The sequence below is a fragment of the Peromyscus leucopus genome, chromosome 23 (genome assembly GCF_004664715.2).
Source record: "Peromyscus leucopus breed LL Stock chromosome 23, UCI_PerLeu_2.1, whole genome shotgun sequence".
Classification (NCBI taxonomy): Eukaryota; Metazoa; Chordata; class Mammalia; order Rodentia; family Cricetidae; genus Peromyscus; species Peromyscus leucopus.
Genome location: NC_051082.1, coordinates 44,138,821 through 44,195,726, shown reverse-complemented (window position 1 = coordinate 44,195,726; position 56,906 = coordinate 44,138,821). Strand labels below are relative to the sequence as shown.

The window sequence follows — 56,906 nt, the reverse complement described above, 5'->3', positions numbered from 1 at the left end:
GGGCTGGAGAGGCAGAGGCAGGTGGATCTCTGTGAGTTCCAGGCCAGCCTGGTCTACAGAGAGAGAGAGACTCTACTTACCCCCACAAAGATGGGGGGATTTGGAGAGATGTCTAAGTGATTAAGGGTACTGTTCCTGAAGAGGACCCAGGTTTGGTTCCCAGAACACATGTCAGGTGACATCAGGCAATTCAGGGGATCTAACGCCCTCTTCTGCACTCCGAGGACACCTATATATACTCACATGTACCCACATACATAGAATTAAAAATAAAATGAATCTGTAAAAAATACGAGGAATAAGCTAGTTTTAATGATTTGATGTATGATGTGTGCATGTGTGTGGGCACATGTATGTATATATATGGAGGCCAGAGTTGACATTGGGTGTCTTCCTCAACCACTCACAACCTTATGTATTGATGTAGGATCTATCCCTTAAACCCAGAAGTCTCTCATTTAACTAGCCTCGCTAGCCAGCTTGCTCTAGGGATCCCTTGCCTCTGCCTCCTGTGCACTGGGGTTATAGATAAGGGGCTAGGCATCCATGGCATTTACTTGCATGCTGGGAATCCAAATTCTGATCTTCACCCTTGCAGGGTAAAGCCTTTACTCTATGGGCCATCTCTCCATCCCCATTATTTGATAACAGTACTGTGCTAACTATACAATACACATGATGTATTTTATATGTTTGTGCATTTGTGTGTGCACACCATTCTGCGGAGACCTCGATATTGGGGTTAATAGCCTCCTCTGTGAGAAAAAATTTTTTTTATATTTATAAATTACCCAGGATGTGGTATTTTATTATAGCAGCAGAGTTCCCAGTACCCACAACCACCTATAACTAAAGTTTAAATTCTCATAATTTCTTCTTCCTCCTCCTCCTCTTCTACAGAAGCCTTTAAAAAAGAGATTTTATTTTATGTGTATGGGTGTTTTTTCTATATGTTATGTACCTGCACTACATGTGTGCCGGGAGTCTATGGAGGTCAGAAGAAGGCACTGGAATTACAGATGGTGGTGAGCCACCATGTGGGTGCTGGGAATCAAACCGAGGTCCTCTGTAAGAGCAACTAGTTGTAGGTGGAGTTTCTCTGTGTCTCAGCAGCCGCTTCCAAATAACCATTCAGAGATTTACTATTAATTATAAATGATCGGCCCATGGCTTAGGCTTGTCTCCAGCCAGCTCTTACAGCTTAAATTAACCCATCTATATCAATCTACATTTTTTTTTTCAAGACAGGTTTTCTCTGTGTAGTTTTGGTGCCTGTCCATAATTGAATTGAGAGCACAAGGTTCATGCTCCTCATTTTGCAGAGGATCAAAGACCAGGCTGGCCTTGAACTCACAGAGATCCACTTAGCTCTGCCTCCCAAGTGCTGGGATTAAAGGCATGAGCCACCATTGCCCTAGCTCAATCTACATTTTGCCACATGGTGTTACCTCTCTTTCATCTTGCACCTCTTGTTTCCTCTCTGTGTCTGGCTGGCAACTCCTCTGACTCTGTCTGTGTCCTTAGTCTGGTTCTCCTACTTAACCTTATCCTGTCCAGCTATTGACCAGTCAGCTTCTTTATTAAACCAATCACAGCAACATATACTTACACAGAGTAAAGGAATAGTCCACTGCATGTGCTCTAAACAGTCAGTGCCATCTCTCCAGTCCTGCTTCCACACGCCGTCTTCTAACCTCCTTGGTCTCCTGCATGCATATAGCACACACACACACACACACACACACACACACACACACACACGAAATAAATACATATTTTTTAGAATTAAAGTTGTAGGCCTAGGAGATCACTCAGCATAAAGTGCTTGTTTCTCAAGCCTGGTGACCTGAGTTTGATTCCCACAGCCCACATAAAAGCCAGATGCTGTAGAAAGGTCTATAATGTCAGCACTCCTACAGCACAATGTGAGGGGGACCCTGGAGAATCACCTGGAAGCTCAATGCTACAGAAAACTCCGTCTGAACAAGGTGGAAGGCAAGAGCTAGCTTCAGAGGCCAGGAGTGGTGGTCCATACCTTTTATGCTAACACTCAGGAAGCCAAGGTAGGAGTATCTCTGAGTTCAAGGCCAGTCTGCTTTACATGTTGAGTTCCAGGACAGCCAGGGTTACATAGACACTGTCTACAAAACAAAACAAAAAAAATAAAACCTAAAGAAAAACAAAAAAACCCCGTAACTCTAGAAAGTAGTGCTTTGATCTCCATGGATTATGGATATGCATGTATGTAAAATAAATAAATAAATAAATAAATAAAGTGATTAATTAGCTAATTGGAAAAAGGGGGGGTCATAGTGAAACAGACCAGAGAGACCCACCTGTCCCAAAGGAACCTGGGTAGGAACTGAATTCTGGGAGAACACTGTTACATCACTATTCACATTAACGACAGGCACTCCTTTAATTATTATAAATTCTTTTAAAAGCACATTGGGCACTCCTTTAATCATACTCAGCAGAGGCATTCTTGATTCAGCACTCTACCAGTGATTCTAGAAAGCGCAACTACACAGAACTGTCTCGAAAATAAAAAAAACAAACAAAAAAAAAAAACCAAACATTTCTTTCATTTTTCCTTATGTTTGTGTGTGCCCATGTCTTTGCTGGTACCCATGGAGTCCAGAAGAGGGCATCAGACCCTAACTAGAGGTGGTTGTGAGCCACTTGAAGTGGGTGCTGGGACTCAAACTCTAGTCCCTTGTAAAAACAGTACCTGCTCTTCACCTCCAAACCACCTTTCCAGAAGTATAAGCCTTTATTTTAATGATTCTTCTAAAAAAAAAAAAAAAAAAAAAAAAAAAAAAACTTACATGTGATGATATGGGTGTGGTGGCATGTACCTTAAATCCCAGCACTCAGGAGACAGAGGCCAGCAGATCTCTATGAGTTCAGTGCCAGCCTGGTCTATATGGCAAATTTCAGACTACCCAAGGCTACATAGTGAGATCCTGTCTCCAAAAACCAAAACAAAAAAGGGCTTCTGTCATGAGTGGCACACGAAGGTCAACTTGATTGCTCTGCGTGCGGAATCAACAAGAGATTTCGGAAGCATAATTTCTTGGTAACTGGGCAGCTGGTGATCATTGGTCCCTGTGAGGGAGGGGATGACCAAAACAAGGCTGGGGGAGGTGGTGCACACCTTTAATCCCAGCCCTCGGGAGGCAGGGCCAGGTGGATCTCTGTGAGTTCGAGGCCAGCCTGGTCTACAGAGTGAGTTCCAGGAAAGGTGCCAAAGCTACCCAGAGAAATCCTATCTGGAAAAAAAAAAAAAAAAAAAAAAAAGAAACAAAAAAGTGTATGTATGTGAGTTCCAGAACAGTCAGTGATACACAATGAAACCCTGTCTCAAATAACAACAAACAAAACACTAAGTTTTTATTTGTTTGTTTTTTGTTTTGTCTATTTTTCAGATAGGGTCTCACTATGTGGCCCTGGCTAGCTTGCAACTCCACATGTAAACCAGGCTGGACTCAAATTCACAGGTGTACCTCTGCCTCTAAAGTGCTGGAACTAAAGGCATGTGCCACCACACGGCACTAATTTTTAAAAATTATATTTGTGTGTGTGTGTGTGTGTGTGTGTGTGTGTGCGCGCGCGCGCATGCACACGCGCACTGTATACATGCCACAGCGTGCAGGCAGAAGTCAGAGGACAACTTAAAGGAATTGGGTCTCCTCTTTCAGTGTCCAGCTCTGGGGATCCAATGCAGGTCACCAGGCTTGGGAGTAAGTATTTCTTCCCATGAACAGCCATCTCAACAGCTGTCCCAGCTGTTTTATGATAAGACTTTAGGGGTGGGAACAGTACTGAGAAGACCATTCCTTACTGTCTCATCCTGAACATCATTGTCACATCCACAGCCTGTCATTGGAACCCAGCTGGTTAACAAAAGTGTGGGCTTGCTCATTTGAAGGAAGTGGCCATGGACACAGACCTTGTGTGGGTTAAAGGCGAAGTTTCCCTGCACCCAGTGTGGGCTCCCTTCTGCTCTGCCGGAGCTCAAGTTTCTGTCTTTCGTAATCTTTTTTTTTTGGTACATTTCCTTCTCCTAGAAGAGCATATGTTCCAGAAGCTTCCTTAAACATGGTATGTGGGAGGTAAAACTTCTTTGAGGACTAACTTGTCAGAAGGCTTTCTTATTTTACCTAACCACTTGATCAATAAACTGGCCATAAGGAGGATCCTAGCTTAAACATAATTTTCTTAAAGAGTTTTTATTTATTAATTTATTTTCATTTGTTTTTTTGAGACAAGGTCTCACTATGTAGACCAGGCTAGCCTGAAACTCACAGAGATTTGCCTGTCTCTGCCTCCCAAGTGCTGGGATTAAAAGTGTGAACCACCACATTCAGCCTAAGAATTGTTCTTTAAAAAATGTGTTCATTATAGGCCGGGTGTTGGTGGCGCATGCCTTTAATCCTAGCACTTGGGAGGCAGAGCCAGGCAGATCTCTGTGAGTTGGAGGCCAGCCTGGGCTACCAAGTGAGTTCCAGGAAAGACGCAAAGCTACACAGAGAAACCCTGTCACGAAAAACCAAAAAAAAAAAAAAAAAAAAAAAAATTATTTCATACTGGGCAGTGGAGGTGCACACCTTTAATCCCAGCACTCAGGAGGCACAGACAGGCGGATCTCTGTGAGTTCGAGGCCAGGTCTATAGAGCAAGTTCTAGGACAGCCAGGCAACACAGAGAAATCCTATCTCAAAGCAAAATGAAACAAAAATATTGTTTTACATTTTATTTTGTGAGTATGTCTATATGTGTATGCATGTGCCACAGTGTGTGTGTGTGTGTGTGTGTGTGTGTGTGTGTGTGTCAGAGGATGACTGTGTGGAGTCAGTCTCTCCCTCCACCTTTACTTGAGTTCCAGGGATGGAACTCAGGCCACCAAACTTGCATCATTAGACAGCAGGCAGGGCTGGGGAATTAGCTCAGTGGTAGAGCGCTTGCCTGGCTAAGCGCAAGGCCCTGGGTTCGATCCTCAGCTCCGGAAAAAAAAAAAGAAAAAAATAGACAGCAAGCACCTTTACCTGCTGAGGCATCTTGCTGGCCTTCCTGAGGAATTCTAAAGGCATTGTCCCTCAAGTGTAACTGCTGAGAAACCCAAAGCCATTCTAATTTCCTGCTCCCTAAGACTTTGCTTTCTTTTGGGAAGCCAGAAGGATCTTATCTGTCCACACTGCTCTGAAGTTTTACAAGTATGTATGGCGCCGTGGATCAACTTTCCTTCCCTGTGGGCACTTTCCATCTGTGAATGGCTTATCCTCCAGGTCTGGGAAATTCCCTTGGAGTAATTCCATAAATGCTTTCCTTATTTGTTTTTCCTTTGTTCTTTACTTTCTAGTGTTAGGATATTAGGATGGTGGGACTCCCTGGTCTGGTTTTCTTTTCTTTAAAAAAAAAAAAAAAAAAAAAAAAGGATTTATTTTAAATTACGTGTATGTGCTCACGTGCCACAGACACACACACACACACGTGAATGCAGGTGTCTGAGGAGGTCAAAGGTCTTCTGGAGATCACCCTGGAGCTGAAATTACAGATGGCTGTAAGCTATGTGATGTAGGTGCTGGGACCAGTCATCTGCAGGAGCAGTTTGTGCTCTTAGGCTCAGTGTGTAGGGCACTTACCATGTTAAGTGTGAAGAACAGAGCGTGTGAGGACCGGAGTTCCAATCCAGAACCAGTTTGTACAACGGGAGGGCATGATGACTCATCTATAATTCCAGCGCACAGGTGGTAAAGATGGGATCTCCAGGGCAAGCTGGTTGGCTGGACTAACCGGAATTGGAGAGTTTTGGGTTCATCGAGAGATCCTGCTTCAATGTATAAGGCGGAGAGCAATTGACAAATACATTTGATGTCAACCTTGGTCCTCTATACACATGTGCACACACAAGTATGCCCACTCCACATGTCCACACATGAAAACACACACACACACACACACACACACACACACACACACACACACACACACCACATACATACACCAAAAGTTTCTTTAATGCTTCTAACAGGCCACCTCATTTGTGAATGAATTATATTCTTACCCCGTTATATCAGCAACCTGCCCTTTATCTTCATGTTTATTATTTTATTTTAACGATATGGTACGTGGATTTTTTTCTTCCTTATAGTTTTATGTTTATTGAGTGCCCCACCTCCACTTTAAGACATAAGTCTCACCGTAGCTCAGGTTGGCCTTGGATAAACTTCGGATCCTTCTGCTACCTCCTAACCAGAGCTGGGGGATTCCTGGTGTGCACTACTATCACATCTGTTTCACGCTGTGGTGGGCGATCAAACCTAGGGTTTCAAACAAGCTAGGGAAGCACTCTACCAACTGAGCGACATATCCAGCCCCGACTTTGAGACGTGTAGCCCAGGCTGGGTCTTGAACTCCACATGTACTTGAGGTCGATCACCCTTCAGGATCCACCTGCATCCACCTCCCAAGGGCTGGAACTACAGGTGTGCCACTAGGGCAGGTTTGTGATGGGCTTGGGTCAGAACCCCAGGCTGCACATGCTGGCAGGAATTCTAACTGGGCTACATCCCCGGGGGCGCGCGGGGAGGGGGTATTGGAGACAGGATCTCATGGTAGCACAAGCTGTATACAATTTTCTAGAGGGGCCTTATGCCATAGCATATTGTAGTTATCACAAAACAAGGGGTGTCAAGAATCTCCCCGTGGCACTGGCAAGAGTGGAGACCCGAACCAGAGACCCGAACTGGTAACCCGCAGAACCAGACACCGCCCTACACTTGGTCACGCCCGGGACGCATTAGCGTGCCAAGATGGCGGACGCCCCGCCCCGCCCCGCGGCCCTCCGAGGCGCGTTCGCCGGCTGGAGCCGAGTGCTTCCGAGCTTTCCCGAAAGCGCGTGGAACCCAGGAACGGAGCGGGCGGGAGCGGCCCCGCCCGGAGCCTGGGAGCTGCGTCGACAGCACCGAGGGGGAGGGGAGGCCGGATGTGAGTGGAGCGGCCATTTCCTGTTTCTCTGCAGTTTTCCCCAGCTTTGGGTGGTGGCTGCCGCTGTGCTTCGCCTTCCAGTCTGCTGAGGGCCAGGCGGCGTGGACAGCGGTCCCGGCACTCGGCGCCCCGCCGCCCGCAGCCTCGCACCCGCCCGCCGCGCGCTTCCCGAGCCCGCCGCTTCCCGCCTCAGTGTCCGGCCGCCGCCGCCGCCGCGGCCCACGGAGCGGCCCAGATGCAGGCCATCAAGTGTGTGGTGGTGGGAGACGGGTGAGTGCACGACCGCGCCGGGGGCCACGGAGGGGGTGCCGTACGCGGCGCCATCGGGGGGCGGCCGGCACCCGGGTCCCCGCAGGCCCGAAAAGCCTCGGGCTAGCCTAGGGCGCGCGCCCGGCTTCCTTGGGGGCGCGGGCCTCCCACCCTCCCAGGCCTGGTTCCGGCTTCTGGTTGGGGGAGGGCCTGGGCGAGCCGGCCGGAGGGAAAAGTGAACTCCACCCTCCTGCTTTCTTCCCGGGCCGGACACCGCCCGTCGCCCTGTTCTCGATGGCACGTAGACGAGGCTGGTTTGAAAATTTTTGCCTGCTTTTTTTTTTTTTTTCTTTCCCCGTATTGTTTTTGAGAAAAGGAAGTCTAGTTTCTTCAGTAACTCAGGATTCCCCCGAGAACTGGGGTAGTTAACGGCCTCCAAGTCGATCTTATTCGATGCGTGTTTGCACCGGTCACTTTGGGTGACCTGGAAGTTAGGAACGGACTCGGTTGCTTGGACTTTGCAGGGTGTTTATAAAAATAGTCGTTTTCACACTTTCCGCCGAGAAAGTTACTGGAATGCTAGCTGAAGGAGTGAGTGTGATGAAGACTGTCCATTGAACGTAGTGTGGTCATTTAAAAAAAGAAGGAGCCTTCTCAAGGCATGAGACGTGGACGTAGCAGATCCAGCTCCCTGTGACTCGAGGCAATTCTTTTCATAACTGTTCGTGATGGTTTCAGGCCCTCGAGGGAGACAAGACTGGTCTTATGCAGTTTTCCCCCCTTTCGGTAGAAACAAGAATCTCAGTGTAATCGGAGCAAAATCGCGCGTCTCAGCGTTGCTTGTGTGGGTTCGTGTTAACGAGGAAGCTTGGAGATGTACTACTGGCAGTTTCCTCAAACACGAAATGCAACTGGTACACTTTCGAGTTCGGTAGAACGCACAGCAAACTTCATGTCTTCCACGCTTGCAGTGACCACCGGTTTTCCTGAATTGCAGCCCCTGGACTCGATTGTTCAGTGTATTTGCCTAACTCTACATTAGGCATTTGGGATGTCCCTGTAACTAATTTAGCCAAACGGTCAGACAGCCTTTTTTTTTTTTTCTCTTGGTGAACATGTCAGTCTGTGGGATTTGTCTCAAACAGGAAGTCTTATGAACACGGTTCAATGTATATAACTACACATTGGGAGTTTCATTGGCTAGGATGTATGTGTTGCTTTCCTTTCACCTCCTAAAAAAAAGTTTTATTTTTGTCACTTGGGACAGATAGTTTGATAATGAAAGCAGTTGAAGTTCTGTTTTGGAGCCAGGGTCTTTCTGTATTTTGCTCCTCGATGATGATTCTCCGGAGACAGTCTTGGTAGTGTTGGGTTTACAGGTGTGAGCCATCGGGCCTGCTTTAAGTGAAGGTTGGTTTTTTGTTTTATTTTTTGTGTTGTGAATTAACTAAACATAGCACTTTTCCTGGGGAAGGTTGAAAGTTATCTGAACTTCCTTTAAAAGTTAAAAATACTTTTGTGGACTGGGAAGTCCTGCCACATGCCTCGTTTCTTTTTTCTTTTTTTTTTTAACCCCCTTGGTAAGTTAAATTGCTGTATCACCGTCCTCTGTCATCCCAAAGCTTAGGGACTGTAGAGGAAGAAGGGAGACTATAAGAACCAGAGGTCAGGGACACTGGACAGAAACAGTATCATCTGGACTACACTTTCGAACTTAACAGCAGCTGTATAAAATCCTAGCCCGGGGCAGAGCGGGCCTGGGCTGAGTAGGAATGGACCCTTGATGGCTGGCTTCTGGGGGTGGGAGAGTGAGTTTTCCTTGTGGGTGTGGCCTTGGTAGATCCACCTAGCTCCAGTGGAGTGTATGGGCAGCACAGATTGGACTCAGGTGGGCTTTTAAGGGGTGCAAAGCTGGAGGAGGTGGGAAGATGAGTGGGGATGAATGTGATCAAAATACAGTGGAAGACATCCTCAAAAAATTACTTTTTGAAAAAGAGGCAAATTGTTGCTAATCCAGTACCAAACCATAGTGTTTGAAAATTTCTAGGACTGACTGAAACACGCATGCAACAGGTATGCTAATATTAAGTTGATTTGATACTAACAGATCCTATTGTAGGTCTGCTTTCACCCTGTGCTGGAGTTGGAATTTAGGGCCTTTTGCTTCCTGGCAAGTGCTGAACAGCTGAGATATGATTTAGCCTGTTACTGGCTTTAAAAAAAACAAAAAAGTTAAATACTTGCAGAATGCCTACTATGGGATCTGGATCCTTCCTTTGGATTCCCACTGCTTTCTTTTTCTATTCTTAATTTTTTATGTGTATGGATATTTTGTCTGCATGTGTGTCTGTGCAAGCAGAGGATCCCCTGAAACTGGTTTATGACAGTTGTGAACCACTGTGGGGTGCTAGGAATCGAACCCAGATTCTCTGGAAGAGCAGCTAGTGCACCTAACTGCTGAGCCATCTCTCCAGCCCCCCACCTTTTTTTTTTTTTTTTTTTTTTTTAACTTCTGCACTAATCCTCAGCCTATCATTCTTTCCTCAAGAGAGATGCCTCTAGGGAAAGTTAAACAAGACTAAACAAGATGCTGAGTATTAAGAGGCTCTTAAGTGTCTGGTCCTTGTGGAGTGCTTAGAAGTACTGGTTGCCATTGTTACTCCAGGTGTGTGTGTGTGTGTTCGTTTTTGTTTCGGTGCCTTATCTCTTGTGTGGTAGACAAGTGTTCACCACTGAGATATTCCTACTAGCCAGTATTCTTACTGTCAATGGTGGGGTTTTGGGTTTGTTTTTACTATGAGGGTCTGTGAAGAATGTTAGAAATGCAGTTCTTGGCCTTGAATTTTTCAATCTACTTAAAAAAAACTTCATTTATTTGTATATATTTGGAATTTATATATATGTGGAATATTATTTGTGTATATGTGGAAGGCATACGTTGCCATGGCAAGCTTGTGAAGGTCAGAGGCCAACCTGAAGGAGTTGGCTCTCTCCTTCCATCGTGTGAGTCCCAAGGATTGAACTTACCTTTACCTGCGGAGCTATCTTTCTACCCCCAGTATACTTTTTTGTTTTTTTTTTAAATGAAGTCTTGATGTATATCTCTGACTGGCCTGGAACTCGAAGAGATCTGAATACTGGATTAAAGATGTGCATCACCACATTTAACTTGTACTTAAAAAATACTGAATGTATAAGAATGTTTTGCCTGCATGTATGTCTCTACCACATTTGTGTCTGGTGTCCAAAGAAGCCAGGAAGAGGGCGTTGGATCCCCTGGAACTGGAGTGACAGATGGTTGTGAGTCACCATGTGGATGCTGGGAATTGAACCTGGGTTCTCTGCAGAGCAGCCAGTGCTCCTCATAATCATTAGCATCTCTCCAGACCTTCTCGGTGTGTTTTTCATACTGTATTTGATGTAGATACTGGTGGGGCTAATTAACAGAAGGGAAATGTACATTTACGAAAAGATTAAAATTTACACTTTGAATGTACATCAAACATTGGTTTAGAACATTGGTTCTCAACCCGTGGGTTGTGACCCCCATTATGATTCATAACAGAAGCAAAATTACAGTTATGAAGTAGCAATGGAATAATGCTATGGTTACCTTAACATGAGGAGCTGGATTAGGTTGCAGCATTAGGAAGGTTGAGAACCACTGGTTTAGAAGTATAGATACATAGCTTTTCATGCCAATAATTTTTTTTTTTTTTTTGCTTTTCATCAAATAAGCTGTGTATGAGGTATAGTTGGGATGCCTTTTATTCTGAAAAATTTAAAGTAGTTAAGCCTAATGTCATATATAGTATACTAAGTTTTATAGGACTAAAAGCCTCTTGGTGTGCCTTTTAATAGAAGGAATAATGAGAAACTAAGATCCTACAAACTGGCAACTTTATTTAAATTTTCTTTTGAGGAATTACAGTTAAACATTCTGTTAGGAAGCTGGGCAGTGGTGGCGCATGCCTTTATTCCTGCACTTGGGAGGCAGAGGCAGGTCTACAAAGAGAGTTCAAGGACAGGCTCTAAAGCTACACAGAGAAACCCTGTGTCAAAAAAATCAACAAGGAATAAATGTTATGACCATGTTAGATTAGTTTGCCTGCATTCTTCTGGTGGGTCAGTTTCTGTTCAGTAGTTAATTGGGGCAGTGGATATAAAATAGAGAGATTTAAAGCTTATCAGATGGTCTTTCTGAAAACAGAAGCTGTGTGTTTTTCTTGATGGTGGTCTGGCATGTGCTGATGCTGTGGACTAAGCTTTACCAGGGCCTCACATTTGGGAGGGAAGTGTTCTACTGCATTTTTAGATCCCCACCCAACCTGGCCTCTGGCTTTGTTTCTGCCTTTGCCTCCTGAGTGCTGGGATTGCAGAGATGTGCCATCACAACTACCTCAGTGGTCTTTAATAGTGTTGCTTTAGTTTAGCCCCATCAGAAAGCTGACAGCGAATGTCTTGGGGTTTCCTCCTTGTCTGCATATGGACTTGGATCCAGTACGGTGTCTAACTTATACATTGCTCTCCAGGAATTTTGTTAGTTCTGCCTCCTGTGATGTCATCCTTACAGGAATGGACCCATTTTACTCTGCTTCCATTGAGCAGTGATAGCATGACCCATGAGTTTGCTTAAACTCTTGAGTTTTTGTTTTCTTGTGATAAAGACTTCTGTGTTTATTTTGGCCTATTATGAAGGTACTTGAATTCTGAACTGGCTTCCAAATTTATATTTTATTATTATTATTTTATATGCATGAGTGTTTGCCTGCATGTGTATTGTGCACCAAGTCCCAAGTGCCCTTGGTTTCCAGAAGAGTGCTTTGGATCCCCTGGAACTGGAGTTACAGACTGTTGTGAGCCACCATGTGGTGCTGTCAATTGAACCTGAGTCCTGCAGAACCACCAGTGCTCTTAATCTCTGAAGCACCTCTCCAGCCCCTTTCTCTTTAATAAATCACTGAATTAACTTTGTATCTTCACTGGCCTCTAATTTGCTACTCCAGTGATTTGATAATTCTGAAAGTGAGAGAGGGGCAGTATAGAAGAAAGCCTTCTTGAAGCCTCATCTCTGTTATGTGTAGTATCTTCAGGCTTCAGTGTCTGAGAAACTTTGTACAGTCTTAATTGGAAGTCTTTAGTGGCATTACTCTTTATACCCATTGGTTATGATGTTGCTGGCTCATAAACTTGAGAGTTCTGAATTGGGTTTGTCTTTTCCTGGTACCAAACTATTCTTACTGATTCATCTGTTTTCCTAAACATAGTCTTGCCGTTCTTCATTTGTATTTGTGGAAGGAATACTGTTACAGAATCTTATGAGTGGATGCCATGTGTGGGGGTGCCCACAGAGGCCAGGAGAACGCATTGAATACTCTGAAGCCTGAGTTACAGGTGGTTGTGAGCTGCCTGATCTGGGAGCGTCCTCCGGAAGAGCAACAAGTTTTCAATCTCTCAGCCATATCTCTCCATCTCCCACCTTAGTTTTTGAAACAGGGTTTCATATAGCTCAGGGTAGCCCCCAAACTCCCTATGTACCCAAGGCTAGAATTGAACTCTAGATCCTCCTGTCTTACTTTCTAAGACCTAGACAGGTATGCATTGACTGCCTTTTTTTTTTTACATTAATTATATTGATTTATTATATTCATGATATTATGTCCTGATACTACTGTCCGTTTGTGGGGCTTTTCCATCACATAAAACAGATTCTGTACTTAGGAAATCATTGCTCTATTTTCCTTTTTTCTCCATCTTGAGATAACATCTAATCTTTCTGTCTCTATGAATTTGTATATTCTATATATTTCATGTAATACAATTATATAGTATTTGTCCCCTTTTTTTGAATGTAAAAACATTTTATGTACAACTGCAGGAGAAATAATACACAGATAGCTTGAACATAAAAACAGGTTATAATTCAAAAGTCCAGGGTTATTTGAAACTGGAAAATATTTTCTCTGTAGAAAATAGTAAAAATGATAACATTTCCCAATTAGCCCTTTTAAGCCAAATAAAAGCTGAATTATACATATAAATATTGATTAGATTCTGGGATATAGAAGAAACCTATCTTTATCTGTTCAGAGAGTTATGTTTTATTAAGTTGTGTGAGATTCCTATTCATCTTCCCCTTCACTGTTTGATTTACGGCAGACATTTTTCTATAGGTGCATCCATAATCTAAAAAGATTTTAGCCTCCCCTCCTGAAAGTACAGCCAGCATTTTCTTTCGTCAGCTTGATACGGTACAAATTCTTATCCTAATAGTGAAATGTTTCACTAAAGCTTGCAAAAGTGATTGGGCAAAATCAAAACTTATTACAAGCTACAGTCATCTTAGGGTCCTCCCTGCTAGGTAGCCTTCAATCTGTGTGTTGCAGTCTGATTTTGACTACCCTTAAGTCAGTCTTAGGATACCTTAACTACCCTTAATATTGACTTGTTGGTCAGATCTGTATGCTTTTAGACAGTATTACCTGATTTGCATTTGGTTTACAGTATTGGATGAGTCTGATTTTTCAGTCTTAGGAATATTTTTGTCTTGCTCTAGGCCATGTGTAGTTGTTTGGCTTTGCTCTTTTGGGGCCCTGCCACCCAGGTCCCAAATAAATCACACACAGACACTTATACTTAATTATAAATGCCTGTCTTAGCTTGGCTTGTTTCTAGCCAGCTTTCCTTAACTTAAATTTTCTTGTCTAGTTTTTGCCTTTGGGCTTTTACTTTTCTCTATTTCTGTGTACCTTTCATTATTTCTTACTCCGTGGCTTGCTGTGTAGCTGGGTGGCTGGCCCCTGATGTCCTCCTCCTTCTGTGGCTACTTCCTTCTCCCAGATTTCTCTTTCTATTTCTCCTCTCTGCCTGCCAGCCCCACCTATCCTTTCTCCTGCCTTGTTATTGGCCGTTCAGTTCTTTTTTAGACCATCAGTGTTTTTTTTTTTTTTTTTTTTTTTTTTTTTTTTTTTTTTTTTTTTTTTTTTTTTTCGAGACAGGTTTCTCTGTGTAGCTTTGCGCCTTTCTGAGCTCACTTGGTAGCCCAGCTGGCCTCGAACTCACAGAGATCCGCTGGCTCTGCCTCCCGAGTGCTGGGATTAAAGGCGTGCGCCACCAACGCCCGGCAGACCATCAGGTGTTTTTGACAGGCACAGTAACACAACTTCACAGAGTTAAACAAATGCAACATAAACAAAAGTAACACACCTAAAATTAATATTCCCCAGTATTCATGCTAAAAGTTTTTTTTTTTTTTTTTTTTTTTTCTGTTTAGATCAATACCCCATCCTTCGATGCTGGGCATGGAATTCAGGAGATTATATATACTAGGCAAGCCTGCTACCACTATGCTACAGCTCATGGAGAACTCTTTTTTTTTTTTTTTTTTTCTTTTTTGGACAGGCTTTTGCTTTGTAGCCCATGCAGGACTCGACTTGAAGCAACCCTTCTCTTTAAGACTCCCCAAGTGCTGTGATTGCACAGCCAGTTTTCTTACATACCTTTAAAGACTTTGTGTGTATATAAGAGTGTCTGAGTGTCTGCATGCACACACACAGATAGATGCCTGCAGAAGAGAGCTGTAGGCATTGTGAGCCCTCAGATGTGGACTCAAACTCTGCAAGAGCAGCAAGTGCTCTTAAACACTGAGCCATCTTGCCAGCCTCTCTACATGTTTTTTTTTTTTTTTTTTTTTTTTTTTTTTTTTTTTTTTTTTTGAGACAGGGTTACTCTAGCTTTTGAATCTCTCCTGGAACTCCCTCTGTAGACCAGGCTGGCCTCAAACAGAGATCTGCCTGTCTCTGCCTTCCAAGTGCTGGGATCTCTACATGTTTTTTAATGTGAGGAAATTGTCAGTGCTTTCAGGTTATTGGTTTGTGTGTTTTAAGGTTTGGTTTGTAGTTTCAGAAAATAATGATACAGCTGGTCAAACAGAGGGGGCATGAAGAACAAAGTTCTCTTAACAGGAAAATGAAGGCGTCAGTAGGAACGGAAATCACTATGGGCTTCATTCTTAGTCCTTTCTGCAGGATAGGGCAGGAAGTGCAGATAGGTTAAAGAAATAGTAGTGTCATGTGCTAGGGGAAGAGCTAATATAGAACAGACAGGAGTTTCTTCTAGTAGACCAAGGCTCATTTCTAGAGTTTAAAGATTAAAAAAAAAAAGGAGGTTGAACTGAGCCTTTAAAATACACAAATTCAGAAAATTCCAAAGCAGACAGAAACTTCCAGAAATTCTGCAGCAGTGTCCATCCTGGCTGTAACCAAATATGGCTTCCATTCTCCATGTGGACATATTCTCGGTGCTACTTCCTGTAGTTAGATGTTGACTTTGGCCTCTAGAGTTGATTTATGCCATATGTTTACAAGGAATGAGTAAATACACTAAAAGAAGAGTAATAACCTTTCCATTTATGCTGGTCTGTAAGTTAAGAACTTAATAAAAAGTACATAGAGACAGGCTCTCACAGCCAAGGCTGGCCTCACATGTGCTATGACCTTGAACTTGTTATCTTCCTTGCTTCTACCTCCTGGGTGCTAGGATTACAGACAAGTGCCATCCTGCCTGAGTTTATTTGGTGTTGGGGATCCAACCCAGGACTTGGTGCATGCTAGGCCAACTGAGCTGCATCACCAACCCTATAGTCATGTTTTTATAGAACATAAATTGTAGTTAATAATGAATAATAATTACATTCCCAGCCATTATATTACAACTGACCCCAGCACTGAAGAGGCAGAGGTAAATGGGTCAAAAGATCAGGATAGACACAAATTCAAAACCAGCCCAGTCTACATAGTGAGTTCAAGGCCATTAGGTTCGTGTGATGAGCCCACATCAGTAGGTGAAGGTACTTATTGACAAACCTGACAGCCTGAGTTCCATCCCTGGGGTACACATGGTAAGAGGGGAGAACCTGTTTATTTCCTTAAAGCAGTGGCTCTCAACCTTCCTAATGCTGCATCCCTTTAATACAGTTCTTCATGTGGTGACCCCAGCCATAAAGTTATTTCTTTTATAATTGTAATTTTGCCACCGTTATGAGTTGTCATGTAAATATTTGTGTTTTCTGATGATCTTAACAACTCCTGTGAAAGTCATTTGACTCCCATGTTGAGAACTGCTCCCTTAAAGTTTATCTCATGAATGCTGTGATGTGTATGCACAGGCACATTATTACAAATAGCAACAACAAAATTCTCAATATCAGATTTTCCCAGTCCCTTCCCAGTTGGGCCTTTCAGAGATGATCCCTCTAGATGGGGTACAGATCTGGTATAAGGCTTGCCTAGCATGCTGGGGAACATGGTGGTGGTGTGAGGAAGATGAAGTGCTGAGGATTGAACATGGGGTTTCTGTGTACTAGGCAAGTATTCTACCATTGAGCTACATCCCCAGCTGAGATTTTATTTTTTAATTATTACATACATTAATTGTACTAAGAGCCTTCATTGACATTTCCATATATGTGTGGAATGTACTTTGATCATCCTCTACCTTCTCTCACCATCCTAGGTTTTTGTTGGTTTATTTGAAGTAGATTCTTACTCAGTAGCCTAGACTGACCTGGTCCTCCTGGAGATCTTTTTTTAGCCCCCAAGTGCTAAGATTACAGGCTTGAGCCCCCACTCCTGGCTGTCCCATGAGCAGTATACTGCAGTGTCCTGCAGTATCTCAGCACCAAGTACCTGCCTTTGTTGCTGTAAATTGGTATTGGAATTAATGCTCACTGTAGTTGAATGCATCTGCCTATGAGCAAGAACAAAGGCAGAAGAGGAAGTTCAAATGTGCCAGAAACTACAAGTAAATGATAGAGCTGGTTCTGGATCTCCGATCTAGGCCTTCTCCAAATCTTAGGCTCTTGCTCATACAGGTTTGTTTTGACATTCCAAGCCTTTCACAAGATAAATGTCTCATGAGTCATTTCTGTTTAGAAAGCCGTTAGGGATTGGAAGTTACCTGCTGGTGATGTAATGTTTGACAGTGAGATCTTTAGGGTGGGGAGTTTGTTCCAACTTCATTAAGACCTTTAATAATGTTACAAGTCAAACAAGTATTGGCAAGACTGAGTGGTTGTGGAACCCTTAGCCCCAAAGAGTGGAAGGAAAGTATACAAAGCTTGCCTTCTGGATAGTGAACCCCCCAGTCTACAGTGGCCTGGGCTGAAACATCAGAATCGTACAAACCAGCACCGATGTATCTTCCTGACCTTAGAAAGCATCTGAAGGCAGCAGCGAGCTGGGTTCATTACAGAGAACTGTTTGGACTGAGCCTTTAGGATGTCCCTGTAGTTGATTAGGGACTGTGGTGAAACTTAGAAATTTTATTTATTGGTTTTACAAATGATGCAGCAATCTTCATTTTTAGTTATATTCTCAAAAAAAAAAAAAATTTCAGGTGGTTGGGAGCTTTTCTTTTTTTATGAGACAGGGTCTCTGTGTAGCTTTTGAGCCTGTCCTGAAACTCACCCTGTAGTAGTCCAGGGCCGGCCTCGAACTTCTTACAGACATCCACCTGCTTCTGCTTCCCAAGTGCTGGGATTAAAGTCGTGTGCCACTATCATCCTGTTGGGAGCTTTTCAGACAGTACCCTAACTTGTACCTGAGGGTACACTAGTGATAGCGATAGCTGACTGTCCCCTTAATGTTACTTACTTCTGCACGTTTCTCTTTTGCTCTCTCTTTGCAGCTGTTTGAGAAGTTTACTCCATCCCCGTGCCCTTCATTAACATGTTTGGGATATATGATGCTAGCTCCTTTCACATCTTGTGAGAATTGGGGGTAGAGAGGTGATATGTGTGTGTGTGTGTGTGTGTGTGTGTGTGTGTGTGTGTGTGTGTGTGTGAGTGTGAGTGAGTGAGAGCCCTCTGGCTGTTTAACTGGCTGTGCTCTGTTAGGGACAGGCTTTTGAGGGGGGCGGGGCATGGGAGTTTGAGAGGCAGGCAGCAGCATTAGTCAGCACTTGAAAAAGAACAGTGCAAGTTGCAAAGGCAGCTGCCATGTTCACATATTAGTAATCGTCCGAGTGGAAGATGTTCTAGGAGAAACTTTGTTAAGTGCTTCTCTGAGTCTTGTCCTTAGTAATCCTTGACTGCTGGTCCAGATGCCACATAAACAGAAGGGGAGGTTGCCCAATCTGCCTTGCTGAGAAATACAAAGGTTTCGTTTTATTTTTAAGATAAAAAGTGGGCAGAATGTTAAATTAGAAAAACTTACTTGTTTACGCTATGGATGTGGTATAACTGTTCCCAGGGATTTTGTAGGTTGTTGTAGCAGAATGGTGGAAGCCAGGATTGTGTTCATGTTGACTAAACAGCCCTCTTCTCTCCTTTCAGAGCTGTTGGTAAAACCTGCCTGTTGATCAGTTACACGACCAATGCATTTCCTGGAGAGTACATCCCCACCGTGTGAGTATCCTCCTTGGGTTGGGAACCATTTTGCCTGTGATGCGTCTTTTTTCTATTCTTTGATTCTCTTGTCAATTCATATGTGAATGAATAGTGTTTATTTTCCTCTCAAACGTTGACTGGAATCTAATTGTTAGGTATTTAGAGCTTCAAAAATAAATGAGTCAATTTAATGTATGCTTTCCTTATATGAGGCTCATATGAGGGAATGTACAGTTTCCTGATTGATATTTAAACATTTAGGAAACAAAAGAAGATTACACTCCGTACTATGGAGTGTATAGGCTGGGAAATGTAGAGAAAAAGCCGGAGCCTGAGCACAGCAGTGGGGTGTCTGATGACTTGGCTCTGTGGGAACTGGAGCACAGAGTGTTGCTGCACTAGGTTTAATTGGCCTTTCGGGCAGTCACCAGTTGGTTCCATGTCACTGTGACAGGGCTGTAGAGGTGAGACTAGGGCTGGGCAGAGTTGTGTTCCCAGTGGGTAGCCCAGCTGAGAGGGAAGAAAAGGTACTTTTCTCGTGACGCTGCAGCACTCTGTCCTCATGTCTGCGTCCAGTGTACTCTTGAAGGTACAGACCCTAGGGGGACCACGATAGCCCAGGCTGGCCTCCCTTGTGTAAACCACACCTGCCATGATCTTTATAAAGGCTGTTTTGGTTAGTAGTCTGTAAATCACATTAGCTTAAACTTTGCCCTTTTTTATACTAAGAGTCCCTACTTTTTGGTTTTTTGAGACAGAGTTTCTCTGTGCAGTTTTGGTGCCTGTCCTGGGTATCCCTCCTGTAGACCAGGCTGGCCTTGAACTCACAGAGATCCGCCTGGCTCTGCCTCCTGAGTGCTGGGGTTAAAGGTGTGCGCCACCACTGCCCGGCCAAGTCCCTACTTTTAAGTACTACAAATAATAAAAATAATCCCCTTTAGCCTTAAAACTGATGTATTAGATATTTTTCCTGGGACTGGAGAAATGACTCAGTGGCTAAGAGCCCTGGTTGTTCTCTCAGAGGATCTGGCAGCTCCAGTTTCAGGGGACATGTCGCCCGCCCTCTTCTGAATTCCATGGGCACCAGACACACATGTGCATGTACATACAGACATGCCAACAAAACAAATAAAGATCTTGTCTTAAGTTGCAATGGTAAGTTGTTTTTTTTTTTTTAAATGGGGTATTGTGTAGCTCAGGTTGGCCAAAGACTCCTGACCTTATTGTACTCCATGCCCTTGAGTTTTTGGTTTTGTTTTGTTTTTGAGCAGTCAGTGATACCACAGTAGCATTCTGTTTTTGTTTTAAGGCAAGGTCTTGCTCTGTAACCTAGGTTGACCTTGAACTCTTAGTGATCTGTTTCTAAAAGGTTTCATGGTCTGGATCTGGACAAATCTCTCTCACCCGACAGTCCTGCAGCTTCTTGGACCCAAATAAACACACACAGGCTAATATTAATTAAAACTGTTTGGCCATTAGCTCAGGCTTACTACTGACTAGCTCTTACACTTAAACTCAGCCCATTTCTGTTAATCTATATGTCTCCACGTTTTCTGTGGCCTTACCTGTGTGCCATTACATGCTCCTCCCTGGACAACAGGCTGGTGTCTCCTGACTCAGCCTTTCTTTTCCCAGAATTCTCCTTGTCTGTTTTTCCTGCCTATACTTCCTGCCTGGCTACTGGCCAATCAGCGTTTTATTAAACCAGTGTACAAAAGCATTACCCCACAGCAGTGATCCTCCTTCCTTGGCCTCTTAATGCTGGATAACAGCACTTTAAATAATGACTTTTCCTCTCTGGTTAGTCAGCAGGCTTTTCTGGGGTGCCTCTTACTGAAGTTAACTAATTTGTCCATAGCAATTTCAGGCTAATTTACACACCTATGTGGTCAGGTGTACTCACTCTGAGAATTTGGGTGTCTTCTAAAGTCCCACAGTGTTTTGTTGTGCCACTGCACTTTGGCCTCAGGCATAGGTGACTTTGCTGTGGACACTTTAACTGAGGACACTGGTTGAAAGTGAACAAAATATGTTCATGAAAAACTTGACTATTAGGATTTGGAAGAAGGAGTCTTTCCATGTTGTCTTTTTCCTGCAAAGAAAGCCCTTGGTCTTTATTAAAGGCAAGTTCATTTTGAGTGTACGTTTGTTTCCTTGTTAGTCAGTAGCCTGTCCTTGGTTTCTTGTCTCTCTGGTTGTGTGTGTTTGATTCCCTGTGTCCTATTTTTCAGCCTGCCCAGGCGACTTCTCATACCTTGGGATGTTTTCTGGACTAGCAGCCTCCAGGCCCATCCTCTTTGCTATAGCACACCTCTTTTGGGAAGCTGTGGGACTGTGACTTAGTCCCCAAGTCTATGACTAACCTTTTCTTGTCCTGTCCTACAGCTTTGACAACTATTCTGCCAATGTTATGGTAGATGGAAAGCCAGTGAATCTGGGCTTATGGGATACAGCTGGACAAGAAGATTATGACAGATTGCGTCCCCTCTCCTATCCGCAAACAGTAAGGCTCACGCTTGATTTTTACCATGTTTAGAGTGTGTAATTCTTCAGTGTCCACCTAGTGGGCTCACAGATCTACTTGTGTTGCTGTGACTGGGCTCTGTGAGCATGTAAGTGAAGGTAAATTAGTTTAGTAGTAAATACCTCCTTTCATGCAAGTCAGAATTTGGGTTTTTTTTTTGTTGTTGTTGTTGTTTTTGTTTTTCGAGACAGTGTTTCTCTGTGTAGCTTTGTGTCTTTCCTGGAACTCCCTCTGTAGTCCAGGCTGGCCTGGAACTAACAGAGATCCGCTTGGCTCTGCCTCCTGAGTGCTGGGATTAAAGGTGTGCGCCATCACCACCCAGCGGGTTTTTTAATATTATCAGTTATTCAGCCTTTTTTATTTTACATACTTATTTTTGGTTTTGCAAAGCTGTTCTTAACAGCAGTTACTTTGAAAGATGGCTTGTTTTGGATGGTTTTGCACTGTAAAATCAAGTGAAGCAGTTAGGTTGGGCATGGTGGCTCATACCCATCATCCAGCTGAGGCAACATTGCTATCAAGTTTGAGGACCAACTTTGCCTATAGTTTGGGACTTTGTCTCCAAAAAACAAATTAAGGAGTTAATGTTACGGTTTCTTGGGCTGGGGATGTTGCTCATTTGGTAAAATGATTGCCTGGCATTCACAGTCTTGAGTTACATCCCTGGCACCACATAACTGGACATAGTGGCTTGTGCCTGAAATCGGAAGTGAAGGCAAGATGATCAAGGTCATCCTTGCTTACATAGTAAGTGCTAGCCTGGACTACATGAGACCCTGTCTCAAAAGCCCTAATACTGCCCCCCCCCTCCCATAAAGCACATAGTTCTTGACTTCAGTACTAAGGTTTCAGTTTTGTAAAATAGACCTTTGTGTCTAGCCAGGAAAAACATTTTTTAGTTAGTTCAGCTTCTATATGAGGCAGCCAAATGATCATTTACCTGAAGCTAATTAGAGCACTGATTGGCAAGAACAGTGGGTACTTAGAAGGCAGTGTTATGGTGCAAAGCAGTTGTCATGTGTATGTCGTTTGCTTGTCTTAATACATGTTCTTCATTTTAGACAGTGCATTTTAGAGCCAGGGGTATGGCTCAGGGTAGAGCATTTGCCTTTATACATACCAGCACAGGGAGGTAAGGAAATAAGAATGTATCATAGAACAGTGAATGCCTTGGATTCAGGTGCTGTACTTTTACCTAGCTGTGCATCTTCAGGCAGTTTCTTCATTTCTGGCCTCTACCTGCTTGCCACTAGCATAAAATGAGTTAATACATATCAGACCAGGTGTGTTGGTTCAACCCTATAATCTCAGGACTTTGGAGACAAGGCAGGTGGATGTCTGTGAGTTGAAAGCTAGCCTGTATTGTGAGACCTTGTTTCAAAAATAACAACAAAATACTTGTGTTGCACACCAGTTCTGGCACAGTCCATACCCTCTAGTGCCCACTTGCTTCTCCTTCCACTTTACAGATTTGATGAGCCGAGGCTTCTCTGTGCAGGTTTTCCTTGGATGAGCATTCCTTGTGCTCTCTTTAGTGCTCTCATTGTTTACTGGGGGATCTGGCTTGGGATGGGGGGATAGCTTAGAGAAAGGCAGGCTTTGAACTCTGACTGACTGGGCAGCTGTACCTACTTAGCCCTTACTTTGGAGTGTCTTTGTGTTTTTAAATGAACTTGCTGCTTAGTTGGTAATGGTTTTGCACAGTAGAAGATCCCTTTTCTCTGCAGTCAGAGGTTACCTTTCATTTCTCAGTGGAAGTTTTGCCAGATACTGTCTTTTTGAACTGTAGGTTTCTGTTAATTGAGTTATAGCCGAATTTTAGTTAACAGTGCTAAATAAAGATCAAAAAAGGTAAGAAGGGCCGGGCAGTGGTGGCTCACGCCTTTAATCCCAGCACTGGGAGGCAGAGGCAGGCCGATCTCTGTGAGTTCAAGGTCAGCCTGGGCTACCAAGTGAGTTCCAGGAAAGGCACAAAGCTACACAGAGAAACCCCGTCTCGAAAAAAACCAAAAAAAAAAAAAAAAGTAAGAAGGAAGGTTTGAATTGGGGTTTTTGTTGTTATTGTTTTGGTTTTTTCCCTGGTTAATCTAGTGCTAAAAATTGCCTATGATCAAGTATTTAAAATCAGTGCACAATCATGAGATGATTGCAGCCTTCGGTGTCTTTAGAAACGCTCAGCATCTAGTGGGTGCTAAATAATTCCAGATTTCAGGTGGGCTTTAAAACATAGCAGTTGGTATAGATCCAGCCCAGTGGATGTTTCTGGAAGGGTGTGGCATCGTTTCTGAGAAATGGGAGCCACCCTATTGTGACTCAGTGGGTACAGAATAGGGTGAGGCCATTCTGTCTGAGGGAGTCATTCTTAGCAAGTCAAAGGTGACTTGGCAGGAGTCAGACTCTGTGTGCTGAGTATCACAGATGAGTGAGGTGGACTCTTCCCAGATTGAATAAACTGTAAAGGTGTGTGTAAGGTCTGACTCAGAGTAGCTGCTGTAAACTTGCTGTGTGTAGCAGGTGGATGGTTTCCTTATGTAGGAACTGAGTAGCGAGACAGGAGTAAGAAAAGATTCTTGCTAATACACCATGTTCTCGTGTGGGTGGTGAGGTGGAGGTCCTTAAGAGCACTCAGCCAGCAGCCAAAGGCTTGCTTGCTAGGACTCTCTGAGATGTGGAAGTTATGCTCAAATGCCAGTGCTCAGAAGTCTGCCTTGCTGTGGGCCATGATGTCATACTATGAGGAGACCGAGGGTTTCTCGGCTGGCACCTTACTCTGTGTCTCTGCTGACTGGCACATGGTCTTGGCTCTTTGAGCTATAAGCCTGTGTATGTGACTCATTAAAACACTGTGTTCAGGTATTCTTCTCAAGAGCCAAGTGGAAGTTTCTTGTTTGGAGCACACTAAAAGGAGATGTTAACACTTCCTATGGCCATTGTTGTTTTGAGACAGGGTCTCCTTTAGTATGTAGCCTGCAGCTTAAACTGATATTCTAAAGATTTGTTTTTGTGTGTATGAATATTTGCCTACATGTCTGCTTGTGTACCATGTGCATGCTTGGTGTCTACGGGGCCAGATCACATCCCTTGGAACTGGAATTAGGGACAATTGTGAACTGCCGCATGGGTGCTGGGAATCGAACCTGGGTCCTGTGGCAGAGCAGCCAGTTCTTGTAACCACAGAGCAAAGCCATCTCTCTCCAGCCCCTGGGATTACAGTTGTGAGTGCCCACACTGGTTGCCGTGTTGATTTCCTTTCTTCTGCTTTGTTTTTCTAGACAGGGTTTCTCTGTGTAGCTCTGCTTGTCCTTGATCTTGCTCTATAGACCAGGCTAGCCTTGAACTCAGAGATCCATCTGCCTCTACCTCCTGAGTGCTGTCTATGTACTACCATCGCCTGGCACAGTTTTGATTTTTGAAGGGTTGGTGTAGTCTTTGTTAAGATGTCTGGTCCTCCAGCTGGAGGTCACTAAAAACTACTTGCAGTTCCCCAGAATAGGGTGTATTGCTCTTCACCCTGAGGGGAGCACTCTAGGTACCAGATTACGTGATTGGAGGTGTGTAGGACGCAGTCAAAGGGGTTTGCTCCGGCTGAGTGCTGTGACAGCCTTGTATTTTAGGAGGTCCTACTTAGGTGGTGGGATGCAGTGGGGCTGAAGCGTCCACTGGTGAAGCAGCAGTTCCTTGTACTCCGTGCCTCTCCAAGTGAGTGACCTTGGGTTTAGGAAATGATCTCCTAGTCTTTATTCCACGTGGTTGCATTTCATCAGCATGGTCACAGGGAGGCCTGGGAGCTCGTTAGGATTTACAGGAACACCTCCACCAAGTGAAGCTGTCAGCACCAGGCCAGCTCCCAGGGCTTAGGAGCTGCCTGCCGCCTTCCAGGGTGTATTTTCTTGGGGATGCCTGCCCAGCTTTTTTTTAGATCTGCCTTTTCTCTGCTGTGTGTGTAAGCCCTGGTCATTTTCCCTGTGTGGGGAAATATTTATTATATTAAATACAATATTTAATATATTAACAAGGAAAAACAAAAAGAAAAATCCTGATGTGAACCTGAAATACAGATAGAAAGGGTTTGGGAGCGTAGAATACAGGCTACCATGGTTCTGTGGTAGTGAGGTTTCAGTCACCTTTTGCTCTGCTCTTTCTCATTCTAAAAGCTGGCTCATACTGGGGACGGTACCGCTGACAGGCAGAGGTATGGCAAGCAGGACTGCGGTAGCTGTAGTTGGTGTATGCTTGTGTGTGTGTCTGTGTGTGACAGAGGTCACCCTCAGATGTTGTTCTTCAAGAGCCACTTAGCTCTTCTTGAGCCGTGGTCTCTCACTGGGTCCTGGGGCGTACCCCGGGGTCCTCATGCCCACCAGACAGTACTTGACTAACTGAACTGTTTCTTTCAGCTCTGGCTGTGCTTTTGACAGGTGAGGGGGAAAGAAGTAGCTGGTGATGTAGGAGTAATAAAGTTATTGGAGACTCACACTAAGACTCACTAAAGGCGGGTTGGGTATATGGTAATTACAAGTGTCCTGGTGATCTGAGAAGGTAGTAAAGTTCCCAGAAAAGATGGGTGCTGTCACAAGGATGGGGGGAGCAGTAGGACAACCCCTTGTGCCCTGGTTTCAGGAAAGCAAGGTCGGAAGGGATTGATGGTAGGAAAAAAGCATCAGAAGCCAACTAATTTAATGAAAGCTGTATTTAGGCCAAGGGGAAGGGGCCAAAAAGGAACAAGAAAGGAGGAGGCAGATAGCATAATGCATGTATAGGTTGGAAGTGTGGTTGCACTTGTGTGTGCCTCTCCTCCATCCGGAAGATGCTGGAGGGCTAACGGGGGTGGAGTGAATGAGGCTAGAGGGGCTCCAGCTGTTTTCTGACCTATACTGATGACTGTCACAGTGAAACAATATGTGGACACCTTCAGGAATAGCCCACAGATGAAACCTGCAGTCCATGGAAATTGTACTCTTTGAATTGTAAATACAAAGGTTGAGTGAGGTGAATTAAAATAATTGCCTTGCTTGTCTTTATTAGAATTTCTGGGGTGTTCTATATTGGGAGAGTAAGCGTGCCAAATTTTACTGAGGATAGAAACAAACTGAAAGTATGATGATGGAAACGGAAAAGGTTGTCACTTAGAAAATTGCCATCAAGTGCTGCCCTCTCAACTCTGATGCTAAGGGACCTTAGTCTGAATAACACTATTCACTTGAGTAACTGCAGTCTGAATCCACACCTCACTCCAGAACTGGGCCAGGAGGCTGGTGTGCCTGCTTGGATCCTTTTCTCCCTGTTCCGGAAAGCCTCACTGCCTATAGGCAGGTGCCTCACCTACCTTTGAGGTTTCCTTTGGCGTGTGTCTCTGAGAACTCGGTCTTTGAAGATCTTGACACTAATGGGTGCCATCAACAGGCCTTTTTATGTTAAGGGACACTTTCTGAACACTTTGACTCTGGGGGATGTGTTAAATTCTGGCAAGTGCTGCCGCAGTGGGAGTGCTTTGGTGGCAGGCCAGCGTGCACTTGACTTCCTTGTTGAGCTGTACAGGGGACGACAGCCCCTTAGCTCCAGGCTTCATGGAGTAATGATTTTGTGGCTCTAGGTTTCTGAGATGTGTTAAGTTATCGTACACCTTTGGATTCCTCAGGAGGGCTGAGACAACTTCTGATGAAGACTAACAGGTTATATTGACTTTTGTATTTCTTAGTTTGTACTGAACTCAAGCAAAGTTCTCCTGCATTACTAGGTTGGAGACACAAGTGGTAAAGATAGCACCTCCAGGGGCAGAGACAAGCCGATTGCCGTATGTAAGACTTTGAGTCGACTTCAGCCTCAAGCTTTGTCTCCTCTCTCATCTCACTTAGTCTTCCCAGGAACACTATTATAGAGCCTCGGGTTCCTTGAGTGTTTCCTATCTGATTCACTCAAGGAGAGGTTTCACGTGATGAAATAAACTTTCACTGGAGCCTGACTGTTCCTTACCAGTTGATTGAAGTGGTCCATGAACTGCTTGCTTCCCTCCTCCCACGTGAAAGGAAGGGCCTCGGGCAGCCCCTCCCTGGGATGGTAGGAAGTGCAGGTGTGGAGGGTCCACCTGGTGCTTGCCTGGGTGGTTATGTGGTGAGCCAGACTAACCTCACTCCCAGGGCCTTTTCTCTTACTCTGGTGTTCTGTGTGGTGGGCTGCGGGGCGACTGTGCAGCGCTGGTGAGCTAACCCAACTGTGCTTTGAGAGGGTTCAGAATCAACTTGGATGCTGGGAGGCCCTGGTGATTCTCCGATAGGCTTGTGCATGCGCCAGCATTGAAGTAAACATTGTTGTTTATAAAAAGCTGTTGTGTGGGATGTTTCTTTCCTTTCCAGGTACAAGATACCAGCTGGATGGTTTAAAGTGCTAGCTTGGGAACTGTATGCATTTCACAAAATAGCATAATTGCATTTCACAACATAGCATAATTGCATTTTCTAGGGCTGTGTCTTGATAAGCCTAGCATTTTAGAAACTCTCGGGCATTATTTTATACAGGTAAATAACTGAATTTTATTTCATGTGCAATACCAGATAGGAAGGAAAACTCAGATATTTTATATTTAGCCAGCAGTTTCTTCTGAGTAAGCACTCTCGCATTGCTTTTCCTTTGCATTCTTTCTGGGGCCACAGCTGCCCTGGGGGCAAGTTTCCCAGAGGACCCTGGCTGTGCTTGGGAAGCTGTGACAGTGCTGGGGTGTGGTCAGTGCTTGTCATCGGGAGAAGTCACACTGAGTTCTCTCCCTGGCTGGAGGGCCGGGAGCAAATCTTTGAACTCCATTTTGTGCCAGGGACAGTGACAAGCTGGCTGATTGACGCTAGTGATGATGTAAGGTTTGCACTTAATGTGCACATGGAGAGCTTAATGAAAAGCGTATCTTGGTAGATGATGTATTTAAAATCAACTCTGCATCCATGAGCCTGAGACACTTTTTCAGAAGAGTTTCTGTGTTGATAACAGATGATTAGGTTCCCAGTTGGGCATGATTGGAAAGCGGCCTCCTGGGAATGTGATTTCATACTTCTCAAACCTCAAACGGCTTCCAGCAGTTTTCTTAAGTCTGGTTGGCGGGTTTGATAATGGTTTGGAAGTCATCTGGCTAACTTGGGGGGCGGCGGGGGCTAAGTGGGAGGTATTGAGGACCTAGCTGCTGGTAGCAGTAGCATGCAGTGCCTCTGACAGTTCACTGCAAGCAGTGTTAGGCAGAGCTCTTGGGCAGTGTAAGAGTGTCCTCTACATGTTGCCTGTGTTTCCTTTCTGTAGGATGTGTTCTTAATCTGCTTTTCCCTTGTGAGTCCTGCATCATTTGAAAATGTCCGTGCAAAGGTAAGTGAACTTATGGAACGATTTTTGCATAATGTCATTCTTAGAAAAATATTGCAAAGTAAAATGAATGCTATCAGCTGCTGGGAACTTGGAATTGTTTAACTTGACTTTAGTAACTGTATTGAGGAATGGGCTGTTTTTAAGTCTGGCTTTAGGGTATGGGTTTCTAGAACTAATTTCTTTGGGAAGCAGGCTCTCGTCACAGTGGTACCAAACACTTTCGGAATTGACCTAGTGACCATTTCTTTCTGCTCCAGCATCTTGCACCAACTTAGTGAGAAGGGGTAAGGGACCCTGTTAGTATAGAGTTAGGGACCATGGTGGGGACAGTGGAGCTAGCTTCTGTATTCTCATTCCTGAGCTGATGGTGAGTTTTCTAGGGTGATCCTATAAATTAGACTTCTTTTCCTAAGAACAAAAGTGATTTCCTTTGGGGGTTCTTTCCATTCTGCCCTTCTCTCTTGTCTCCTTCCTCCTGGTTCTTGACAGGTGGGGGTCTGTTATGTTGTCCTCTGTCTTGGGGCCCCAGCCTGGCTAGCCAGGGTTTGCACGGTTCTTTAAGGCTCAGTTAGAAGGCAGGGAAGCTCTGCAAGGCCATCTTGCCTAGAGGTTATACTACTCACTGCATATGAGCTGGGTGAAGGAGGAGAGTAGCATGGCCTTGTTTCTGTCTTCACATCTAGTGGTATCCTGAAGTGCGACACCACTGTCCCAACACTCCCATCATCCTAGTGGGGACGAAGCTTGACCTTAGGGATGACAAGGACACAATTGAGAAGCTGAAGGAGAAGAAGCTGACTCCCATCACCTACCCGCAGGGGCTAGCCATGGCGAAGGAGATCGGTATGAAATCCTCGTTTCTTGTGTCTGCTTTGCAGTCCTGATGAGTGGCTGGAGTCCGGGTGAGAGGGGAAGGTTTCTTCTGCGGGGGTCTCTTTGCTGGTCTTAGTGTTGGTGTGGGAGTTGGCTGCTGAGCCACACTGTGCCCACTTAGTCAAGGGGAACTGTGTTCTGAGTGTCAGTATCTATCAGTGCCCCGTGGCTGTCTTTTCTAGGTGCTGTCAAATACCTGGAGTGCTCAGCACTCACACAGCGAGGCCTCAAGACAGTGTTTGATGAAGCTATCCGAGCGGTTCTCTGTCCACCTCCTGTCAAGAAGAGGAAGAGAAAATGCCTGTTGTTGTAAATGTCTGAGCCCCTCATTCTTGGTCCTGTCCCTGGAACCTTTGTACGCTTTGCTCAAAAACGGTGGAGCCTTCGCATTTGATGCCAAGTTTTTGTTACAGATTAATTTTTCCATAAAACCATTTTGAACCAATGAACCAGTCAATAATTTTAAGGTTCTGTTTTAAATGTAAGAATTCCAACTTACGGTCTATTAAAATTCAGCCCTAAATGACAAGCCTTCTTAAAGCCTTATTTTTCAAATCCCCTATTCTTGCTCAGAATAAGAATTGCCAAAATACCTTCTGAACTAAGTCGCGTTGTGCTGAGAACACTTAAGCACTAAACTGTTGAGAGAGACTTTTGTTTTTAAGAAGACTGCAGCTTCTGGAGTCGGGGTGCAGACCCTCCCCTAGTTTCCAGACCATGTGATGCACGCAGCACAGCCTCCTTAACGACACGTTGCCATGTAACTTATCAGCCCATGTTCATTACATAACTTTGTACTGTACGTCACAAGGAGTGAGTGTAACAGCTCAGCCCTTTGATTTCATAGTGACTTTTCTAAAATCCCAGTTGACTAGCTTTTGCAGACTTTGAACAGATCTGGTTCCCGTGTTGCCTCGAATGAAGTATTCTGTTCCTAGTCGTGGGTATGCTGGGTGGAGTGTGTGAAGCACGACATGGTCAAAGGATAAAGACAGTATTTTGACTAATATGAAGTAGAGATTACACTACATTGTACATGGAGTAATTCAACTGAATAAAAGTGTCACGGGTAAAGATTTCTAACGGTTAATTTCTGTCAGACACAGTAGATGACAAATGGCCGGTCTCATCAGTGTCTCTCTTGAGCTGTTCCTGTCCCCACACTGCCGTCCCTCCTCAGATCCCAGGGTGTTGACTCCCTATTTAAACTGGCCATCCCCACAGTTGCTGACTTAGCAAGTGCTTTTCTTTAGGACCCTTCTGAACGAGCAATATGTCTGACCTGTACTATAAGATCTTCCTGATAATGCATTTGAGGTTTTTCTTTTTTTTTTTTTTTTCTTTTTCTTTTGGTAGATTAGTAGAAGTGCATTCCTGTTTTCACCTTACTTTACTCAATGCTAATAAGTGCTTTCCTTAGTTTTCTAGTAACTAGGTGTAAAAATCATGTGTTGCAGCTTTACAGTTTTTAAACTATTTTAGATATTCTTCTTAAACTATGAACCTTCTAAACATCACTGTCTTGCCAGAGTACCAACACTGTCATGTGACTAATGCTGCCCCTCTAGACCTCACCCACGTGGACACATGCTTCCCGTCGTGGCTCCGCCTAGAGATGTTCCTTTGGGTCTGTGAGGTTCTGTCAACTGCTAGTGCTAATGCTGTTCTGTACAACCTAACTCCCTGGCAAGAACACAGTGTTGGGCCTTCCAACCACTAGAACAAACTTTTTTCAATTGACAGTTGCAGAATTGTGGAGTGTTTTTACATTGATCTTTTGCTAATGCAGTTAGCAGTATGTTTTGCATGTATGACTTAATAAAACCTTGAATCATACAACTGGTCATGCTTGTGTTTTTGGAACTTGACAAACAAGCTCTTAGAGTGTTTGCCTCACTCTGAAATCCTGGATTGTTGGAGATGTGCCTCTCACACTGGAGGGGTGGAGGGCATGCCACCTTCAGGGAAAAGGGTAGGTGACTCCACAACCACACAGTGCAGTGGGGGTGGTATTCGTGTTCAGTCTTGTCGGGGTGCTCAAGTGAAGATGCCCACATGGGGTACGGTTTGCACGAGCACATGCCTGTGGGAGATGTGCCAGAATTGAGTGCTAACGATGGGGAAGCTGAGCCGCGGGGCTTGGCAGGATGGGCCACATCTCGATCCTTGGGGAACCTGCACGTACACAGTTACGTACACGAAAGCCTGTTAGAATTGGCTTTCGTGGGTGATTCTTGTACTTTGAATCTTTAAAAGTTACATGCTTGGGTATGAACATGGCACAGCACATGTGGTCAGAGGACAAGCTTCAGGAACCAGTGCTCTTCCCACCCACACATTGGACTCAGGCAGGTGCCCTTACGTACAAAGCCATCTTTCGTACCAAACCAACCCACCTTTTTTCTTTTTTTTTTTTTTAAGATTTTATTTATTTATTTTGTATGCAGTGTTCTGCCTGCATGCCAGAAGAGGGCGCCAGATCTCACTACAGATGGTTGTGAGCCACCATGCGGTTGCTGGGAATTGAACTCAGGACCTCTGGAAGAACAGCCAGTGCTCTTATCCGCTGAGCCATCTCTCCAGCCCACCTTTTTTCTTTTAACCAGAATTAAAACGTAGTTTTTTTTTTTTTTCTTTTTTTCTTTTCAAGACAGGGTTTCTCTATCTAACAGCCCTAGCTGTCCTGGATCTCGCTCTGTGGACCAGGCTGGCCTCCAATTCAGAGATCTGCCTGCCTCTGCCTCCCGAGTGCTGGGATTAAAGGCGTGTGCCACCACTGCCCAGCTTTAAAAGGGGAGTTTTAAAACACAGCAGTAAAGGCTTATTATAAGAACATGAGGGGGCTGAGAGATGGCTCAGAAGTTAAGAGCACTGACTACTCTTCCAGAGGTCCTGAGTTCAATTCCCAGCAACCACATGGTGGCTCACAACCATCTGTAATAAGATCTGGTGCCCTCTTCTGGCCTGCAGTCATACATGCTATATACATAATAATAACTAAGTCTTAAAAGAACATGAGCTCTGCCTGACCCATTTTAGAGCCTGGACTTACAGGTTTTTTTTTTTTTTTAAGTTTTATGAATCTTTAAAAGTTTTGTTGAGTTTTTAAAAGTTGTTGAGTGTTTTGTTCCAATGTGTGTGTCTGTGTACCACTAGTATACAGTGCCCACACAGGTCAGAAGAGGGCTTTGGATCTCCTGGGACTGAAGATACAGGTGGTTGTGAGCTACCATGTAGGTGCTGGGAGCCAAACCTGGGTACTCTGCAAGAGCAGTAAGTGCTTTTAACTGCTAAGCCAGCTTTCCAGGCCCCGCCCCAGTCTACACTTTTTTTTTCTTCTTCCTTGAGACAGGGTTTCTCGGTGTATCCCTTGGCCATTCTGGAACTTTGTAGACCAGGCTGGCCTAGAACACAGATCTGCCTGCCTCTTTCTTCTGAGTGCTGGGATTAAAAGTGACACTATATCCGGCTGTTTCCCCAGTCAAAATTTTGACGTTCACCTTTACCACAATGTTTGGCCACATGTCTTGATCCAACGAGGAAGGATGTGAGGGACAATGCCTCCCCAGTGGCACCCCAACACCATCTTCATTTCTCTCCAAATACTGGGTGTCCAGTAGACACCATTTTATAAGTACATAAATTTCAAGTTGTACCCAGTGATAACAGAACTTGACCTCTCCTGCACTTCTGGTTTCCTGAGGATAATGCTTAAATTGTTCTGTGTATTTGTGAAGAGTTCAACTAAACTTCCTGGCTTACTGAAATCTGAAATTTAAAGTGTGTTTGTATGCACACATCTGTAGGGACTGGCCCCAGGTATCTTCTCAATGATTTGGGGTGGGGGCAGGGGAGAAGACAGGCTCTCTCACTGAACCTGGGGTAGACTGGTCAGTATGCCCTAGGGACCTTCCTGTCAACAGTTCCAGCACTGAACTTATGTCCTCATATCTGGCCTGACAAGACTAGTGCCCAAGTCATCGCTAGCCCTCCTGTTGAGTCTTAAGATACGTGCTATTCAGATCAGTCTGCATTTTGCTATGTCTCAGGATCATTTGGCCATCAAATCTGTATATCCTACACAATTCCATGGTCTACTTACCCTAATTTTGTCTGAGGACTTTGATCCAGTACAAGCCATTCTACTGGGATACTTTGCTGTATCTAATATTCCTGGGACTTCCCTTCAGTTGTTTTTTGTTTTGAGACGAGGTCTCACTATGTAGCTCTGGCTATACTGGAACTCACTCTAGACCAGACTGGCCTCACAGAGATCCACCTGCCTGTGCCTTCCAAGTGCTGGGATTAATGGTGTGTACCACTATGCCCAGCCCCTTCAGATTCCTGACCAAAGTTATTTTTCTTTCTTTGCTCAAGGTTTGGCTGGCCTAGAACTGTATAGACCAGGCTATCCTTGAACTCACAGAGAATGGCCTGCCTCTGCTCCAGAATGCTGGGATTAAAGGCGTGCTCTACCATACCTGGCAGTTGTATTTATTAATACATCTTGTGAGTTTTCCCTTTAGTCTTTCTAGCTCCCTTTTGTGGTTTTGTTTGGAGGCAGCATCTCGAGTTAGCACAGGCTGGATCTTTTTAAGTAGCTGAGTGTGACCTCCAGTTCTGCTCTCCTGCCCCCATCTGAGTGCTGACAGCTTCAAGTCACCACTAACCACACCTGGCTTTTTTGTTTTCCAGTTTTTTTGTTTGTTTCCATTGGTGTTGTCCCCTGGAGTGGGAGTTACAAACAGTTTTGAGCTGCCATGTGGGTGCTGGGAATTGAACCCGGGTCCCCTGGAAGAACAGTCAGTGCTCCCAACCTCAGAGCCATCTCTCCAGCCCCTCTTTTTTTTTTTAAGTGTCCTATGCTTGGTGGACTCTTTGTATTTGGAATATGTGCAGTCCTCAGTAACCAGAGTGACAAGACAACTTGGTTTTCAATAAAAAGGCAAAACCCCTCATTGCCACCTGGGTACAGTGGTGCATGCTTGTAATCCTAGCACCAAGAGGCTGATGCAGGGAATTAGCACATTGGAGTCTAGCATGGGCTACTTAGCAAGTCTGTCTCCCAGCAATACAGAAGACCTTCCCGTGCAGTGGTGTATCAATTACTTTATTTTAAAAAATTCCCTCTGAGCCCAACATGTGGCTCCAGAGCTAGAATAATGTGAGAATTAAGCATACATGAAAGTTATGCAATCAGTTCATGTATAAATGAGCCGCAGTGCTGGGCTCAGAGGAAGTTCCGGCTGTCCTTAGTGCCGCAGGAAGAATGCCAGTAAAGAATATAAAGTGCACACCTGTTGTCTTAAGTTCAGACTCGTAAACAGCAGGATGGGATCCTAGCAGGGGCAGGAGTGCTAGAGATCCACAGAGGGTCTTCAGGTGTGGAGTTCTCGGGGCAAAGGAGGCTCGCTCCACGAGCTGCCCTAGAAGTCCCAACACCTACCTCTGCATGTTCTCGACTCCTGTTCCTGTTAATACTGTGGTTAAAAATGGTTCTGTAGGCCAGCCATGGTGGTGCGTGCCTATAATCCCAGGCAGGCAGATCTCTGAGTTTGAGGCCAGCCTAGTCTACAGATTGAATTCCAGGACAGGCAGAGCTACACAGAAATCCTGTCTCAGGGAAAAAAAAAAAAAAAAAAAAAAAAAAAAAAAAAAAAAATTTGGTCATGTTGTTGCCCATTCCACTGGGACTCATCAGATTACTACTGATGGATGCCACCATACCAGCCTCACAGAAGCCACTCACATTCAGTCAGTCTAAGAAAAAAAAAAAAAAAAGCACAAGCCCACTGTGCTGGGCAGTGTCCAGTAGATGGGATTAAACCACAGCTGTGTGAGCGCCGCCTTGCCCTGGGCAGGAGACACAGGCTGTTCTGTCGGCGACCACTCTGTCCAGGGCCTGATTCAGGATGTTAGGCAAGTGGTCAGTCAGCATCTTTGGGCCTATCAGGATCTTGCCAAAGTCTGCTTCATGTGCCCACCTTGCCCTGTAGTGGGCAGCGGAACAGCAGCCAAACCTTGAACAAAAGAGAATAGGAGCTTAGTGAAGCCGCACTTGGGTCAGGCGTCCGGTCGCCCTCAGCGGACGGGCATGTCAGACCCACGTGCCTCCCCACTCACCTCCCCGAACCACTCTCTTCTTCCAGGTGGATGATCCTGCCCGGTGGGTACAGATGTGGGTACTTGGTGGGCGAGTCCAGAGGGGAGTCGCTGGAGCTGTAGCCTGGGGAGCCTCGGGTCAGCAGACTCTGCTCCCCAAGTAGAGGCTGGGTCAGGGCTCTCTGGTTGCCTTCGTCCAGTTCAGTTGGAGAGTTGTCAGGGCTTCCTCCAAAGAGTCCGTACCAACAGCCATGCAGCAAGATCTTGTACTGAAAGGCGAGACCAAGGACAAGGATGGTCTTGTGCCGGGGGCCCTCAGGGTTTGGCCTGTACTTACACAGCCATGGGTCATGGGCGGGGCTTGTGGTGGCAAGAAGCCATCATACGTGCAGCAATCGTTAAAAACCAAATCATACATGTGTTTTGAAAATGAGTTGTTGGTTTTGTGTGTGTGCTGGAGATTGATCCCAGAGCTAAGCCCTGTACATGTTAAGCCCACGCTCTACCACTGAGCTAGCCACACCCCAGGAGACAGGGGCTACTTCTTAAAAAACTATGAAGAAGAAAGTCTTGGGTTCCATCTCCAGTACTGCATGAAACCAGGTGTGGTGGTGCACACCTGTGATCCAGCACTTGGGAAGCAGAGGCAGGAGGATTAGAAATTCAAGATCAACAGTTCAAGGATACCTGAGACTCTTATCTGAAAAAGAAAAAAAAAAATCCAAAAACAAACAAACTGTCGGTGTAATGACGTTATTCACCTTTAATCCCAGCACTCAGGAGGCAGAGGCAGGCAGATATTTTGAGTTCAAGGTCAGCCTGGGCTACAGATAGAGTTCCAGGACAGCCTGGACTACACTGTGAAACTCCATCTCTAAAACAGAAAAAGCAACTTGGGAGGTAGAAGCAGGTGGATCTCTAAATATTGTTTTTAATCATAGTTATTTTGTGTGTTCCTGTGGTGGCATGACATTTGTGTGCCTGTGTGTTGGGAGTTAACAGGACAAACTGGAAGTAGGATGTCTGTGTGTGTGTGTGTGTGTGTGTGTGTGTGTGTGTGTGTGTGTGTGTGTGTGTTGGGAGTTCACAGGACAGACTGGGAGTGGGATGTCTCCTCTACCAGCTGGGTTCCAGTGACTAGACACAGACTAGGCTTGGTCACGTGGCATGCCTGCTAATCTGTCTTACGGGCCTCTCTTCCTTTTTTAAACTACCCATATAACAGGCAACGGAACTAGAGCCTCCAGCGTGCTGGGCTCCAGCCCCGCCCCCTCCTTGGCTTCCTTTTCCCCTTGGCCTCACATTTTTGGCAGTCCTGTCTCAGTCTCCCAGCTGCTGGATCACAGGCCAACACTACACCACCTCATGGCGGTCAGCTCCCATTGGCTAACACTCTCTCTCTTCCTGTGTGTGTGGGAAGTGATCTACCACTGAGCAACACTCTCAAGCCTCTGCCATTAAATTTTTCCTATTACATTAATTTATTTAATTGTATGTATGTGGAGGTGAGGACTGGAGGGAAGTTCCCCTCAACACACACACCATGAGGATTGAATGCAGGTCAGAAAGTTTGGCAGCAAGCGCCTGTCCCCACAGAGCCATCTTGCCGGCCCCCTAGGACTTCTTAGAGTCTGTCTCACGTGTCAGCCTTACTGGAAGTCTGGGAGCAAGCTATGTAACTGAAAGACGCTAAAATAGCAGCAGCTCGGGACAACAGTGTTTCCTAACTGGTGATGTGTGTGACTCCTCTGCATCTCACATAGTAGAACCCCAGACAGGAGTCTGTTCACAGGGCAGAGGAGAAGACGCGGACATCAATGGCTTGGCTGTGAGCGCTCGGCCTGCCTCTGCACAGACCCTCCGGCATCTAACCTGGTGGAGCGGTTACCTTCGGCTTGTTGCAGTTAGCAATCACTCGCAGGATCCTTCTCTTCAGATCTTCCATGTTGGTCACGCTTAACCTAGAGAGTAAAAAGCAGACACCTCAGTACCCGGTACTGCCAACGACCCCGACCCTGTGGGCCAACCAAGGGACACTGACCTGGGAATCACATCCATTCCTAAGATAAGTGACACAATGAAGTCCTTGGAGTATTCATAAAGGGATTTGCTGAAATTTCAAACGAGAGACAAGCTAAGTTAGTCTAGGTTCCGTTGCTGCAGGAGGCTGTGGGAGGTGGGAGGGGAGTATAAAACAGTTGCCAGGGCAGATGTTGGTGTCGCCATTCTGAATCCTCTAAAGGAGAGAAGTGACATGGGGACTCCATAGTCAAAGCCACAGGAGACGTTCAGGAGACCACAGCTAAACCATCAATGATCCCTGCAACCCAGCAGGCCCAATCTACCAAGGTGCCCTGGCAATCTATGAGCAGGCAGAGGCAAAAGGCTGGGCACCGCAGTGTACACCTGCAGGGACAGAAGCTGGGCCAGTGGGGGGGGGGGGACAGAAGCTGGCCAGTGCGGGGGGCACAGAAGCTGGGCCAGTGCGGGGGCACAGAAGCTGGCCCAGTGCGGGGGGGGGGGCAGAAGCTGGCCCAGTGTGTGGGGGACAGAAGCTGGCTCAGTGGGCACAGAAGCTGGGCCAGTGCGGGGGACGGGACAGAAGCTGGCTCAGTGTGGGGGGGGACAGAAGCTGGCCCAGTGTGGGGGGGACAGAAGCTGGCCCAGTGTGGGGGGAGGGGGGCACAGAAGCTGGCCCAGTGCAGGGGGGGGGGGCACAGAAGCTGGCCCAGTGCAGGGGCACAGCCCATAATTTCTGCCACTCGGGGGTAAGGCAAGAAGACTGGATTCAAGGCCGGCCTGCATTCCCATCAAGCACTTAAGCGGGAGAAGGATTGAGAATTGGGGCTAGCCTGGGCTACACAGTTAAGACTCTGTCTAGAAATCACTAAAAAGCAAATGTGTAAATAAAATGTGAAGGTGAAAATCACCTAATAAATGCCTACTTCTGGTGTGAAAGGACCTTCTTTTTTTCTTTTTGAGAGAGAATGAGAACAGAAAATAGCAGGAGTCCTGGTTTTACGGAATTGTCTTGGGAACTATGTTGATATCCTGTATGCTAAATTAGAAAACAAAGTTAAATAACAACAAAAACGGTCCCTAAAATTAAGCTCATAGTGTATTTTCCAAACTGAGCAGGGTTCTCTTCTGTTCCAGTCCTTAGGAGGCTGAGGCAGGAAGAGCATCAAGAGTCTGAGGCTAGCCTGGGCTACATAATGAGATCTAGGTCAGGCTTAGCTACATTGTGAGACTGTCTCAAAACCAAAAAGCAAACCCATAGTATTTCTGCATCTCTCCTATTTCTCTGGCATGAATTCTACCTCACCCCACTTGGCAAGTTCTTTGTTATTTTCAGCTAATCCGTGCAGAAGGAAAGGAAACCCTTTCCGTCTCTACCCTCTGAAAGTTCATCCAAGTCAATGGCTGTCACTGCTAACACTAAGGAGTGAGACGGTGACAAAGTCTGGCTGTGAGCGTGGCCAACAGGAAGTAGACATTGCTAAAACCATCCACTCTGAATCAGATCTAATCTTCAGTGACTGTTACAACTTTCTTTTAATTTTTTTTAGATTTATGTATCTATGTATGTGCACATGTGTAAGTGCCCACGAGGCCAGAAGAGGGCATCAGACCCCCGAGAGCTGGAGTTAGGGGTGGCTGAGTGCTGTCTGATTGGGTCCTCATGATGGAGCTGCATGAACCATCTCTCCAGCCCTTTCCATTTTCAGTGAAATTAAACTATGTTGGTGGACACAGTGTGGGGAGCAGATGAAGTCCAGACTGAATGAGTATTGTGGACATGAGCACAACCACGTTAAGGACTCCGATGCCCCAGACCCCCGGGATGGGAATGTTGACAGTGTGTGCAACAAATTATGGAACACAACTTCCTCTTCTGGATGACTAGCCTGAGACTGCTCCCCTACAGAGACCCCCTACTGAGATGTATTAACCTCCCCTTGAGCTATCTATAATAAACCCGCCTTTTCATTCTGCTGTATATAGTCAATGTGTCAGGGCTGCTGGTGCACCTCCATCAGAGCTCACAGCCCCCCATCCCAGTTTTTCTGTACATGTGTCTGTGCTTTCCCATCCCCCATTGCCCCCAGTCAGGTCAGAGCTCTGCGGGTCATGGCGAGAAACAAGAAACGTTCACAAGAAAAGAACAGCACAAACCCAGGATGTGACAAGCTCTTCTCAACAAATTACCTGGCTTCTTCAAGAAACAAAAGGGAAACGCTGGATGTAGTAGCATGTATGTATAATCCCACTGCTCCTACTGTGAGATGGGAGGCAGAGACCAGAGACCAGTGCAGCATAATCAGGAGACCTTGCCTCAAAATGGCAGAGAGAACTGACTCCTGAAAGTTGTCTGACTTCCAAATGACGCCATGATGTGTGCACGTGCACTTGCACGCATACACTAGTAATACTTTTGTTTTGAAAGGAGTTGGGAGAAAAACCATGGAGACATTTATAAGGCAAATCTGCCATATCCAATGTTAGAGCCAATGAACGGCACCTGGATCCTCACGTAGGCAAACTGGGGAACGTTAGGAATCAACGGGGGAAATGTGATCAGTTATTATCTATCCAGAAATTAAAGATTTACTGTGCTCTATCTTTGGATGTGTTATTTACAGATGAAATGACATGTCTCAGACTTGCTTTAAAGCTAGCTTTTTCGTATGCCTGCTTGTGTGTGTGTACAGACACTACATGGGGAGTGAGGGAGGCATATAAAGAGCTACACACTGACAGAGGGTTGAAACTGGCTAAACTGAAGTTTACAAACCACAGCATACTTTTTCCCTCCCTCTTGGGAGGGGTACTCCCTATCATGCTTTTTCTTGAACTCGTGGGCTCAAGCAGTGTTCTCTTGCCTCAGCCTGTACCCAGCTAGGACAACAGATATATATGTGGCCATGTCCAGTTATCCTCTCTACTTTTGTTTGGGGTTTTTATTTTTATATTTTTGAGACAGTCTTGCTATGTAGTTCAAGCTGGACTGGTATTCATTGTGTGCATACCCCAGGCTGGCCTCAAATTTGTAAGAATCTGTCTCATACTCCTGAGTTCTGGGTTAAGGCTGTTTCATTAAAAAATAAACAAATAGAACTTTATTTAGGGTCTTTGGGTGTGGCTTACTGATAGAATACTTAAGGCCCCATGCTAATCTACCATATCACAAAAGGAAAGAGCTTTTACCAGGTGTGATGTTGCATATATAGCTTTAATCCCAGAACTCAGGAGGCTGATTGATATCTATGAGTTCAAGTTTTAGCAAGGGCTACATACTGAGAGCCTGTCTCAAAAACAGAAATCAAAACAAAAGATCTTTGATCTGTTTTCTGTATTTTTCCAATTTTCTGATGGATATATATATATATATATATGTATATGTATAGATATGGATATATAAATATATGGACATAAAAATATAGATGATATATACATATATATATGGATATATAGTTTTTTGTTTTACCTTCAATTTTTAAAAGATTTATTTATTTATTTACTTATTTACTTACTTATTTATTTATTTAGTATAGTTTTTCTGTCTGCATATATTCCTACACACCAGAAGAGGGCACCAGATCTCATTATAGATGGTTGTGAGCCACCATGTGGTTGCTGGGAATTGAACTCAGGACCTCTGGAAGAGCAGCCAGTGCTCTTAACCTCTGAGCCATCTTTCCAGCCTACCTTCAATTTTTTAATCCTTAATTCGTTTTAGTCTTTTTTGTTGTGGCACAAATTTCTTTCACAATCAAGGCAAAAGTTTGCACAGCATAGTTCAGTCAACATGCTCAACTAAGCAAGGAAAAACAGTTTTCCAACTCATAGAAATAAATGTCCTGTTTGTTCAACCCCTGGGAATGTGCACAGTCCAAGTGAAGCCCATACCTATGATGGACACTAGGTGACAGTGATGTGCCACTGGAGGCCCATCAGGGATAAGAAGTGCACTCTGGGGTTGGGGGAGGTGGCAGGCAGCAGGAGAGGCTCCCATGGTGAGCACAGACTATGTGGGAATTCTGTTACAAAAGGGCTCAGCAGGTTAAAACCCTCACTGCCAAGCCTGATGATCTGAGTTCAACCCCTGGTGTCCAGATAGTGGAAGAAGAGAACCAACACCTTCAAACTGTCCTCTACATGTGGTGTGTGGACCATGGCTTAAGAGTGTTTACTGCTCTTCCAGAGGACCAGCAACCACTTTGGGTGGCTCATAACCACCTGTAGCTCCAGCTGCAGAGGAACGGATGCCCTCTTCTGGTTTCCACGGACACCTGCACATACTCGGTAGACACTCACATTATAGACACTCAGACTATACATATGTATAAATAAAATATAGTTTGAAGTTTCTTTTTCTTTAAGTTGTACTGGGAATTGAACCCAGGGCTTCACACATGGTAGACAAGTGCTTGACCACTAAGCTACACTCCCAGTCCTAAAATAAAGTGTCTTTAAAAACCAACTTCAGGGCTGGAGAGATGTCTCAACAGTTAAAAGCACATGCTGCTCTTCCAGAGGACCCGGGCTTGGTTCCCTGTACCCAGGTTGGGCAGCTCCCAAATGCTAACTCCAGCTCCAGGGTATCCCAGGGCCTCTATCCTCTATAGGTACCTGCACATGTGTAAACACACACAATAACAAAAAGATCTTTTAAAAACAAACTAAACAACAACAACAGAAAACCTTAGAATTCTATCATTTAGTCAGGTTTATAATCCCACCTATTATGGAAGCCGAGGCATGGGGATCAGTTCAATGTCTCCCTTAGCTCCATAGCAAGTTCCAGGCCAGCCTGGGCTGTTTAGGAAATTAGAGCCATTGGCCAGATGTCAGTAAGGACTACAATTCTCTTGCCTCTGCCTCCTGAGTGCTTGCATCACAGGTGTGTTCTACCGCGCTCAATTTACATAGTCTTCCTTCAACTACATAGTATTTCTTTTCCCTTTTGACAAGGGTTTCATGTAGCTCAGGGGTGACTAACCCACTGTGTAGCCAAAGAGAACCTTCACCTTGTAATCCTCTCACCACAGCTTCTCCAGTGCTGGGATGACAGGCATGGGTGAGCTACCAACCGGACCACATCTCAGCACTACAGTGTTTCAAAACAAACTTCTAAGAAGGAGAGAGAATTAACTGATGTAAATGGAGAGAGAGGAGCTGACTGACTCGTCCTGCAGGAGAGTGAAGCCTTACCTCAGCAGGCCCCTGGGCGGGGAGAAGGCATAAGCACGGACTTGTGGGTAGGTCCCCCGAAGCATGATGGCTAACAGGGCCGCAGCTCCGGCTCCTAGGCTGTGCCCCACCAGAACAAGCCGGTACTCCTAGGGGACAGAGGGCAGAGGGAGTTGAGGCCCAGAAGAACAGACAGAACATGACAGGAACAGGAAACAGAAAACAAGCCATCTTACCGGAGCAACACTGAAGGCTTGGCTCAGAATCCATCATTGACCAGTCTGCGGTAAATGTATCTGGCTGCTTGAACAATTCCCTGGAGATAGATAGATGGGGTGGGGTCAGCACGGCTCGGAAGACAGGGTCTCTGGCCTTACTGTTCACTGATACATTCTTGGTCTGTGGTCCAGAGGCTGGCTGCCAGGAAGTGGGTGCTGTTATTTGCTAAGTGAGTAGGTGTCACCAGGAACATCCAACCACGCAGCAGGCATATCTGTGCAGTGCTGTGTACTAGTCTATAGTTGTACTACACATGACTGAATGAACCAGCTAAGGACCGAGGACTGAGCCTGGGAGCCCTACTGTATGCTGGACAAGCAATCTACCACTGAATCAGACTCTTCAGAACTTATTTGTTATGGGCTGGAGAAAGAGATCAGAGGACCAGAGTTCAGTTCCTAGCACCCACATCAGGCAGCTCACAGGCACCAGCTTCAAGGGATCTGTTGCCCTCTTCTGGTCTCCATGGGCATGTGCACACAGACACACAAACATAAATATGTCTTCTAAAAAATTATTCTTTTTTTGAGCTGGCCTTTAAGTTACCCACTCTGGCTCTCAATTTGATATGTAAGACAGCCAGGCCTTGCACTGTGTGTGTGTGTGGTGTATGCACAGATATGTGAGTTTAGTCACTTGTGTGTGCACATGCGGTCAGAGGTCAACTCTGGGTACCTTTGCTCTCTACCTCATATTTCGAGACAGAGTCTTCCGCTGAACCTGGAACATGCTGATTCTGCTACACGGGCTAGCTGGTGAGCCCCCGGGGCCTGCCTGTCACCACTCTCTACCAGACCTGGGGTTACATAACCAGCTCCTTCAAGGGTGCAGGGGATCCAAACTCAGGTCCTTATGCTTGGATGCCAAGCTCTTCACACTGAGCCATCCTCCCTGCCCCAAGCCAAGCACTTTCGGTCCTCCTGCCTCAGCCTCCCAAGTGCTGTGCCACCATGCCCAGATGATCCTTTCATAAAGATATTAAAACACACCATTTAGGGACAGTCACACTGGGACAATGGAAAAAGGTGCCTGCTACTGAGCCTGACAACACGAATTTGATTCCTGAGACCCAAGTGGTGGAAGGAGAGAACTGACTGTCAGTTCTTCTCTGGCATGTACGTCCTTCCTCTCTCTCTCTCTCTCTCTCTCTCTCTCTCTCTCTCTCTCTCTCTCTCTCTCTCTCACACACACACACACACACACACACACACACACACACACACATTAAAACACAGTTCTGAGTTGTAAGAGGTGAGTCCCTTCTTCAAATTGAAAGATCATGAACCAAAGAAAGCAGAGTTGAAAAAGTTGTCAATTAGTGGTTTTGTTTTTGTTTTTTGTTTTTTGTTTTTTTTGGAGCTGAGGATTGAACCCAGGACCTTGCGCTTGTTAGGCAAGCACTCTACCACTGAGTTAAATCCCCAACCCCGTCAATTAGTGTTTTAAGCTTTTCAAGCGACAGCTGATAGGTGAAGAGAACATTCTGAGAGTGGGGTACACTTACAGGTTATGTGGTAATCAAAGACCCCCCAAACAGTGGTCCAGGGGCTCTGGTTTTGTGGTTTACTTTTTATTATATTTTATTTATTTTTTTTAATTTTCTGGAACTGGAGTTACAGACGGTCGTGAGCTGCTATGTGGGTGCTGGGAATCGAACCCTGGTCCTCTGGAAGTGTTCATAACTGCTGAGCCGTCTCTCCAGCCCTGTGGCTTGCTCTTGTGTTGGAAAGGCAGCTACTGCAATGTATGCTCCACCACATGAGGTTGATGTTTGTGCAGGAGAACCAGAGAGAACTGGTTCCAGAGGGTTCTGTTAAAGTCTGGTTGCCCATCCAGCAGCAAACAAAACTTTGCTGGTAGTGTTAACAAAGACATGGAAGAATGTAACTAACTACTTTGGGGGCTCAGAGGTTAAGAGCTTTTGCAGAGAGAAACCAGTTTTAATTTCCAACTCCCATAACAGGTGAGTCATACCTGCCTGAAGCCCCAATTCCAAGGGATCTGATGCCCTCTTTTGGCTTCTGTGGTCACTGCAAACACATGGTATCCAAACAGAAAAGCAGCCATGTGTGCACACAGAAATAAAAATACCTTTTAAAAAGACACTATTTTGAGAACTACAGCAAGACTGAAATGAGTTATGAAAGATAGGCCGAATGGGAAAAAGGAGGATTTTCTTATTTATTTATTTACAGGAGACCTGTTTATGTAGTCCAAGCCAGCCTCAAACTCACGACATGTAGCCAAGCCTTGATCTTCCGCTCTCCTGCTTCTTTCTACCTCCTGAGTGCCGGGATTACAGGTATGCACCAGCACATCCAAGTCATGTGATGCAGGGCACTGCACCTAGGGCTTCACGCATGCGAAGCAAATACTCCACTGACGGAGCCACACCCCAGCCCTGCCTTAGTGATATCTGTTGCCATAAACAGTTGCTAACATGACTGTTCAAGATAACATACCATTAATGGGCCCCCCTTGTGTGTGTGTGTGTGTGTGTGTGTGTGTGTGTGTGTGTGTGTGTGTGTGTGTGCGCGTGCATTAGTGTTCATGTATGTGAGTGTGGACTTACACTTGCCACAGCAGACAGGTGCAGGTGTGAGGACACCCTACGGTGTTGGTCCTTGCCTCTTACTTTGAAGCAGGGTTTCTTGCTGTTTGCCTGTCTACACTGGACTAGCTGGACCTACAGCTTCTGCAGATTCTCCTGTCTCCACTTCCCCACGGCTGAGAGCACAGGTGCCCACTTGCTGTTTAAACTAGGCTGGCCAGCCAGCACACCCCAGGATCAGCCTGCGTCTACCCACCCAGTGCTGATATTACAGATGCGCCCTGCCATGCCCAGCTTTTGTACATGAGTGCCAGAGATCCATATTTAGATCCTCACGCTTGCCTGGCAAGCACTTCCCCAGCTGAGCCATTTCCCTGGCCCCATTCAACTACACTGATTTAAATGCCCAATCTAGGTTTAGGGAGACACTATGTCAAAAAATAAGGTGGAAAGCAATTGGAAAAGACAAACAAAATCTACCTCTCACCTTCATGTGCACATATACACGTGATCGTGCACACACATAGGAACACACACACACACACACACACACAGATGAATACTAGAAGAAGCAAGCTCACAGGGGAGAGGGTAGAATAGAGGCTGTCAGAGCTGGGACTAGGGCCGTTAGAGTTTACTAAGCCCAGGGCCAACATCAGGATTCATCAAAACTTAGCCTACAGATAGAAAAGATGGGCACACAACACCGTACAAACACATGACGGACCTGAATTGAGCCACCACAAATGGTTAAAATGATAAATGTTAGACATCCATCCATCATCCACCTCTCCACTCGCCACCCATCCATCCCTCTATCCATCCTTTATCATCCATGCACCTAACTTCCCACTCACCCATCTATTCATCTATCCATCCATTTACCATATCCACCCATCCACCGGTCATCCATGCATCTATCTTCCCATCCGTCATGGTTTTCGGTTTGTTGAGAGAAAGTCTCACTACATAGCTCACAATGGCCTAGACCTTGCTGTGTAGCCAAATCCAGCCTGAAATTCATGATTCTCCTACCTAAGACTCTCCACGTCTGGAGTTATATACTTACTTTACAATGTTTAAAAACCATTTCACACACACACCACATTTGAGGTGGGTTTTTCCTCTTCCCAGGAGGAACTCTGCCCCACTCACCCCCACAGAACAGGAAGAGAGAAACAGAGAACTAGGCTCTGGCCACATCCACAGAGAACGTGTGGGAAGTGAGCTGTCCAGCCTGTGCCGCCCACAAGGCCAGAGCTCTTGCTCTGCTGCTCTGTGCTGGACTGAGCATTTTCCCACTAAGATATCAAACTTAATTAGAGGGGAAAGTGGCTGGGGATACAGCCCAGTTAATGGGATGCTTGTGTAACATGCCTCAAGCCCTAGATTTGATGCCTAACCTGTCATCTCAGTATTCAGATGGTGGAAGCAAGAGGATCAGAAAGTTCAAGGTTATCCTTAGCTGCAAAATGAGTTATAGGCCAGCCTAGTCTACAGAGTGAGTTCCAGGACAGTCAAGGCTACACAGAGAAAACCTGTCTCAAACAACAACAACAACAAAAAAAAAAAAAAAAAAAAAAAAAAAAAACAATGAGGAGCCGGGCGGTGGTGACGCACGCCTTTAATCCCAGCACTCGGGAGGCAGAGCCAGGCGGATCTCTGTGAATTCGAGGCCAGCCTGGTCCACAGAGCGAGAACCAGGGCAGACACCAAAACTACACGGAGAAACCTTGTTTTGAAAAACAAACAAACAAACAAACAAACAACAATGAGGGGAGGAAAGACAGCCCAGTTCAAGTGTCTGACCTGACAGTCCATCCTGTGGCTTCAGCCACATTACCCCATCTCTCAATACAGACATACCTTGTGGGCCACACAGTCCTGTAGCTCAGTATCCAGCTCGAGGTTCTCACTCTCTGCAGACAGGTCAGTCAGGACATCCTGTGAGTGTGGAGACGGCAACATCAGCCTGTGGGGCTGCACAGCGGACCAAGGCCAGACGTGTTGGGACTGAGGGCCAGGGCACTCTGTGTGGGGACTGAGGGCCAGGGCACTCTGTGTTGGGACCGAGGGGGGTGCTCTGTGGGGATGAGGCCAGGGAACTGTGTTGGGACTGAGGGCCAGGGCGCTCTGTGTTGGGACGGGGCCAGGGCTCTGGTGGGACTGAGGCAGGGCACTCTGTGTTGGGACCGAGGGCCAGGGCACCCTGTGTTGGGACCGAGGGCCAGGGCACTCTGTGTTGGGACCGAGGGCCAGGGCACTCTGTGTTGGGATGAGGGCCAGGGCACTCTGTGTTGGGACCGAGGGCCAGGGCACTCTGTGCAGCGGCAGGCAGTGCAGTCAGAAGGCTGAGAGCGAAGTGTCCAGCCTCCTCGGAGAACACAGCTGAAGTAGGAAAAGCCAGCTGGGTGCCAGGCGGGAATGGCCCTGATGGAAGCGACATCTAGGAACACCTCTGTCTTGCGCACTGCAATCTAAGGACCTCCCCAGCCCAGAGCACAAACGGGTTTGAACAAAGCCCCGTTCCTGTCCTCTGGAACCCACATTCAACGGCTCACTAAACAACAGTGATGCCTACAGCAGGGCTGGGCTGAACCTGAAGGAGAGCAGAATAACCATCCTCTCGGGGGACAAGCAGCTCCCTGGGCTCCATGCTATTTGGGTTTCCGTTTGAAACAGGGTCTCAGTGTAGCCCAGGCTAGCTTTGAATTCCTCTTGCCTCCATTTCCCGTCCTGGGACTGCAGACATGTACCACCATGCCCGGCTTACTCCTACATGATAAAAAAGACCCTCAGGAGATTTCCTGAGGACACTCGATATACTTAGTGCTGGGACAGACTGGGACTAGGAAACGGTGGCCAGGCGAGTCACAGAACATCCACCGGGCTGACAGGGAACCAGCACGCTAAGGAAAGCTGTGTGCACTGGAGGTTTCTAGAGAAGGACGGGGAAAGCTGAGGCTGTGCACAGCATAAAGGGCAGACCGGAGCAGGTGGCATTGAGTGCAGCTTGTATTCCAGCACTTGGGGACACTTGGGAGCAACACAGGAAAGAAACGGACTGACCAGGATGGTGAGAAGGAGCACAGACAGGGACTGCGATGATGGGAAACCTTTCTTCCAGTGCAGGGAACAAACCGGTCAGAACAGGGGCTGGGAAAGGAGGATACAGCCAGACAGCCTGAGGCTGTGAGATCTGAGGTGATTGGCTGAGAAGGAGTGATGGATGCTACTAAGGACTGAACTCAGGCTTCTGCCTGGCATGTTAAGCGCTCTACCCACAGCCTCTGAAAGGGAGATGCGAGGCTCCCCTGCTGCATTATATGCCCAGGAATCTTAAACTAGCTCTCACTATGGAGCCTTGGCTGGCCCAGAACTCACTGTGTAGACCAGGCTGGCTTCTAACTCTCAGAGACCTGCCTATCTCTGTCTCCCAAGGGCTAGAATTAAAAGTTGTGACACTACCATGTCCACCCCACAGCCCACTTCATTATTATTTTTTTTATGTGTATGGGTATTTGCTTACATATATGTCTGCACATCACATGCATGCCTGATACCCAAAGACCAGAAAAGGGTGCCGGATCCCCTGGAAATGGAGTCACAGATGGTTGTGGGCTGCTATGTAGGTGCTGGGAACAGATCCTCTGAAAGGGCAGCCAGTGTTCTTGGGCTGAGCCCTTGATAAAGGGTCTAAGTTGCTCAGGCTGGCCCTAAACTTGTTTCAGCCTTCAGAGTAGCGGGACTAGAGGCCTGTCCTGCATGCTCAGCAGTAACACTGGCCCTTCCCAGACACACGAGGAAGAACCGGGAAGTGAGAGCGAGGAGTGGCAGAGAAGAAACCAGAAAGCAGATGTTAAAAGAGGGAAGAGAGCTGGACAAGAAGTGGAGGCGGGAGAGACCTGGAGGTGGACAAGGGGCTCACTGTACCCTGAGAAGCACATGGTGCCTGGAGGAAGGGAGGGCTTGAAGAGAATCCCCAGAAGAACTTGACAGTATGTGACTGTTTTTTTTTTTAATTTTTGTGTGTATGTGGGCATGTGCACATTTGTGTGTATGAATGCAGTTGCATGTGTGCCATGGCCCAGGTATGGCGGTTGGATCAGAGAACCCTTCAGATGTCAGCCTTCACCTCCACCTTGTTTGAGGCAGGGTCTCTTGCTGGCTGATGGAGACACCAAGTTATCTGGCCCTTGGGATTCCAAAGATTCTCCTGTTTTCATCTCCCACTTTGCTGTAGGAGAGCTGGGGCCACAGATGCGCTACTGTCCCTGGCTTTCACGTGGGTTCTAGGGACTGTATGCAGGTCCCCACCTTCCCCTCAGAGCACTTTGTCATTGAGCCATCTCCCAAACCTCCGAAGAGGTGGGGACACAGGAGTGTACCACCATGCATGGCTCGGTGTGTCTTCTGACCAAAGACCAATCTTACCATCCCATCCGGTTCTGGGTACAGAAATCAGATGGCGGGCTACCTAGGCATGGGCGCATCTGGGCACATCTAAGGAGGGTCAGCAGGAGGTGACCCAAGCAGGTATCCCTTGAGCCTGTCTTGGAATGTGCTGGCATCTCTAATGCCAACAGCTGGTAGTTAACTGGGAACCACCTCCCACGTTTCATCAAGTCCGTGTTCACAGCCCATGCTTGCTTCCCAGCTTCAAGGCTTTCCTCGGCCGCCTCACACAGTGGCTTTCTCTGTTCCTAACAAAGCTTTCCTCTGCCCCCCCCCCCCCCCCCGTGTCCCACTCTCTGCTCAGACCTGAATCTGTCACACACACAGCAGCATTACCTGGAGAGACATGGTCCCTCTCACGGCGACCACAATGGCCTCCTTCCTGTGATCCAGAACCACTATGAAGGGCAGCTCATACACCTGGGAGAGAAGAAACCAGCACAAGGCCTGACTCATGGGGACACAGAGCATCTCCCTCTGTCCTCCTGCCTCAGCCTCCCAAGTGCTAGGATTACAGGCACACACCACCACACTTGGCAACTTCAGACGTTTTTTGTTTTCCTTAAATTACATTTATTCATTTATTCTATGTGAAGAGGGAATGTGTGTACACACGTCGTCACAGCATGTGTGAAGAAATTAGAAGACAACCTGAGAGAGCTCAGTCTCCTTCCATTGTATGGGTCCCAGGGATTGAACTTGGATCCTCAGTCTTGGAGGCAGACACTCTTACCCACGGAGCCATCTCACCAGTCCGACTACAGAAATCTTAAAAGTTCTGCCAAGAGACTCTGTGGGCCACAGAGTCTGAAAACAGTTGCACTCCACCAAAACAGCAGTTTGGTTTGGGAGTAGAGAAGAGGTTAGAGAGCTACTGAGCAACGCTAACCACAGATCTGAAGCTGGTAGGTACATAGGTGTGTGTGTGTGTGTGTGTGTGTGTGTGTGTGTGTACTCATAGAGGGTGACTTTATGAATAATATCCCAGGTGTGTGTGTGTGTGTGTGTGTGTGTGTGTGTGTGTGTGTGTGTACTCATAGAGGTGACCTATGTTATGGTGTTTTTTTTTTTTTTTTTTTTTTTTGACTTCTATGAAGAATAATCCATCCCAGGCCTTGTGGTGCAGACTGGCATTCCCAGTTGTTTAAGAAGCTGAGGCTGAGACAGAAGGAAAACAAATTCAAGGGTCACAGACTAAGTTCCAGGCCAGCCTGGCAACTTAGTGAGAGCAATCTCAAAATAAAAAGTAAAAAGAAGGATGGGGATTAGCAAAATGGTTCAGTGACTGAGACATTCACTGATGAGCCTGATAACCTGAGTTCAATACCCAGGACCCATATGCACACACGCATGCATGAACACACATGAACACACATGAACACACACACACACACACACACACACGCACGCCCTCCTACCACTAGATCTCAAAGGACTCTGGGGCCCATGTCTAGACACACCCTATTTGAAACAATACCTTGTCGTGAAAGCTGATGTGAATGAAGTCCCTGTACTGCAGCCCGGTCGTCTTCAGGATGGAGGCAAAGTGGCAGTGGTGCTGGTCCCCTTCGACTGCATCATATTCTATCTCTGTGCTTCTGCAACTAAAGGGAAGACAAAGAGGTGACTGGCAGTCTGAGCCCCTCACCAGAGCACAGTGACCCCACTACAGGACTGAACTAGAAAGTTCAGGAGGGGAGGGACGACCACTTCTAAGCCATTCTAACGAACGGTTTCTCTTGAGTAGCAGGGGATGGAATCCATGGTCTTGCAATGGGGCAAACATTTACATTGAGCTACATTCTTGACTTTCATTCACATTCATTCGTGTGCGCGCGCGTGCATGCATCCATGGAGGCCTGAGGACACGGGATTTCCTACGCTGTCATTCTGCATTAATTCCTCTGAGACAGCGTCTCTCACTGAACACCAGCAAGGCTGGAAGCCAGCAAGCTCCAGGGATCCTCCTGCCTCCCTCAACCCCCCACCACAGGGGACACAGGCAGAGTCTGAACAAGCTTTTCTATGCGGATGCCGGGGCTTTGAACTTCAGGCCTCGTGCTTGAACGGCGAGCACTCACGGACCTTGTACAAGACGCAAGGATACGGAAGTCAGATGCACCGGGGACTGAGTGTGAGAACAAACTGCCCTGTGGCTGGGTCTGAGAGCTCTAGAGAGTGAAAAGTGACAGAAATATGATATGGGAAACGTCATGCAAAATTTCTGTGGCTGGGGCCAGGGAAAGGGTTTAGCAGGTCAAGGTACCTGCTGGCAAGCCTCACGACGGAGTCTGATCCCTGGGATGGGATCTACATGATAGAAGGGGAGAATAAACTCCTGAAAGCTCTGACATCCGCATACACACACATGCACACAAAACAAACAAACAAAACGTAATTAAATTTTTTTTTTCTTGAACTCTCAAACTGTCCATCAGGAAGTCCCGAAGGCTGCAGCACCCCAGAGGGGACAGACAGGCCTAGCACTCAGATCTTGTTTGTAATTAGCATTGCAAGGCAAAGGGCAGAAACCACTCCAGGGCAAGCACAGGATACAGTTTCAATTCCTTTCATCAGGAACCTTCCATCAAAGCCAAGCCGGCTCAGTGGTAAAGGGGCTTGTTGAGTGATTTCACCTGAGTTCAATCCCAGAACCCATGGGAGGCAGGGAACCAGCTCCTGAATGCTGTCTTCTCACCTCCACGTGTATCCACACATGTCTCCGGCACGTGTTAATGATAAATAAAACTTGAAAATTTTCCATCAGAAATGCAGGAAGAGGCCGTATGTGGTGGCACACATTTGTAATCCTAGCACTCGGAGGTGGAGCCGGGAGGATCAGGAGTTCAAGGATATCCTCGGCTACGTGAAATTCCATCTCAAAACCACCAAAAACAAAAACAAAAAAACCCTCAAACAAGTAACTAGGGAAGTGCTCAGAGTGACAGGGACCCATCAAAAGGACACAGGAACCAGCCTGTGCAGTCAGGTTGGGGCATGCGACTTACAGATACTAATTATAGAAATGACAGCAATGAACCACGGCTGTGAATGAAGCAAGAAGCATGAGTGGGAACTGATAGCAAGGAGCAGGCCATCCAAGTTCACTGTACAGCAGCAGAAACAGTGATCTGAGAAAAACAGCCAAGTCCCCACCCACTCTAGCCAAGACTGACTTACAAAAGAGCGGCTGAGGACTCAGCTTACTGCAAGGAGGATTTCATCTCAGCACGGGCAAGGCCCTGGGTTCTAGCAGCAAGAAAAAAAGGAAAAGCAGGCCTGATGAGGAGGTTTAGTGGGTAAAGAGTGCTTGTTGAGCAAGCAAGAGGACCCGAGTTCAAATCCACAGAGTCCATGCAACATGCCAGGTGTGGCTGTGACCCTGCAGCACTGTGAGGTGATGGGGCGGAGACAGGGGGATGGCTCCAGGTTCAGGGAGAGAACCTATCCTGAGAAAATAAAGTGGAGAGAAGTAGAGCAGGTCACCGACATCCTCCTCTGGTCTCCGAACCCACACACAGGCATGTGCACACACATCATACACATCTGGACATGCACCACTGTCATATATTACACACGTACACATTATTGGGATGAGAAGAATTCAAATACAAGTTCCCATCTGGTTAATAATCAATGACAATATTCTTGACTTTTATGATTTTACTGCAAATGAATGTCCTGAGGAAATTCAGCCAAGTTGTTAACAGATAGAGAAGCATGAGATGTCGGCTCGGCCGGAAAGGTACTTGCCGCCAAGCCTGATGATCTGAGTTTGATTCCCAGGACCCACCCAGAGTGTGATAATATATTTTTTCTTAAAATCCCTCTTGCCTTCAGAGAGTGAACATTTTCCAGACCTTGCAATCAAGTTAATAAAATGCCCTGAAAAGCTGGGCATGGTGACGCATGCCTTTAATCCCAGCACTCAGCCTGCCCTTAAGAGAACTAACCTTAATACGCCTTCTATTTCCCATGTAATCAGCTTCTACAACCTAAGCTAAATGCATAGTTCCACTCTTAAACTATTTACTCTTCTATGCTGACCCAGAATAATAGAGGTATATGTGTGCTGTGGTAATCACGGGCTGAGGCAGCCAACAGGTTGAAAGTGACCTTAAACGATGACTATCCCATAAATGTTGGAAGCAACATGTAGATATAGGTTGACAACATCTGTATGTGGTTCTGAGTGCTGTTCTGGGTCAGCTGGTGTCGGTGAAATTTTTTTTAAAAGTTGCAAGTGCCAAGTGTGGCAACCCATGCCTTTAATCCCAGCACTTGGGAGGCAGAGGCAGTCATCTTGGTGAGTTTGAGGCCAGCCTGGTCTATATAACGAGCTTCCTTCAGGCCAGCCAGGGGCAACATAGACCTTGTCTTTAAAAAAAAAAAAAATTAGAGATAAAGCATGAAGTCTGAGGACACAGGATATGGTGAGTCATGGCTCTAGGCAGATTCTAGATAAAGGACTTAGGACTTCTTTCTATTCGTGAATGTCGATTTTTTTTTTTCTTTTAGAGGAAAAACTTCAGGAAAGGATGGCACTAGGCCGACCTACCAGCCGCCCCCGATCCTGCACAGCCCCGTGAATGGGTTTCTGTAGATGTAGAGGGGCCACCCATAGGCGGCGGCTGCGAACGGCATGTAGTGATGGCAGTTTTCCACTTCTGCATCCAAGTCGGCCTCCTGGGGGAGAGATGGGAGAAAACCCTTTTTGTGTGAGACAGCCATGGGAAGGACCAACACAGAGATCTGTGTGTGTGCACTCAGGGTGGGCACATGCGTCCCACAGCACGAGCGTCAGGTCTGCCGTCTGTCCCTGCCTCCTACCTTGTTGGAAAAACCATGTTTGCTGGGTCCCCCCAGCTAGCTGGTCCTCTAGCCTCTCAGAGTCTCCTGTCTCCATCCTGCTGTAGGAACCTCGGGATTACAGAAGGGCTCCATACTGAGTCCTGCTTTATGTGAATTCCAGGAATCTGAACTCGGCCAGCCCACTGGGCCACCCACCCCCACACTAAGACCTTAACCCTGAACTCTAACTTCTAACCCTTCCTGCTCGTTTCCTCCTCGACTCTCAAAAAGACTCCTTTTCTCTCCATGTGTATCTGTGGGGTACCTGCGTGCATGTGTGTTCACAAGGGTGTGGGCACTTGTGTGTGCCTCTGTGTGCATGTGGAAGCCCAAGGTTCACATCAAGAATCTTCTTCACTCTCTCACCTTATTCACCCAGGTAGGGTCTTTGACTCAAACCCAGAGGTCACTGACTTGAGTCGTCTCCCTAGCCAGCTTGCTCAAGGACACTCACCCTATCTTCACCTTCCACACTAGAATTACAGAGGAGCCACCTCACCCACCCAGCACTGACATGGGCTCTGGGGACCCAAACTCCAGCCCGCACACCTGTGTGGTAAGTGCCTGACAGCTGAGCTGTCTCTCCAGCCTCTTCTAGGGGAAAAATTGTTCTTTGTTCGTTTTGTTTTGAAGACAGGGTCTCTCTGTGTACCCCTAGCTGTCCTGTCCTGGAACTTGCTATATAGACGAGGCTAGCCTAGAACTCAGAGAGATCCGCCTGCCTCTGCCTCCTGAGTGCTGGGATCAAAGGCGGGCGCCACCACATCTAGCACTTTTGTTTCTTGAGACAAGGTCTTGCTATGTATCTCTGGCTGACCTGGAACTCTCAGATCCACCTGCTTCTAAAAAGCTGGTTTTTAAGTAGCCCCCGGTGGACTCCACCAGAAATGTGGTAAGGGAGGAAGGCAGGGATCCCTGGTGAATCTTCTGGCTCCTGCGGGAGCTTCCTGCCTGGAGTCCTTCATGGCTTTCCACCCGGAAACATGGGTATTGTCAACATCTGGAGGAGGTGCGTCACTGGGGGAGGGCTTTGAGGTTTCAAAAGACAGTAGCTCTCTCTTTGCCTTATGGCTGTGTCTCAAGATGTGAGCTCTCAGCTACTACTCCGGTACCAAGCTTGCCTGTCCGCTGCTGACAGTCATGAGCTCTAGACCTCTACAAGTGTAAGCCCCAAATAAATGCTTTCTTTCATAAGTTGCCTTGGTCCTAATATATTACCACAGCAACAGAAAAGTAAGACATGGATTCCTGCCTGGAGGAATCCCAGCAACATGGGTGCAGTCGCTGCCTGGACGCCATGGCAGAGGCAGAGGGGACACACATAGTCTATGGCTTCTCTGTGTTATTTTTTATTTTTGTTGTTGTTGTTGTTTGTTTTCAAGGGTCTGGGGACACGGCTCAGTGGTGTAAATCTGCCTGGTATGTGCAAGACTCTGAGTTCCGCACCCAGCAACACAAGAAGGGAAGGAGGAAGACAGAGACGGAGCGGGGAAGGGGGGAGGGGAAAGGGAAGGAAAAAAGGGGAAGGAAAGAAGAGTGAGTAAGTTTTGTCCATTCTACTGTGTAACCGGGGTGGCCTGGAATTCACAACCCTACTGCCTCTGCCCCCTATTGCTCAAACAGCAGGTATGCGCTGCCAGGCCTGGCATGACTTCCTCTTTGGAGACCATAAAGACCCATGGCAGGAAAAATCTCACCAAGCAAAGCTTGAACTGTTTCTGCACTCCTAGACTAGAGAAGAAAACACACTCTGATGTGACTCAGGCCCCACCCTGGAAGGAATTGTTCCGGAACAGAGAGCCAAATATTGAATTTCCTACAGTGTAACCTAGACAATAAGCCGGAAGTGGAATACCTGGAATGCCTGGAATCTGGCTGAGAAAGTTGGGTTTCGGTTCAAAGGCTACGGGAACTGTTCTTGGCTACTTCTCTATTCTCTTCTCTCTACTCCCGTCTGTCTGTCTGTCTGTCTCTCATTCCTCCCCCTTCCCCCCTCCTTCTCTTTTCTTACACAGGGTCTACTTCTAGCCTGGGACTCACTCTATAGCCCAGGATAGTCTCCTACTCACAATCCTCCTGCTTCATCCTCCTGAGAGTTCCATGCCCAGCTTG

At 46.2% G+C, this 56,906-nt stretch overlaps 2 protein-coding genes and 1 non-coding gene across 4 annotated transcripts in view; 2 read left to right on the top strand and 1 right to left on the bottom strand.

The window, feature by feature from the left end:
* Positions 1-2,987: 2,987 nt before the first annotated feature.
* LOC114707588 lies at positions 2,988-3,118 on the top strand. Its single transcript, XR_003736675.1, has one exon. It is a non-coding gene; the product is annotated as a U11 spliceosomal RNA (small nuclear RNA).
* A 3,775-nt stretch (positions 3,119-6,893) lies between these two features.
* Rac1 (Rac family small GTPase 1) lies at positions 6,894-31,198 on the top strand. Of its 2 annotated transcripts, XM_037198486.1 has the most exons (7): positions 6,894-7,259; positions 18,571-18,642; positions 21,010-21,127; positions 26,883-26,939; positions 28,427-28,489; positions 29,173-29,332; positions 29,545-31,198. In XM_037198486.1, exons 1-7 carry the CDS (start codon positions 7,225-7,227, stop codon positions 29,673-29,675), a joined length of 636 nt encoding a protein of 211 aa, XP_037054381.1. In that variant the 5' UTR covers positions 6,894-7,224; the 3' UTR covers positions 29,676-31,198. The 2 variants fall into 2 exon arrangements, with proteins under 2 accessions (XP_037054381.1, XP_028746113.1); XM_028890280.2 differs by lacking the exon at positions 26,883-26,939 and having other exon boundaries at positions 6,919-7,259.
* Positions 31,199-35,006: 3,808 nt separating this feature from the next.
* The window catches only part of Daglb (diacylglycerol lipase beta), a 40,383-nt gene continuing 18,483 nt past the window's right edge, over positions 35,007-56,906 (bottom strand). The window contains 11 exon segments of the mRNA XM_028890353.2: positions 35,007-35,382; positions 35,486-35,733; positions 37,353-37,425; positions 37,506-37,574; positions 42,680-42,807; positions 42,895-42,923; positions 42,926-42,974; positions 47,355-47,432; positions 50,280-50,363; positions 51,421-51,547; positions 54,502-54,629. Coding sequence (XP_028746186.1) covers positions 35,184-35,382; positions 35,486-35,733; positions 37,353-37,425; positions 37,506-37,574; positions 42,680-42,807; positions 42,895-42,923; positions 42,926-42,974; positions 47,355-47,432; positions 50,280-50,363; positions 51,421-51,547; positions 54,502-54,629 — 1,212 coding nt within the window. The 3' untranslated portion in view covers positions 35,007-35,183.

Coding starts and splice junctions, on each gene's coding strand:
- Rac1 (XM_037198486.1), top strand. CDS start 7,225: ATGCAGGCCATCAAGTGTGTGGTGGTGGGAGACGG. Junction 18,643..21,009: donor GGAGAGTACATCCCCACCGT/GTGAGTATCCTC, acceptor CCTGTCCTACAG/CTTTGACAACTATTCTGCCA. Junction 26,940..28,426: donor GCAGAGACAAGCCGATTGCC/GTATGTAAGACT, acceptor TCCTTTCTGTAG/GATGTGTTCTTAATCTGCTT.